The sequence below is a fragment of the Triticum urartu genome, chromosome 1A (genome assembly GCF_056163025.1).
Source record: "Triticum urartu cultivar PI428250 chromosome 1A, HENAU_Tu73, whole genome shotgun sequence".
Lineage (NCBI taxonomy): Eukaryota > Viridiplantae > Streptophyta > Magnoliopsida > Poales > Poaceae > Triticum > Triticum urartu.
In genome coordinates, this window is record NC_141873.1 from 292,335,972 (window position 1) to 292,408,060 (window position 72,089).

A 72,089-nucleotide genomic window follows, 5' to 3' on the forward strand; every position below is an offset into this window, starting at 1 on the left:
TCATAGTCGCAGTCGCAGGGAAGGAGAGGCGCCGGCGTCGCCGACGGCGTGCAGGCGCGGCGGACGGAGGGGGCGGAGCAAGGTGGGGCGGCGGCGTACGGTTGGGGCGGAGCAAGGCAAAGTTAGGTCGAGTGGGGATCTGGCGAGGGAGGGAGAGAGGCCAGAGGGGAATAGGTGGAGTGGGGGGGTAGCAATGGCGCACCTCCCCCTAGTGCGCCATAAGTACGACGACAGTGATTGCGCACCTCCCCGTGGTCCGCCATTAGTAATTTTTTTATTACAATTCGAGCACTCAGGTTATATTCTACCTAACCCTATCTCCATCAGAACACACAGACTAGCCCGACTGGTCAGCACGCAGCACAGACTAGGAGGTCCTGGGTTCGATTCCCAGGCTCCCCAATTTTTGTTTTATTGCATTTTTTCTTTGCACATATCTTTTTATCCATGCATCCAAATATAACATGTCACATATGCTAGATGCTTAGAATTTCATGTAGAAAAATAATATGCAGTTTGTTGCCATGTTAACAACATTTAAAATGCTGTTTGATATTTATTTGTGTTTAAATATGTTCAAACTTGTTTAAATCATAACTAAATATCCATAGCTCCAAATTTGACAAACTTTATATGCTTTTGGGAGTAACATATATCCCCAAGCACAACTAGTCTTTTTTTGGATTTTTATTTGCATTCATTTGTGAATTGGTAAAACATTTATTATTTGAAAATATTTATGAATATGAAAAAATATCATCAGATTTATTATTTTAAAATATCATCAAATTTGTTATTTGAAAATATAATCAAATTTGTTTTTTTTGCAATTTTAGTTGCATTTATTTGTGAGGGTGGAGCGGGCCGGGGAGGGTGCGGGGGCGCGGGGGCGGGGGGGGGGGGGGTGGAGCCCGGCGGGGGTCGGGGCGGCGGGGGTGGGGGTCGTCGGAGGGGGATCGAGATCTGGCGAGGTGGGATAGTGATCGAGATGGAGGAGGATCGAGATCGAGTGTCCATGAAATTTAAAAGCATTCATGAGTTCAAAAAGTGCCCATGAAATACAATCGAGAAATGATAGCGATCGAGATGGAGGGGGATCGAGATCTTTGGGCTACAATTTATATACAATCGATCTTAGCTAGCTATCTGTTCACAATCTTCTTGCCCTTATTTTTCGTAAATGGAGTTCTTCTCTTGAACAGACGGCCTTTAGGTAGGGTGGTCCTGCTTCTTCTTGTGGTGTATGCTGCTACTTCATCTTCGTCGTCATGTTCGATCTTCGGGTCGCCGTACTTGTCGAAGTCTTACTCATCTGCTACTCCATCCATTCCGATGATCCTCCTTTTGCCTCTCCTCACGACAACACGAATGGGCTTTGACGGGTCGGTAATGAAGAAGCATTGGTCCACTTGGGAAGCCAGTACCCATGGCTCATTTTTTGTGGTGACGTTTGCGCCCGTGGTCTTGGATTTGGCTTCGGGTATAACCATGGTGGTGAAATACCGGTCTTCTTTTAGGACGCTCTTGGCCCATCTGACACGGAACATCGGGACCTTCTCTCCAGCGTAGCTCAGCTCCCAGATCTCCGTGTCGTTACGGTGTATGATTCCATGGTTACCCCGGAGTTCTGATAACCATCGCTCTTCATGTCCTTGTCCTCGGTGTAGAATGTGTAGCCGTTGATATTGTATGCCTCATAGGTCATCAGGTTGTGCTCGGCGCCCTGTGACAAGGCGAATATGAGTTGCTCTTCCGTGAAAGAATCCTCACGTAAAGGGTATGACAAAAGCTTCTGCTTGAACCAACGCATGAAACATGAGTTGTGCTCTTTGATTATATCTCCGTCCGTCCTCTGTTGGCCTCGGTCATTGTACGTCTTCTCAATAAAGGTTTTGTGCTCTACCACCCAAGGATCGACCACGTCTATGTGTTGTAGCGCGACTAGGTTTGCTCTTTCAAAGTCGGCGTGTCGACCCTCGAAGTCGACATGCATTTCGCGGCGACCCTCACAGTGACCCCATCCAGTGAGCCTGCCGAGGTGCCTGTTGACAGGCAGACCAACGGGGTTCTCAATGCCTAGATAATTCGTGCAGTAGGAGATGCACTCTTCGGTCAGAAAGCCCCTGGCTATGCTTCCCTCTGGACGTGACATATTGCGAATGTATCCTTTTATGACACCATTCATCCTTTCGAACAGCACCATGCTGTGCAGGAACGTCGGCCCGAGTTGGATGATATCCTCCACGATATGGACCAGCAGATGCACCATAACGTCGAAGAATGCGAGCGGGAAGTACATCTCAAGCTCGCATAGTATCACCACGATCTCTTCCTGTAGCCTTCTGAGTTGCCTCACACCAACCGACTTTCGAGAGATGACGTCGAAAAAGTTGCATAGGACAAATAGCATTTCACGGACGTGCGCGTCCATGATCCTACGGATTGCAACTGAAGTATCTGCGTCATCAACACGTGACAGTCGTGAGACTTCATCCCGCTGAACTTCTGCTTCGCTGGGTCTAGGTATCTGCTTATCTTCCCCGCGTAACCGTAAGGAAGTTTTACTCCTACGAGGCAGGTGAAAAACTACTCGATCTCCTCCTGACTTAGACTGAAGCACGCGGGAGGATAGTCATTTCCGGTCTTCTTGGCCTTTTTGCCTTTGCGACGACTTTCTGTGTCCTGCTTCGCCTCATCATCATCATCATCATCATCATTAGCGTGAACCTCTTGCCTGATGCCCATTGATTTCAAGTCTGCCCTTGCTTTCGGCCCATCTTTGGTCCTCTCTGGCATGTTGAGCAGGGTACCAAGTAGACTCTCGCACACGTTCTTCGTGATATGCATGACATCAAGGCTGTGAGGCACACGGTGGATCTTCTAGTACGGCAAGTGCCAAAAAACAGACCTCGTTTTCCATACCTTCAGCAGCGGCTCTGGCGCCTTTCGCTTCTTTCCCGGCTCTGGCGCCTTTTGCATCTTTCTCGGCAGTGGGCAATCTTTCCAATTTCTCATCAGCTCATCTATTTCCTCGCCGCTCCTCGTACGCGGGCGTCTTCGGGGTTCGGTTTCACCATCAAACAGATCCTTGCGTTTTCTCCACGGGTCATCGTCGCTGTAACACCCTCGATGCGACTATATCTCCCACATGTCGAGGCACGACTTAGAGGCATAATCGCATTGAAGGCATATGGCGCAAGTTAGGCAATCTTCACAACGTCCCATGTAATATAGACAATAAAAGGGGAGATAACATAGTTGGCTTAAACTCGCCACGTCAATCAAGTACATAAATAACATTACATCAACCAAACACTCATGGCCCGACTACGGCGCCAAAATAAAAGATAACCCAACATGCGACACGGTCCCGATCACCCCAACTGGGCACCACTACTGATCATCAGGAAAAGAAACATAGTATCGTTGAGAGTCTTCGTCGAACTCCCACTTGAGCTCAAGCGCATCACCTGGAGCGGAATCATCAGACCCTGCATCTGGTTTAATAGTAATCTGTGAGCCACAGGGACTCAGCAATCTCGCACCCTCGCGATCAAGACTATTTAAGCTTAATAGGTATGGCAAGGTAAATATGTGGAGCTGCAGCAAGCAACTAGCATATATGGTGGCTATCCTGTTCGCAAAAGAGAGCGAGAAGAGGAGGCAAGGCGCGAACGCATAACTAAAGAGGGCAAACCTGCGGCAAGCATTACTCCAACACCGTGTTCACTTCCCGGACTCCACCGAGAAGAGACCATCATGGTAACTCACACAGTTGATTCATTTTAATTAAGTAAGGTTCAAGTTATCTACAACCGGACATTAACCAATTCCCATCTGCCCATAACCGTGGGCACGACTTTCGAAAGTTCAAATCCCTGCAGGGGAGTCCCAACTTAGCCCATGACAAGCTCTCACAGTCAACGAAGGAATAGACCTCCTCCCGAGACGTCCCGATCAGACTCGGTATCTCGGTTCTTCAAGACACTTCGATAGGTTAAAACAAGACCAGCAACACCGCCCGAATGTGTCGACAAATCCCGATAGGAGCTGCACATATCTCGTTCTCAGGGCACACTTAGATGAGACATCCTACAAGTAAAACCAACCCTCAAGTTGCCCCGAGGTGGCCCCGCAGTCTACTCGGTCGGATCAACACTTAGAGGAGCACTGGCCCGGGGGGGTTAAATAAGATGACCCTCGGGCTCCGGAAACCCAAGGGAAAAAGAGGCTAGGTGGCAAATGGTAAAACCAAGGTTGGGCATTGCTGGAAAAGCTTTAATCAAGGCGAACTATCAAGGGGTTCCCATTGTAACCCAACCGCGTAAGGAACGCAAAATCCGGGAACATAACACCGATATGACGGAAACTAGGGCGGCAAGAGTGGAACAAAACACTAGGGGAGAGGCCGAGCCTTCCACCCTTTACCAAGTATATAGATGCATTAAGATAACAATATAATATAATGATATCCCAACAAGTAAATAAATGTTCCAACAAGGAACGGTCTCCAATCTTCACCTGCAACTAGCAACACTATAAGAGGGGCTGAGCAAAGCGGTAACATAGCCAATCAACGGTTTGCTAGGACATGGTGGGTTAGAGGTTTGACATGGCAATTTGGGAGGCTTGAAATCAAGTGGTAGGCATCTTAGCATTGGCATAGCAAAAGAGCGAGCAATCTAGCATAGCAAAGATAGTAGTGATTTCGAGGGTATGATCATCTTGCCTGCAAAGTGGTCAGAGTTGACTGGATCCTCGAAAGCAAACTCAACGGGCTCCTCGTTAGCGAACTCGTCTCCCGGATCTACCCAAACAAGACGAACAAGCAAACGGAGCACAATCAACCACGTGCAAGGATCAAACAATATGATGCAAGGATGGTATGCTATGCGGGATGCGATGCGGGATGCATATGCAAGATTTGACAAGGGATGCATGAAGCTGGCCTCAACTTGGAAAACCAAGTGTGCCACTGGAAATATGAGATGAAATCGCTTGAAAACGATATAAAGAACGTCGGAATCGGAGTTACGGTTTGGAAATGGCAAGCAATTCAAATATGACACCGGTCTGCGATTTACAGCAAGTAGCCATCTAAATGCAATGAGATGAACAAGCTACAGCAACCAAACATGACAACACAATACATGTCAGGCATGCATTCATGATTCTTAACAAAAGTCTAGCACTGAGCTACGGCCAATTCATCCATTAACAGGTTCAAACAAGCATGGCAAAAATGCATATGGCAAACAGATTTCAGACTTGGTGAAATTAACACTTGTCTGGAATTTCAGATCAGATAGCACTCTTTGGAGCAACAAAACTACATGCTACAGGAACTGTACATGGCAAATTAAAGCATGGCATGGAGCTACTCAAAGATCTTAACAAAAGTCCCTTAGTGACCTTGAGCCAAAAGGGATCAGAAAATACAATTGCAAGCATGTGAACATGGCAAAAACATAATCAGTTATCAGACTTAGAGAAAACTGGAGCATGCTGAAAACAGATATCAAGTAGGCATGTTTACGAGCTCGATGCAGTCACTAAAAAGCATGTCATGAAAATATAAGCAAACACCCATCAAGAATACACAAAATGCAAGATAGACATGGCAAGAACAATAGAATAGCATGCACGGATCAACTACAACATCATCGGCAAAATCGCTAACAGGTAGACAATCTACCCGGATTCACGAAGTAACCAAAGTAGAGCTCGATTGAATCAAGCTAGGGTGTTCCATAATTGCAAACAAAGACATGGATCGATAGAACACTACAAGATTAACAAAACATCCTTACTGATCATCCTCAAAAGAGGCACGGATCACTAGGAAACAACATGAACATATGGCCATATGAAATAAACAGCTCAAGGACTTTGTGAAAATGCTAAGTCCCTGAAATCAGCATTACCAAGTGCCTCACTTTACAAGCTTGTGCTAGTCACCACACACATCACAAAAATACATGGGTTGCACCTCTGGAAAGATGGCAAAACCCTTAACAAAACATATGTAGAGCTCATGGGCATATCATGCACACAATAATCATGGCAAAAATGACAAAAGCCTAAATGAGGAAACAGATCTGACAATTATCTCATATAGCACTGTTCCAACACCGTTTCGGGCATCAAGATGAACTAAAATGAAAATGATGCAATGAGATGAAATGATGTGTTCTCTGAGATGAACATTTTGATATGCTACATGCGCAAAACGGAGCTACGGATGCAAAGTTACGATGCGATGAACATGCTAAAAAAATACTGAAAACTGGGGATCTAGGGTTTGACCCGGGCGCATGCGGATCGAGGCGGGGCCGGACCTTCGCCGGAGATGCGGCAGAGGCGGCGCGGGGAGGTCGTCCCGGCCCGGATCTGACCGGATCCGGCCGGCGGCGAGCTTGGACGACGGCAGAGGGCGACGCCGGCGACTGGGCGAGGCGGGGAGGCGCGCGGTGGAGGCGGCGGTGCGGAGGGAGGACGGCGGCGGCGACTGGCGCAGCGAGGTGAGCGGGGCGACGCCGGCGGGCACGGGCGGCGGAGGCGGGCGGCGCGCGGGGCGTGGCTTGGGCCCGACGCGGGCGCGGGCGGGCCGGCCGTGGGCCTCGCGGGCCGCGGCGGCGGAGGGACACGCGTCACGCGCGGACTGGCTGGGCGCGGCGGCGGGACGAAACGGACATGTCCGGCGGCGGGGTTTTTGTCCGGCGCGCGAGCAGAGGGAGAGATCTAGGGTTTTGTTTGGATTTGGACGGGGAGGCACTTATTTATAGGTAGACGGAGCTAGGAGACTCAGAATGAGGTGCGGTTTTTGGCCACGCGATCGTCATCGAATGCTCTAGATGATGGAGAGGGTTTTGGGCCAACTTGGAGGGGTGTTGGGCTGCAACACACACGAGGCCTTTTCGGTCCCTCGGTTAACCGTTGGAGTATCAAACGAAGTCCAAATGGTACGAAACTTGACAGGCGGTCTACCGGTAGTAAACCAAGGCCGCTTGGCAAGTCTCGGTCCAATCCGGAAATGTTTAATCTCCACACACAAAAGAAAGGTAGAAATGACCACCGGAGGAGAACGAAGCGCCGGAATGCAAAACGGACAACGGGGAAAATGCTCGAATGCATGAGATGAACACGTATGCAAATGCAATGCACATGATGACATGATAAGAGATGCATGAAAACGATAGCAACACATGGAGACAAAAACCCGAACCCAAGAAAATACAATAACTTAACGCCGGAAACGGCAAGAGTTGGAGTACAAATTGGGAAAGTCATATCCGGGGTGTTACAACACTCCACCACTACGAAAGGATCTCGTCCCGAGATCTAAGACTGAAAGAACGTCGGGTACTCAGAACGGAGGTGATCCTCGCGTTCCCAGGTAGCTTCACGGTCGGAATGGTGTGACCACTTGACTTTGAGGAATTTGATTGACTTGTTGCGAGTCTTGCGTTCAGTCTCTTCGAGAATAGCAACGGGGTGCTCACGATAGGAGAGATCTTCTTGGAGCTCAACGTCCTCGAAGTTGACGGTGCGGTCAGGAGTCTTGAAGCACTTTCGGAGCTGAGAGATCGCCTCTCTTGCTGACAATCTTGAAAGGTCCCACGTATCTCGGGGCAAGCTTGCCGTTGATACCGAAGCAACGAGTACCTTTCGTAGGAGAGACGCGGAGGTAAACATGATCTCCGATCTCGAAAGCCAAATCACGGTGCTTACTATCATAGTAGCTCTTCTGGCGGGATTGGGCTGCTTTGAGGTTATCTCAAATGACTTTGCACATTTCCTCTGCCTCTGTGATTAAGTCATTTCCGAGAAGCTGACGTTCACCGGTTTGAGACCAGTTGAGAGGGGTACGGCACTTCCTGCCATACAGAATTTCAAATGGGGCCTTGCCCGAACTTGCTTGAAAACTGTTGTTGTAGGAGAATTCAGCATACGGAAGACAATCCTCCCATTTCATGCCGAAGGAGATCACACAAGCCCTGAGCATTTCTTCAAGAATCTGGTTGACACGCTCGACTTGACCGCTAGTTTGAGGATGGAAAGCTGTGCTGAAGCGGATGTTGGTGCCCATGGCCTTCTGAAAAGAATTCCAAAACTTGGAGGTAAAGATGCTGCCACGGTCTGAAGAGATCACTTGTGGAATACCATGCAGAGAGACAATTCGAGAGGTATAGAGTTCCGCCAATTGAGCTGCAGTGATTGACTCTTTGATAGGCAGAAAGTGAGCCACTTTGGTGAGTTTGTCGATGAGAACGAATATGGCATCATTGCCACGCTTGGACTTTGGAAACCCAGTCACGAAGTCCATCTCAATGTGGTCAAACTTCCATTCTGGAATGGCAAGAGGTTGGAGGAGACCTGCTGGCCTTTGATGTTCTGCCTTCACTCTTCTGCAGACATCACATTCATTCACGAACTGAGCGATCTCGCACTTCATTCGAGTCCACCAATAAGCCTGCTTGAGGTCCTGATACATCTTCGTGCTCCCAGGGTGGATGGAAAGGAGAGAACTGTGAGCCTCGTTCATGATCACTTTACGAAGGTCACCTTTGGGCACGACAATACGATCCTCGAAGAAGAGAGTATCCTTGTCATCAAGGCGGTAGCACTTGTACTTGGGTTGACTCTTGGCAATCCCAATCTTCACCTTTTTCACCATAGCATCAAGAAGCTGGGCTTGGCGAATCTGGTCTTCCAAGGTAGGAGAGACTTGAAGGTTGGCGAGGAAACCTTGAGGAACAACTTGCAGATTAAGTTTGCGGAAAGCTTCACAAAGCTCGGGTTGATAAGGCTTGAGAATCAGACTGTTGCAGTAAGCCTTCCTGCTCAATGCGTCAGCAATCACATTAGCCTTGCCTGGAGTATACTCGATACTCGGATTATACTCTTGAATCATTTCGACCCATCGAGTTTGCCTGAGGTTGAGATTAGGCTGAGTGAAGATGTACTTGAGACTCTTGTGGTCAGTGAAAATGTCCTCTTTTCTTCCCAATAAGAGATGTCTCCAAGTCAAAAGAGCATGCACAACTGCCGCCAACTCGAGATCATGAGTGGGGTAGTCCTTCTCATTGGGCTTCAACTGGCGAGAGGTATAGGCAACAACTTTCTTCTCTTGCATCAATACTGCGCCAAGACCTTGGAGAGAGGCATCACAAAAGACCTCGTATGGCTTGGATTCATCAGGCGGAGTCAGAACTGGAGCAGTGATCAATTTCTCTTTCAAAGTGTTGAAAGCAATGTCACACTCCGGAGACCAAACGTACTTGACGTGCTTCTAGAGAAGATTTGAGAGAGGCTTCGCGATCTTAGAAAAGTTTTCAACGAATCTTCGACAGTAGCTTGCGAGACCGAGGAAGCTACGGAGTTGCTTCACGTTCTGAGGAGGTTCCCATTTCACAATTGCAGACACCTTCTCAGGATTCACCGCAATGCCCTTGGCAGAGATGATATGACCAAGATAAAGAACCTCATCGAGCCAAAATTCGCACTTGGAGAACTTGGCGTAGAACTTGTGTTCCCTCAGCTTATCGAGTACCAAACGCAAGTGCTTGGCATGATCTTCCTTGTTCTTCGAGAAAACCAGAATGTCGTCGAGATAGACCAAAACGAAGTCATTGGTGTAGGCGTTGAAGATGAAGTTCATCATGCGAGAGAAAGTCGGAAGAGCGTTGACGAGGCCAAAAGACATGACAGTGTATTCATATGAACCATAGCTTGTCCTGAAAGCCGTCTTGGGAATATCTTGCTCACGGATTCGAATCTGATGATAACCCATACGGAGATCAAGCTTGGAGAATACTTGGGCACCTTTGAGTTGTTCGAACAGCTCGTTGATGTTGGGAAGTGGGTATTTGTTCTTGATGGTCTTCTTGTTCAATGGACGGTAATCAACACAAAGTCGGTCCGTTCCATCCATCTTCTTCACAAAAAGAACACCACAACCCCACGGAGAAGAACTAGGCCGGATGAGACCCATTCTCTCTTGAATATCGAGTTGCTTCTTCAGCTCCTTCAACTCTTCAGGTCCGAGCTTGTAAGGACGCTTGCACACTGGTCCCGTGCTAGGCTCAAGATCAATAACGAATTAAACTGGCCGGTGCGGAGGCATTCCTGGAAGCTCTTCTAGAAAGACGTCTTGATATTCGCAAACGACTGGAATTTGCGAGATAGCATCGAGTTCACCCTTCTCATTGAGAGAAAACAGACGGATGGTATCATCACGAGCGGCAAACACAATTACATCCTCAGACGAATGAGTCAATTGAATCTGCCTGGCTGCACAATCAAGATGCGCCTTGTGCTTAGAAAGCCAATCCATTCCGAGAATAAGATCAATATGTGAGTTACCAAGAACCACCGGAGAAGAAAGAAACTTGTAATCGCCCAACGTGATAGAGATATCGGGAGCAACCAAACTAGAAGTCAAAAGCTTGCCAGGAGAAACAACTTGCATGACTTTGGGCATGATCTCAGTATCAACATTGTGCTTCGATGCAAAAGGGCATGACAAGAAAGAATGCGATGCACCAGTGTCAAAAAGAACTTCTGCAGGAATATCGTTAACTGGAAGGTTACCCATGATGACATCTGACGAGTCCTTTGCCTGAGCTGCATTCATCAAATTGACCTTGGCGTGCTTGGGGTTATGCTTGACCACAGCTGTACTTGCCGATCTGACAGGAGGAGGAGGAGGAAGACGCCTCTGGTTGAAACACTTGTTGGCATAGTGACCCTTTTGTTGGCACTTGTTGCACGTGACCTCTGAAAGCGGACGGTGATACGGAGCACTCGATGTTGGAGCTTGAGACGAAGTCTTGTTCTGAAAGCCAGGGTTGGGTGGGTGGGAAGATCCACTGCCACCTTTGCTCTTCTGTTGATATAGCTGACGGAACAGAGGAGGAGGAAGCCAATACTTCTGCTACTTGGCCACTTGAGTAGAGGAAGAAGGAGTAGGATCTCTGACTCGCTTCTTGGAAGCATCACACCTCAGTTGATCAGCCTCTTGCTTCAATGCCATGTTGTAGAACTCATCGTACGTCAAGGGCTCAAAGAGAACAAGAGCTAGCTGAATTTCTTCTCTGAGACCACCCCTGAACTGGTATATCATGCTCTTCTCATCAGGGATGTCCTGCTTAGCAAAGCGGGCGAGCTTCTGAAACAACTTGTTGTAGTCATAGACAGACAAAGAGCCTTGCTTCAGGTTGTGGAATTCCTCACGCTTGCTTTCAATCACACTCTGAGGGATATGGTGAGCTCTGAAATCTTGACGGAATTCATCCCAGGTAATTACACGTCCACCTCTGGAGTCCTTGTACTGCTGGAGCCATTCTGCAGCTTGATCTTTGAGTTGGAAGGAAGCGAACTTGACAAAGTCCTCAGGCCTGACGTTACTGCACTCGAAATGCTTGCATAGATCCACGAGCCAATCGTTAGCATCGGTTGCCTCAACGCAATTGCTGAAAGTCTTTGGCCCGTTAGCAAGGAACTGGTTGAGTGTAGCAAAGTGATTCTGATTGTTGCCTTGGTTCCCTTGGTTGCCTTGATTGCTCTCTTGAAGAATTTGCATGATCAACTGTGTGTTTGCATTGGTTGCGGCCATCACAGCTTGCCATGCCTCCGGAGGAGGTGGAGGTGGTGGCGGATCAGGATTCGGAGTCGTGCGCGTTGGAGGAGCCATCCTGAAGAGGTGACCACCGTTAGCACATTGATAGACAAATATTGCAGCTGAATCCAACGGAATGAAAATTGCAACATATAGTCTTCACATCCGAACAAAATGAACGAATGCATTCCTCTTGAAATGGTCCCATATCCATAAATTGAGAAGCCACTTAGAATTTAGGTAGAGAAATATATCAACAAGGTACGGACCAAGAACGAATAGTCGGTAAGAAATCCCAATCTCAAACCAATATCCGTGGAAGAAGAACTAGAGCTACTAGAATTCCCACCTATGAAACTCCCGAACCTTTCCGAATTGAGAAGCCACTTAGAATTTAGGTAGAGAAATAAATCAACAAGGTACGGACCAAGAACGAATAGTCGGTAAGAAATCCCAATCTCAAACCAATATCCGTGGAAGAAGAACTAGAGCTACTAGAATTCCCACCTATGAAACTCCCGAACCTTTCGGGTTATGCAATCAGGTGTTGGGGATACAGGTGAAGCATAATATCTCACCCAAATCTAGCAAATCCTACATCCAGCTGTATCCATCCTTCAACACATAACCGAGAAAAACTTCGGAAACCATCTACCTCAACCTTTGAAAAGCATCCGTTATACAAGTTATGGCGATACTCCCAAACTCCCGCCCCAGTACTGGGTGGCGTCGAGGTTATCTCACCAACGAACTGCATAAAAGAGTTTTTCGATGTCGGCATACTAAACTCAGGTATTCCAGAACTGCAATGATAAAATTATGACGACAACACCTCAGAGCTCAACTCCCCGGGACACTTCCACAAAACCCCTTACAGGAGGCACCAAGACAATGTTCTCATCATAAAACCATCGGAACGATTCCAAGATACCCACGTGATCCTAATATTTTTTTAGTGAAATTTGAGAAGAGAAGAGTCAAAACTCTACATCAGGATGCCTTACGAGAGCGATGAGGAGACTGGGAAGTAAAAAGAATTCCTAAACTCTCCGATATATAATTCCTAAATGACTCAAAACATTTTTCTAGACACAACTCGGCTGCTAAAAACGATCAAGCAATGGGGCTCCTAAGGTCGGGGAAGGCTCTGATTACCAACTTGTAACACCCTCGATGCGACTATATCTCCCACGTGTCGAGGCACGACTTAGAGGCATAATCGCATTGAAGGCATATGTCGCAAGTTAGGCAATCTTCACAACGTCCCGTGTAATATAGACAATAAAAGGGGAGATAACATAGTTGGCTTACACTCGCCACGACAATCAAGTACATAAATAACATTACATCAACCAAACAATCATGGCCCTACTATGGCGCCAAAATAAAAGATAACCCAACATGCGACATGGTCCCGATCACCCCAACTGGGCACCACTACTAATCATCAGGAAAAGAAACATAGTATCGTTGAGAGTCTTCGTCGAACTCCCACTTGAGCTCAAGCGCATCACCTGGAGCGGAATCATCAGACCCTGCATCTGGTTTAATAGTAATCTGTGAGCCATGGGACTCAGCAATCTCGCACCCTCGCGATCAAGACTATTTAAGCTTAATAGGTATGGCAAGGTAAATATGTGGAGCTGCAGCAAGCAACTAGCATATATGGTGGCTATCCTGTTCGCAAAAGAGAGCGAGAAGAGGAGGCAAAGCGCGAACGCATAACTAAAGAGGGCAAACCTGCGGCAAGCATTACTCCAACACCGTGTTCACTTCCCGGACTCCGCCGAGAAGAGACCATCATGGTAACTCACACAGTTGATTCATTTTAATTAAGTAAGGTTCAAGTTATCTACAACCGGACATTAAAAAATTCCCATCTGCCCATAACCGCGGGCACGGCTTTCGAAAGATCAAATCCCTGCAGGGGAGTCCCAACTTAGCCCATGACAAGCTCTCACGGTCAATGAAGGAATAGACCTCCTCCCGAGACATTCCGATTAGACTTGGTATCTCGGTTCTTCAAGACACTTCGACAGGTTAAAAAAAGACCAGCAACACCGCCCGAATGTGCCGACAAATCCCGATAGGAGCTGCACATATCTCGTTCTCAGGGCACACTCAGATGAGACATCCTACGAGTAAAACCAACCCTCAAGTTGCCCTGAGGTGGCCCCGTAGTCTACTCGGTCGGACCAACACTCAGAGGAGCACTGGCCCGGGAGGGTTTAAATAAGATGACCCTCGGGCTCCGGACACCCAAGGGAAAAAGAGGCTAGGTGGCAAATGGTAAAACCAAGGTTGGGCATTGCTGGAAAAGCTTTAATCAAGGCGAACTATCAAGGGGTTCCCATTATAACCCAACCGCGTAAGGAACGCAAAATCCAGGAACATAACACCGATATGACGGAAACTAGGGCGGCAAGAGTGGAACAAAACACTAGGCGAGAGGCCGAGCCTTCCACCCTTTACCAAGTATATAGATGCATTAAGATAGCAATATAATATAATGATATCCCAACAAGTAAATAAATGTTCCAACAAGGAACGGTCTCCAATCTTCACCTGCAACTAGCAACGCTATAAGAGGGGCTGAGCAAAGAGGTAACATAGCCAATCAACGGTTTGCTAGGACATGGTGGGTTAGAGGTTTGACATGGCAATTTGGGAGGCTTGAAATCAAGTGGTAGGCATCTTAGCATTGGCATAGCAAAAGAGCGAGCAATCTAGCATAGCAAAGATAGTAGTGATTTCGAGGGTATGATCATCTTGCCTGCAAAGTGGTCAGAGTTGACTGGATCCTCGAAAGAAAACTCAACGGGCTCCTCGTTAGCGAACTCATCTCCCAGATCTACCCAAACAAGACAAACAAGCAAACGGAGCACAATCAACCACGTGCAAGGATCAAACAATATGATGCAAGGATGGTATGCTATGCGGGATGCGATGCGGGATGCATATGCAAGATTTGACAAGGGATGCATGAACCTGGCCTCAACTTAGAAAACCAAGTGTTCCACTAGAAATATGAGATGAAATCGCTTGAAAACGATATAAAGAACGTCGGAATCGGAGTTACGGTTTGGAAATGGCAAGCAATTCAAATATGACACCGGTCTGCGATTTACAGCAAGTAGCCATCTAAATGCAATGAGATGAACATACCACAGCACCCAAACATGACAACAAAATACATGGAAGGGGTGCATTCATGATGCTTAACAAAAGTCTAGCACTGAGCTACGGCAAATTCATCCATCAACAGGTTCAAACAAGCATGGCAAAAATGCATATGGCAAACAGATTTCAGATCAGATAGCACTCTTTGGAGCAACAAAACTACATGCTACAGGACCTGAACATGGCAAAGTAAAGCATGGCATGGAGCTACCCAAAGAGCTTAACAAAAGTCCCTTAGTGACCTTGAGCCAAAAGGGATCAGAAAATACAATTGCAAGCATGTGAACATGGCAAAAACATAATCAGTTATCAGACTTAGTGAAAACTGGAGCATGCTGAAAACAGATATCAAATAGGCATGTTTACGAGCTCGATGCACTCACTACAAAGCATGTCATGACAATATAAGCATACACCCATCAAGAATACACAAAATTCAAGCTAGACATGGCAAGAACAATAGCATAGCATGCACGGATCAACTACAACATCATCGGCAAAATCGCTAACAGGTAGACAATCTACCCGGATTCACGAAGTAACCAAAGTAGAGCTCGATTTACTTAATCTAGGGTGCTCCATAATTGCAAACAAAGACATGGATGGATAGAGCACTACAAGATTAACAAAACATCCTTACTGATCATCCTCAAAAGAGGCACGGATCACTAGGAAACAACATGAACATATGGCCATATGAAATAAACAGCTCAAGGACTTTGTGGAAATGCTAAGTCCCTGAAATCAGCATTACCAAGTGCCTCACTTTACAAGCTTGTGCTAGTCACCACACACATCACAACAATACATGGGTTGCACCTCTGGAAAGATGGTGAAACCCTTAACAAAACATATGTAGAGCTCATGGGCATATCATGCACACAATAATGATGGCAAAAATGACAGAAGCCTAAATGAGGAAACAGATCTGACAATTATCTCATATAGCACTCTTCCAACACCGTTTCGGGCATCAAGATGAAATCAAATGAAAATGATGCAATGAGATGAAATGATGTACTCTCTAAGATGAACATTTTGATATGCTACATGTGCAAAACGGAGCTACGTATGCAAAGTTACGATGCGATGAACATGCTAAAAAAATACTGAAAACTGGGGATCTAGGGTTTGACCCGGGCGCACGCGGATCGAGGCGGGGCCGGACCTTCACCGGAGATGCGGCAGAGGCGGTGCGGGGAGGTTGTCCCAGCCCGCATCTGACCGGATCCGGCCGGCGGCGAGCTGGGATGACGGCGAGGGCGGCGCCGGCGACTAGGCGAGGCGGGGAGGCGCGCGGTGGAGGCGGCGGTGCAGAGGGAGGACGGCGGCGGCGAACGGCGACCGGCGCGGCGAAGTGAGCGGGGCGGCGCCGGCGGGCACGGGTGGCGGAGGCGTGCGGCGCGCGGGGCGCGGCTCGGGCCCGACGCGGGCGCGGGTGGGCCGGCCGTGGGCCTCGCGGGCCGCGGCGGCGGAGGGACACGCGTCACGCGCGGACTGGCTGGGCGCGGCGGCGGGACGAAACGGACATGTCCGGCGGCGGGGTTTTTGTCCGGCGCGCGAGGAGAGGGAGGGATCTAGGGTTTCGTCCGGATTTGGACGGGGAGGCACTTATTTATAGGTAGAGGGAGCTAGGAGACTCAGAATGAGGTGCGGTTTTCGGCCACGCGATCGTGATCGAACGCTCTAGATGATGGAGAGGGTTTTGGTGGGTTTTGGGCCAACTTGGAGGGGTGTTGGGCTGCAACACACACGAGGCCTTTTCGGTCCCTCGGTTAACCGTTGGAGTATCAAACGAAGTCCAAATGGTACGAAACTTGACAGGCGGTCTACCGGTAGTAAACCAAGGCCGCTTGGCAAGTCTCGGTCCAATCCGGAAATGTTTAATCCCCACACACAAAAGAAACGTAGAAATGACCACCGGAGGAGAACGAAGCGCCGGAATGCAAAACGGACAACGGGGAAAATGCTCGAATGCATGAGATGAACACGTATGCAAATGCAATGCACATGATGACATGATAAGAGATGCATGACAACGATAGCAACACACGGAGACAAAAACCCGAACCCGAGAAAATAAAATAACTTAACGCCGGAAACGGCAAGAGTTGGAGTACAAATTGGGAAAGTCATATCCGGGGTGTTACAGTCGCGAAGCCACCTTCGATGTCCCATGAACACGGTTTTCAAAGACCCAGGATCTCTATCTAGCTGGTGATACGTTGTGTCATCCATGCACCTGACGCATCTAGAAAATCCGTGGACCACCTGCCCCGTAACCGAGATAGTCGTGCACCGTCGTGAGCAGTGCGGCTCTCATAGGGAAATATTCTTTCTCTGCGGCGTCCCACATATTGGCTGGCATTTTCCACAGCGTGTCTAGCTCCTCTTTCAGCAGCCCCAGATATAGATTGATGTCGTTCCCTGGTTGTTTCGGCCCTTCAATTAGCATACTCATGTGAATGTACTTCCTCTTCATGCACAACCAGGGGGGAGGTTCTACACCCACACAAACATAGGCCAGGTGCTATGTGTGCTTCTCTGGCTGCCAAATGGATTGACTCCATCAGTGCTCGCGCCCAGCACGATGTTCCTTGGATCGTTCCCAAATTCTGGGTCTTCGAAGTTCAACGCTTGCCACTGGCTCGCATCCTTAGGGTGACTTAGCATCTTGTCTTTTTTATTTATTTCCAGATCATTTCCGTCATCTTCCCGCTTCTTCTCCTCCCTATCCACGTGCCAACGCAGGAGCTTTGCTACCTTAAGGTCCGTGAAATACCGCTCCAGACGAGGAGTGATCGGGAAGTACCACACCACTTTTCGAGGAGCTTTCTTCCTCTTCTTGTATCGAGTGACGCCGCACACTGGACATATGGTAGACTCCGCATGCTCGTCCCGATAAATGATGCAATTGTTCATGCGCACATGGTATTTCATGTGCAGTAAATCCAGAGGACACACGATTTTCTTCGCCTCCTCGAAACTGGTCGGGCACTTGTTCCCCTTGGGAAGACATTCGTGCCAGAATGACATGTTCTCATCGAAGCATGCGTCACTCATTTTGTGTTTTACCTTCATCTCCAGAGCCATGAGCGTTACTTTCAGGCGGGTATCCTCGGGCCTGTATCCTTCATACAATGGAGTAACCGCGTCTATCTCCAGTTGATCCAGCTTGGCTTTCTCTCGGGCGGCAGCTCTTGCATTATCCGTCTGCTTGAGAAGCAGCTCTTGAATATGAGGGTCCTGCACCCAGCCTCCATCGTCGTCTGCTCCAGCATCTTCATCTTCATGATCATGCCCTTCGTCTTGATCTTCCTCATCATCATGTTCGGCATCTTCTACATGATTACTGTGTACAGCATCACCGTCGTGATCATGTCCTGGAGATTCTTCGTCTTCTCGCCCGCCCGAGCAGCAGTGGTTGTCTTGCTTCCCTTCCTCATTTCTTGCCCGGCCCCCATGGACGACTTCATAGTCATCTTCATCACCTTGCCACCGATAGCCATCCATGAAACCACGCAAGAGAAAGTGGTCCCGCACCTGCCCGGAATCCGGGTCCGCAATAAGGCTCTTCAGCTTGCATCTTCGACACGGACATCTTATCTCCGTCTCGTTCTTTTGAAGCATCTCGGCCTTAGCGGAGCTCAAAAACCTATTCATGGTGCCTTCGGTCATCGTGCGGACCATGGTCTGCTGCGGGGTAGAGCAAAACGATATTTTAGAACCAACAAAAAATTTGGCATGACTTTCCCTAAAAATAGGACCAAAAAGAATGCATAGTGCCAAAATTCTCGCCGAAACAGAAATGAATCAACATTCCGGCAAAATATTGGCAACTATCGCATTTCAAATACCGGTACCTGCAAACACAAACATATATGCAACACCACAAACATATGCAACACCAGAAACATACATAGATCTAGCTAGGCCACAAAAAGTGCATGTGCACGTTGTTGGAGCGAGCTAGGGAGAAAAAAAGTAGATCTACAACATAAAGATAGCTTTCCCCTTACTTACCTATCAAAAAAGGTAATTTAACCACTTAATTTTGATGAATCTATGGCGCAAATGAGGTGAGGAGGAGGAGGCAGCCAACACAAGCTTGGAGAAGGAGGTGGAGGGAATGAAGTGGGGAAAGTGAGTGTGTAGGTGTGGCTGTCCAAAATATCTAGCTGGTCCCATGTTACTAATGGCGCACCACCCACTCATGCGCCATTAGTAACCCTACATACTAATGGCGCACCTTCTGGTGGTGCGCCATTAGTAGTTTTGCAAAAAAAATAAAAAAATAAATATATACTAATGGCGCACCGTGGCAGAGTGCGCCATTACTATTTAAACTAGTAATGGCGCACTATGCCACGGTGCACCATTAGTAGTTTTGCAAAAAAAGAATAAAAAAATACAGTAGTGGCGCACTTGGTTGTTGGTGCGCCATTACTAGTTAGAACTAGTAATGGCACGCTGTGCCTGGATACGCCATTAGTATGTTTGGAAAAATGAAAAAAAATTGTTACTAGTGGCGCACCATGTGTCTGGTGCGCCATTAGTGTATTCCACACTAATGGCACACCAGCACATGGTGTGCCATTAGTATATAGTATTGGCGCATCACGTGTCTGGTGCGCTATTAGTGTCAATTTCATCTATAGCCCTTTTCCTAGTAGTGCCGGCTCCTGTGTTTGCTACCCTACGTTCCCTACTATCGTCTAGGGTAGTAAAGGGAGAACTACTGCGATTGTGCCCTGGCCTAGACCAGATGAGCACCTCAGTAGAGAAAGCCGAAAACTGACTGTCATGATGCGGTGAGAGCTGGTCAACCACTTGACGTATTATTAGAATCTTTAGCGATTCTTAGTGTAATACGAGGGATCTTTTTCAGATCAGATATGTAAGACACCACACGCCGCATACACACCAGGGGCTATGTCGTAGCCCCACCATAAAACTCCTATGGTTAAGTGAAAGTGTTAACACCTTATAGTCCAATTGCCTGGTTCGCCGCATTATCACCTTCTTCATGGACCAAGACATTGGATAAAGAGTGATTAAACGCTTTTCTGAACACCCCCGTATTTCCTACGAGGGGGCTGAAGCCGACGACTGGAAAACTTTCAAATTATATTAAAATGACCGCACAGGAGGAATTCAAGCTTTTTGAGCAAAACATAAATAGATTAACTATAAAGTTGTCTTTTACAATCATCATATACCTCACTCGAACATTATGTTCTTCGAGCATTGGCCCTCAATCAAGCAGGCGGCCTCCAGGACGTCTTCAACATAATGCTTTGGTTGCGGACGGTCCTCGCCTTTGAGCAGACCCTTCGTCATGACATCGATGGCCTTCATCTTCCCCCAGAATGTCTTGACTCAGGAAAGGTCCATCCGTGCACCCTCAATGCACACCAATCGCTTCACAGCATCGATGCGTGGCACTGCTTCGACAAGCTTCTGCACCAGACCAAAATAACTATTCGGCACAGGCTCGGTCGGCCATAGCCGGACTATGACATCCTTCATGGCAGCGCCAGATACCCTATGAAGTTCGGCCCATTGGGACATCTGTTCATTGAGCAGCAGCGGGCGCTTTAACACACCAAATTGTGACCAAAAAAACTTCTCTGTTGCATATTCGGCTTGCGCTTGGTAATACTGCGCTGCATCGAAAGAACTCTTCGGCAAGTCCAAGTACTCGTCCGAAGAACTCCACACTTGGTTCAGCTAAGCATAGTCCGAGTCACCGAACTTCATCTGCAGCAGAAAAGGCTTTCCAGCCAATATCTCTTTCGCCTGCCGAACCTCCTCACGGAGTGCTCTTGACTCTGATCGCGCTTCTGTCGCCTCCTATCGGGCCTTGTCCAGTTCAGCCGTTAAGGCTTTATTCTCCTTCTCAAGAAATTTGCAGTGGCCAGTAGCATTCTCCAAAGCGATTGTTATCATGGATATCTTCTCCTCGCCCTGGCATCGTGCAAGTTGTTCGGCCTTCAGTTCAACCAATGCTCCTTCAGCAGCAGCATCACTAAACTGGGCTTGCTCCTTGGCCCGAATTAGCTCCGCCCGAAGAGCCTCCACAACGGCAGCACCATCTGCATTTCATGCACATTTCATATAAAGCTCTTTCCCGCGTCAAGCAAACTGGTGTAAAGAATACTCGAAATACATACCTTGCGAGTCGTCAAGACGCCTGTTGATCGACGCAACGTCATCCTTCGCTGCAGCTCGGCCACTTCCGTATTCTGGGCAGCCACAGGAGGGGAAGCAACTTGTATTTCAAATTAAACCAAGGTTAATACCTGAGCATATCTCTTTGATCCTCCGATCGCTCCCATGGGAAGACAATCCGAGTCTCAGGGGCTACTGCATATACAATAGGTGCATTCTGTCAATGAAATTCAGTTGATAAAGCGACATCACAAACCTCAAAACCTATTAGAAGGCTCGTGAAGGCCTCATTCAATCTACTCTTTGCGGATAGAACCCTTTCGACCACCGTAACCATCAAGGAACGGTGCTCTTCTGAAATGGACGCTCATCGTAGCAGGTCCGTCAGCATCTCCGACGCTCCTTGGTCTTCGGAAACCACCGCCAGAGTATGGCATTCCAGTGAAGGAACCCGCCTTCTTGCCTCCAGAACCGTCTCAAGATGTAAACCGGACGGTTCGAGAACACCAGTCTCGATCCCGGAACCTCGAGTGACGAAGGCACCGCCTTCGGGCGCCCTTTGGGACGATACCTCGGTATCATCTCCTCTGTTGGGCGATGAGGCCGGAGGAGGCGTGTCACTCTCCATCATCTCCGGAAGAAGATCTCCCGAGGAGGAGGATGATTGAGGAACACCGGGCATTAACCTGTGTGGATAAACATACGATCAATTCACTAGTGGGAAAAGAACGAAGTACGTTCAAAGTGCCCCAGCTTCACTTATGGTTTGCCTCGAGGTTCGGCCTCATCATCAAGCTCTACGGCAACCTCACTCGCCCGGCCCAAGCCGCTCGACGATGGCTTTTTTCCTCTCTTGGAAGGCTTCCCCTCCTGATCTTCGGAAGCAGCCCTCTTCTTGCCTTGGAGGACTCCCTCTTCACCCTAGCCCTTGGGCAAAGGGATTTCGGTTTCCCCGAACGCAACCACTTGGTATGGTGCCGGAATCAGCATTCTCGTCAGCAGGATAGTCGCAGGGTGTTGGGGATATACCCTGCGGTGTAACCCGGCCGGAAGTATAACTCGGCCGGACTTGGCGATTCACCGGCGACCCGCACTGACCAGACGATTTACAAGCAGCCTGACTGAACATTATGATTCACTGGTAACCCGGTGGGTGGGACAGATGGATGACAAGGCCCAAGGCCTAGAAGACCGGCTCATGTTTTGGTGGGCCGGTTTAAGAGGAAAGGCATGAGGAATATTTGTCTTACAAGGAGTTAAGACCTGGACTTGTATCCGGTTTGTATTATAAGGTAGACTAGTCCTAATCCTAATAGGACTCTACATGTAACCCGCACCTTCAACTTATATAAGGAGGGGCAGGGCTCCCCGAAGAGGGACAAGTAAGAAGAAACAATCTTAAGGGTTAGGGATAACTGGGAGAGCTGGTTTACGGCGACTTCCTCATGTTCATAATGAGATCTAGCCACAAACAACATGTAGGGCTATTACCGGATGATGTTTCCCGGGGCCCGAAGCTGTCTAAATCCTCGTCTTATGTTGCGTCTCTAGATTCCGCTCAACCCATCTCAAGCTACCACATAGATGCGTTGGCCTCACGACTAAGTCCTCACACTAGGACATCTGCCGTGATATTTTCACGACAGTTGGCGCCCACCATGGGGCAAGAGCGCGGTGGTGATCAGTACTTGAAGGGATCTCTTTGAGGGATCGATAAGTTTGCAATTTTTTGGATGAAAACCCAGTTTGGAAGGATTCATATCAACTACAAGTTCATCTGTCAAAATCAAAGAAGTTTTTAGCGGCAGCATATGCAAAATTCCGGTACAAGAGAAATTAGGGTTCCATCTATCACGACGTCTTAAACCGCCGAGTCCAAGTATGAACCGGTCCGGATTGAAGTCTGCAGATCATTCGGTCCGGCGTGTTTGCGTTGTTGCTGCGCATATGCATTTTCAAGGCCTGAGGGTATCAACTAGCAGCTGCTACTTTTTGCTGTAAAGCATCAGCCCGGCGAACCGCGATCTGTCGCTATTATTTTCTATCATGAAGACTAGAAAGAGTTGAAATACTAGTCATCAAGTAGTACAACCATTATTACTACGTCAGGTGAAGGCCCCCCAGCGAAGCTACCAAGTATTACTAGTTCTTTGCAAAACCGATCGGTGAGGAGGACGAGCTGGATTAGGGAAAGTAATCAAGGAAAGGATACGTATCCAGTTAAACCGCCGAGCCAATTACAATCCGGACTCTGTGGCCGTAACCACACTTCCCACCTGCTTCCACTCGAACCAGCCTCAGCCTTTGCTGGCGAGCCGCCGCTTCGTCCTCAAACCGGCTTCCGCGGCACTGGCTTCTGCTAAAGTACCTCGTCTGATCTCAAGTCGCCGGCCCAATCGCCGCTCCAGCCGCGCCCATCCCAAGTCACCGGCCGCCTCAGTCCCCGACTGGTTTCAGCAAACGACCGTCTCTGATTCACCATAGGCTGAGTGGCCTCGACAGAGTGGTCAGCTTTCAGCGGTTGAAAGAGGCCACACCTGCACACTCCTCCAACGGGTTTCCGTTCTGAGCTGCAGTAGCCTGCGCGCTGAGCCGCCAGTACTTTCTATGGTGCGCATCAAGCAGAGCCACTGCGGCCCCGACTTGCCGGCGTTTCTCGCGCAGCGACGCCTTCGCCTTCCACTCCGAGCTGCCCCCACGCTGCTCTTCTGCACACCCAAAGCCGCGAACCCGTAGACCTGCAGATCTCCGTGTTGGCCGACCAAGACGCCAATTCACCACTGCAACACCCCACGCGCCGATTCATCACAGCTGCAAGCCACTGCCATCCTCGCATGCCGGTTCACTAGCCACGCCCGCGCCATGGCTTTTTCTCTGCCGGGCCTAGTCCTAAGCCGCTAGTGTGCTGCCTTTGTATCATCTCTGGTTCAAGTCACCGTCAGGCCTTGTCTCGTCCTTGGATCACATTGCCGGACACGCCTGAGAGTTGCCTCCCGTCCAAGTTGATGTCGGGCCTTGCCACGCCTGAGCCACCTGATAACCCACAAGTATAGGGGATCGCAACAGTTTTCAAGGGTAGAGTATTCAACCCAAATTTATTGATTCGACACAAGGGGAGCCAAAGAATATTCTCAAGTATTAGCAACTGAGTTGTCAATTCAACCACACCTGGAAACTTAATATCTGCAGCAAAGTATTTAGTAGCAAAGTAATATGATAGTAGTGGTAACGATAGCAAAAGGTAACGGTAGCAAAAGTAATGTTTTTGTTATTTTGTATTGATTATAGCAATAGCAACGGAAAAGTAAATAAGCGAAGAATAATATATGGAAAGCTCGTAGGAAATGGATCGGTGATAGAGAATTATGCTGGATGCGGTTCATCATGTAACAGTCATAACCTAGGGTGACACAGAACTAGCTCCAATTCATCAATGTAATGTAGGCATGTATTCCGAATATAGTCATATGTGCTTATGGAAAAGAACTTGCATGACATCTTTTGTCCTACCATCCCGTGGCAGCGGGGTCCTAATGGAAACTAAGGGATATTAAGGCCTCCTTTTAGTAGAGTACCGGACCAAAGCATTAACACATAGTAAATACATGAACTCCTCAAACTACAGTCATCACCGGGAGTGGTCCCGATTATTGTCACTTCGGGGTTGCCGGATCATAACACATAGTAGGTGACTATAGACTTGCAAGATAGGATCAAGAACTCTCATATATTGATGAAAACATAATAGGTTCAGATCTTAAATCATGGCACTCGGGCCCTAGTGACAAGCATTAAGCATAGCAAAGTCATAGCAACACCAATCTCGAAACATAGTGGATACTAGGGATCAAACCCTAACAAAACTAACTCGATTACATGATAAATCTCATCCAACCCATCACTGTCCAGCAAGCCTACGATGGAATTACTCATGCACGGTGGTGAGCATCATGAAATTGGTGATGGAGGATGGTTGATGATGACGACGGCGACGGATTCCCCTCTCCGAAGCCCTGAACGGACTCCAGATCAGCCCTCCCGGGAGGTTTTAGGGCTTGGCGGCGGCTCCATATCGTAAAACGCGATGAATCCTTCTCTCTTATTTTTTTCTCCCTGAAAGCAAATATATAGAGTTGGAGTTGAGGTCGGAGGAGCTCTAGGGGGGCCACGAGGTAGGGGCGCGCCCAAGGGGGCAGGCGCGCCCCCACCCTCGTGGCTAGGGCGTGGCCCCCCTGGTCTTCATCTTTTGCAAGGATTTTTTATTATTTCCAAAAAGATGTTCCGTGAAGTTTCAGGTCATTCCGAGAACTTTTGTTTCTGCACATAAATAACACCATGGCAATTCTACTGAAAAGAGCGTCAGTCCGGGTTAGTTCCATTCAAATCATGCAAGTTAGAGTCCAGAACAAGGGCAAAGGTGTTTGGAAAAGTAGATACGACGGAGATATAGCAACTCCCCCAAGCTTAAACCTTTGCTTGTCCTCAAGCAATTCTGTTGACAAACTAAAAGTGATAAAGACAAACTTTCACAAACTCTATTTGCTCTTGTTGTTGTAAATATGTAAAGCCAGCATTCAAGTTTTCAGCAAAGATTATGAACTAACCATATTCACAATAACGCATAGGTCTCATGTTTACTCATATCAATGGCATAATCAACTAGCGAGCAATAATAATAAATCTCGGATGACAACACTTTCTCAAAACAATCATAATATGATATAACAAGATGGTATCTCGTTAGCCCTTTATGAGACCGCAAAACATAAATGCAGAACACCTTTAAAGATCAAGGACTGACTAGACATTGTAATTCATGGTAAAAGAGATCCAGTCAAGTCATACTCAATGTAAACTAACAGTAATGAATGCAAATGACAGTGGTGCTCTCCAACTGGTGCTTTTTAATAAGAGGATGATGACTCAACATAAAAGTAAATAGATAGGCCCTTCACAGAGGGAAGCAGGGATTTGTAGAGGTGCCAGAGCTCGGTTTTAAAATAGAGATGAATAATATTTTGAGTGGTATACTTTCATTGTCAACATAACAACCAAGAGATGGCGATATCTTCCATGCTACACACATTATAGGTGGTTCCCAAACAGAATTCTAAAGTTTACACTCCCCCTCCACTAACAAGCATCAATCCATGGCTTGCTCGAAACAACGAGTGCCTCCAACTAACAAGAGTCCCAGGGGGTTTTTTTGCAATTATTTTGATTTGATTTGCATAAAGCATGGGACTGGGCATCCCGGTGACCAGCCATTTTCTCGTGAGTGAGGAGCGGAGTCCGCTCCTCTTGAGAATAACCCGCCTAACATGGAAGATATAGATAGCCCTAGTTGATACATGAGCTATTCGAGCATACAAAACATGATATTAATTTGAAGGTTTAGAGTTTGGCACATACAAATTTACTTGGAACGGAAGGTAGATACCGTATATAGGTAGGTATGGTGGACTCATATGGAATAAGTTTTGGGTTTATGGAGTTGGATGCACAAGCAGTATTCCCGCTTAGTATAGGTGAAGGCTAGAAAAAGACTGGGAAGCGACCAGCTAGAGAGCGACAATAGTCATGAACATGCATTAAAATTAATCAACACCGAATGCAAGCATGAGTAGCATATAATCCACCATGAACATAAATATCGTGAAGGCTATATTGATTTTGTTTCAACTACATGCGTGAACATGTGCCAAGTCAAGTCACTTAAATCATTTAGAGGAGGATACCACCCTATGATACCACATCACAACCATTTTAATAGCATGTTGGCATGCAAGGTAAACAATTATAAGCTCCTAGCTAATTAAGCATGGCATAAGCAACTATGATCTCTAGTTGTCATTGCAAACATGTTTATTCATAATAGGATGAATCAGGAATGATGAACTAATCATATTTACAAAAACAAGAGAGGTCATGTTCATACCAGCTTTTCTCATCTCAATTAGTACATCATATATCGTCATAATTTCCTTTCACTTGCACGACCGACCGATGTGGATAATAATAATAGTGTGCGTGCATTGGACTAAGCTAGAATATGCGAGGATTCAATAAACAGGAGAAGACAAGGCAATATGGGCTCTTTTGTCAGATCAACAATAATGCATATAAGAGCGAATTCAACAATTTAATCATGGTCTTCTCCTATCAACCCCCAAAGAAAAGAAAAGAAATAAAACTATTTAGACGGGAAAGCTCCCAACAAGCAAAAGAAGAACATGAAATCTTTTTGGGTTTTATTTTGAATTACTACTACAAGCATGGAAAGTAAACTAATTAAAAGCTACAACTATTTTTTTGGTTTTTCTTAAGGTTTATTAAACACACAAGAAGAAAGCATAAAAAGGAAAATAAACTAGCATGGATATTACAATGAAAAAGTATGAGCACCGTCATCTAGCAATGAGTGTGTGAACATGAATATAATGTCAGTGAGAAATATGTACTCCCCCAAGCTTAGGCTTTTGGCCTAAGTTGGTCTATGGCCACGGTTGGCCTGGCGGATATCCATAGTAATAATTGGGGTCGTACTACGAAGAAGAAGACTCCGATTGCCACTGGTTGGCAATCATCTCCGGATCCCACTGGTAATTAGACTGTCATGGAGGATCAACTTGTGGTTCTGACTCTAGCTCTGTGGCTGATGTAGGGTTTCAGTAAGCGTGAATGTCCTCTGGCGAGATGAGGTACCGGCCTGTAGATAAATCAAACAAGGAAGGAGCAGGCAAGGTGATAGTCTCAGGATGACGTTTATCAAAGAACAATTTGTATTTCAGCTCCCCTCCCCTATTCTTTATAATAAAATCATGATCCACCATACTCTTATAATCTAAATAAACAGTAGGCAGCACTTTTTCTTCTTTTTCATAGTGCCTAATGGGTATGTTATAGTGTGCAGCAAGGCGTGAAGCATAGATACCACCAAAGATGGGTCCTTTTGTATGGTTCAGACTTAACCGTTTAGCAATAATACCGCCCATACTAATAGATTCATCACCGAATAAACCATGGAACAAAATAAAAATATCAGGAACACTAAGGTTTCCACAGATTCCGCGACCAATTAAGCAACGACTAGCAAATATTGCGAAGTAGCGTAAAATAGGAAAATGTATGCTAGTGATTCTTGCATCGGAAACCTTCCTAGTTTCCCCTACAGTGATAGTGTCAATAAACCCATCCACATATTTACGATGTGGTTCCTCTAAGCTATCCTCGAAAGGTATTTTGCAAACCCTACAAAATTCATATAGTGACATCTTCTTAACCACATCATATAAATGATACTCTACTGAAGGAGGTGATTCCCTAGGATAATAGTAGAAGTTTTGCACAAAAGTATTGGTGAGTAAGAGATACTGTTCGCGCTAGTCGCGGAGGAAGTCGGTGAGGCCTGCATTCTTAACCAATTCATAAAAATCTTCATGAATCCCGGTTGCTCTCAAGAAATCATCGGAGGGCCATTCACACGGCCTAACCTCCGCGGTGCGAGGCAGATTATATTTGGGCTTCTTTGCTTCTTCATTTTGCTTTTCCTTCGAGCTTCGGCTCGATGAGCCCCTCAAAAATCTCTTCACTATTTTCTGAAAAATTCTGAAATTTTTAGTAACTTCAAAATAAAAGTGAACCAAGCTCAATAAAATTGATAGCAACTACTCCTACAAATGCCTAGAGCCTACATCATGCATTAGAACTACTCAGAACCATATAAATTTGACATGCAAGCTCAAGAACATGGTCACCTAGGTAGCATAAATTTGCAATGAATAGAGCACTAGAACAAAAACTAATTGGACCAATGGAGGAGTCACATACCAAAGAACAATCTCCCCAAGCAGTTTTGTGAGAGGTGCTTTGAGCAACGAGATCGAAAATGGCAGTAAAATGAGCTTGGACTCGGGTTTGAACTGGATAATCATGTTTGTGGGAGGAAGAAGGAGTGTGTGGGTGCAGGAATAAGTGGAGGGGAGCCACCGTGGGCCCACAAGGTAGGGGGCGCGCCCAGGGGGGTAGGGCGCGCCCTCCACCCTCGTGGCCAGGTGCTTACCCCTCCTGCTGTATTCTCAGTTCCAGGTATTCCCAAATATTCCAGAAAAAATCATATTCCATTTTCAGGGCATTTGGAGAACTTTTATTTTCGGGGTATTTTTATATTGCACGGATAAATCAGAAAACAGACAGAAAATACTATTTTACTTTATTTCAACTAAATAACAGAAAGTAGAAAGAGGGTATAGAAGATTGGGCCTTCTAGTTTCATCCATCTCATGCTCATCAAAAGGAATCCACTAATAAGGTTGATCAAGTCTTGTTAACGAACTCATTCTGAATAACATGGAACCGGAGAAATTTCGAATAACACTATGTTACCTCAATGGGGATATGCACATCCCCAATAATAAGAATATCATATTTCTTCTTGACAGTAGGAAGAGGAAATTCAAAACCTCCAAAAATAATCGATGGAATTTTTCCAATAGAATTGATACTATGAACTTAAGGTTGTTTCCTCGGAAAGTGTACCGTATGCTCATTACCATTGACATGAAAAGTGACATTGCCTTTGTTGCAATAAATAACAGCCCTACAGTATTCAAAAAGGGTCTTCCAAGAATAATAGACATACTATCGTCCCCGGGAATATCAAGAATAACAAAGTTCGTTAAAATAGTAACGTTTGCAACTACAATAGGCACATCCTCACAAATAGCGACAGGTATAATAGTTGATTTATCAGCCATTTGCAATGATATTTTAGTAGGTGTCAACTTATTCAAATCAATTCTACGATATAAAGAGAGAGGCATAACACTAACACCGGCTCCAAGATCACATAAAGCAGTTTTAACATAGTTTCTTCTGATGGAGCATGGGATAGTGGGTACTCCTGGATCTCCAAGTTTCTTTGGTATTCCACCCTTAAAAGTATAATTAGCAAGCATGGTGAAAATTTCAGCTTCCGGTATCTTTCTTTTATTTGTAATGATATGTTTCTTGTACTTATCATAAGGATTGGTTTTGAGCATATCAGTTAATCGCATATGCAAAAAGATAGGTCTAATCATTTCAGCAAAGCGCTCAAAATCCTCATCATCCTTTTTCTTGGATGGTTTGGGAGGAAAAGGCATGGGTTTCTGAACCCAAGGCTCTCTTTCCTTTCCGTGTTTCCTAGCAACAAATTCTCCCTTATCATAACGTTGATTCTTTGATTGTGGGTTATCAAGATCAACAGCAGGTTCAATTTATATATCATTATCATTACTAGGTTGAGCATCATCATGAACATTATCACTAACATTATCACTAGTTTTAGGTTCATTACCAGATTGTGTTTCAGCATCAGAAATAGAAATATCATTTGGATTCTCGGGTGTATCAATAACAGGTTCACTAGAAGCATGCAAAGTCATATCATTTTTCTTTTTCTTCCTTTTAGATGGACTAGGTGCATCTATATTATTTCTCTGAGAATCTTGCTCAATTCTCTTAGGGTGGCCTTCAGGATATATAGGTTCCTGAGTCATTCTACCAGTTCTAGTAGCCACTCTAACAGCATAATCATTATTCTTACTATTCAATTCATTGAGCAAATCATTTTGAGATTTAAGTACTTGTTCTACTTGAGTGGTAACCATAGAAGCATGTTTACTAATAAGTTTAAGTTCACCTTTAACATTAGCCATATAATCACCCAAGTGTTCAAGCATATCAGCACCGCATTTTAATTCTCTACCAAAATAAGCATTAAACTCTTCTTGCTTAGCCATAAATTTATCAAACTCATCTAAGCATGGGCTAGCAAACATAGTAAATGGGATTTCAGCTTTATCATATCTATAGAGAGAATCCACCTTTACTACCTCTGTCGGATTATCAAGACCAATAGGTAATGGATTAAGATCATATGTTTGTTCAACAGGCGGTAAATTAAGACTGTGTATTTCTTCAATAGGAGGTAAATTCTTAACATCTTCAGCTTTAATACCATTTTCTTTCATAGATTTCTTTGCCTCTTGCATATCTTCAGGACTGGGAAATAGAACACCTCTTTTCTTCGGAGTTGGTTTAGGAATAGGCTCAGGAGCTGGCTCAGGAAGTGTCCAATTATTTTCATTTGTCAACATAATATTCAATAGAATTTCAGCTTCATCCGGTGTTCTTTCCCTGAAAATAGAACCACCACAACTATCCAGGTAATTTCTGGAAGCATCGGTTAGTCCATTATAAAAGATATCAAGTATTTCATTTTTCTTAAGAGGATGATCAGGCAAAGCATTAAGTAACTTGAGAAGCCTCCCCCAAGCTTGTGGGAGACTCTCTTCTTCAATTTGCACAAAATTATATATATCCCTCAACGCAGCTTGTTTCTTATGAGCGGGGAAATATTTAGCAGAGAAGTAATAAATCATATCCTGGGGACTACGCACACAACCAGGATCCAGAGAATTAAACCATATCTTAGCATCACCCTTTAATGAGAACGGAAATATTTTAAGGATATAAAGGTAGCGAGATTTCTCATCATTAGTGAACAGGGTGGCTATATCATTCAATTTAGTAAGATGTGCCACAACAGTTTCAGATTCATAGTCATGAAAAGGATCAGATTCAACCGAAGTAATTATATTAGGATCAACAGAGAATTCATAATCCTTATCAGTAACACAGATAGGTGAAGTAGCAAAAGCAGGGTCAGGTTTCATTCTAGCAATAAGAGATTGCTGCTTCCATTTAGCTAATAACCTCTTGAGCTCGTATCTATCTTCGCAAGCTAAAATAGCTGAAGCAGCTTCCTTTTCCAAAACATAACCCTCAGGAATAACAGGTGATTCATATTTATTAGGGGGAGAGTCTTCATCATCACTTTCATCAATATTATCAGTTTCAATATTTTCATTCTCTCTAACCCTAGCAAGTTGTTCATCAAGAAATTCACCAAGTGGCACAGTAGTATCAAGCATAGAAGTAGATTCATCATAAATATCATGCATAGCAGAAGTGGCATCATCAATAAAGTGCGACATATCAGATCAAATAGCAGAAGCAGCTTTAGGTGCCACAAGCTTACTCAAAACAGAAGGTTAATCAAGTGTAGAGCTAGATGGCAGTTCCTTACCTCCCCTCATAGTTGAGGGATAAATTTTTGTTTTCCCATCTTTCAAGTTCTTCTTAGTGACCAGCAGATATAAATCCCAAGTGACTCAAAGAATAGAGCTATGCTCCCTGGCAACGGCGCCGGAACATAGTCTTGATAACCCACAAGTATAGGGGATCGCAACCGTTTTCGAGGGTAGAGTATTCAACCCAAATTTATTGATTCGACACAAGGGGAGCCAAAGAATATTCTCAAGTATTAGCAGCCGAGTTGTCAATTCAACCACACCTGGAAACTTAATATCTGTAGCAAGGTATTTAGTAGCAAAGTAATATGATAGTAGTGGTAACGATAGCAAAAGGTAATGGTAGCAAAAGTAATGTTTTTGGTATTTTGTAGTGATTATAGCAATAGCAACGGAAAAGTAAATAAGAGAATAACAATATATGGAAAGCTCGTAGGCAATGGATCGGTGATAGAGAATTATGCCGGATGCGGTTCATCATGTAACAGTCATAACCTAGGGTGACACAGAGCTAGCTCCAATTCATCAATGTAATGTAGGCATGTATTCCGAATATAGTCATACGTGCTTATGGAAAAGAACTTGCATGACATCTTTTGTCCTACCCTCCCGTGGCAGCGGGGTCCTAATGGAAACTAAGGGATATTAAGGCCTCCTTTTAATAGAGTACCGGACCAAAGCATTAACACATAGTGAATACATGAACTCCTCAAACTACGGTCATCACCGGGAGTGGTCCCGATTATTGTCACTTTGGGGTTGCCGGATCATAAAACATAGTAGGTGACTACAGACTTGCAATATAGGATCAAGAACTCTCATATATTGATGAAAACATAATAGGTTCAGATCTTAAATCATGGCACTCGGGCCCTAGTGACAAGCATTAAGCATAGCAAAGTCATAGCAACATCAATCTCAGAACATAGTGGATACTAGGGATCAAACCCTAACAAAACTAACTCGATTACATGATAAATTTCATCCAACCCATCACCGTCCAGCAAGCCTACGATGGAATTACTCACGCACGGCGGTGAGCATCATGAAATTGGTGATGGAGGATGGTTCATGATGACGGCGACGGATTCCCCTCTTCGGAGCCCCAAACAGACTCCAGACCAGCCCTTCCGAGAGGTTTTAGGGCTTGGTAGTGGCTCCGTATCGTAAAACGCGATGAATCCTTCTCTCTTATTTTTTTCTCCCCAAAATCAAATATATAGAGTTGAAGTTGAGGTCGGTGGAGCTCTAGGGGGGCCACGAGGTAGGGGGCGTGCCCAGGGGGGCAGGCGCGCCCCCCACCCTCGTGGCTAGGGTGTGGGCCCCTGGTATTCATCTTTTGCAAGGATATTTTATTATTTCCAAAAAGATGTTCCGTGAAGTTTCAGGTCACTCCGAGAACTTTTGTTTCTGCACATAAATAGCACCATGGAAATTCTTCTGAAAATAGCGTCAGTCTGGGTTAGTTCCATTCAAATCATGCAAGTTAGAGTCCAAAACAAGGGCAAAAGTGTTTGGAAAAGTATATACGACGGAGACGTATCACCACCCGGCCTCGTTGTTTTCCTCGGGTCGCGGCTGGCCTCGCGCCCTTGCCTCATCACTCGAAGCTGTTGTACACGGGCTGGCCTTGGTCGCCTCCGCCACACCCTTGAGTCATCGCCGCAGTATATATATCGAAGTCGGCCGCCGCGCTCGTTTCAATCCACCATGGCCTCCGTCGTGTCGGCCCGTACCTCGGTGTTACTCTACGACTATGCCGTTGCATCGAGCACATAACGCATGGCAAAAGACTGATTACAGCACAGCCCCACTTGTTTCATGGCTGTGAGGCAAGATAAACAAAATCTAGTGCTACTTGCGCTAAGAACACAATGGCACAAGGATTGAGAAAGAAGGAATCTAGTATTGCATGGGAAGCTAGCAAGCCGGCCTAGTTCTAAGGGTGTGATTTGACTGGCCGATGGTGTTCTGCGTTATAAAAAATAGAGCTACAGTACATGCAATGCACCGCAAGGAGTACTACTATGTGGTCCGGTTTTCTAAAAGCTGGAGTAGTACGTACAGTGCGACAGAAGTTTTTGTCCCTTATTTTGCAAAAATTGTCTGTGAATTACAGTGGTATGACGTCATCTTCGGGTCAATTATCCAGCATCAGCATCCAAGTTCATCCGACTAAATGAATCAGGTGCTATTTATCCTTTTCTGTTTGATCCGGATATTAAATATATCAAGAATTTTTTCTGCTGTGACTTGTACTATTTGTGCATGCAGATTTAATAGCTCATGGCATCCTGGAAAGTGTGATTTTCTGATGCTAGGCTTCTATATATCCCAGTTAAATTCTGGGTGGAGCACACATCAACTCGCCGGGACAATGCTCGCGATTGATTCACTGTTCGCATGGCTCGCCGCGCCTGCAATTGTTTTGCCCGACCACTGGCTTACAACGCCGTGGCCGGTTCATCTGTCTGCTCCCGTGGCCGGCTCGGTCGTGAAAGTTTTCAGCTTTACCGTGTTGATCATCAACTCCGCCGTAGATAATTTCTGGCCTAACATATTAGGTGAAATCCATTCGGTATATTTTTATATTATATATTGCTTTCTTTAAAAGAGCAATTACTCCAGCTTGCAAAGTTATCTAATGCAGGAACCTAAACCGCCATATTGGTGCAAATTTAAAGGCCGTCAGAAAATTTCCGGCTTAAAAAGAAGGATTCCGGTTTAAAATCCGGTGCAAGGGAAATTTATTTACCATAAGGCTTTGAAGCTTGTAAATCCGGTTCAAAATCCGGTTCAAGGCAAATTTGTCTCTCACGAAACTTCGAAGCTTTCAATATCCCGTTTAAAAATTCTGGCTCAGAAAGAATTCATCTCTCGCAAGTTTGAGTTCTCAGGAAAAATTAAAGGGACCAAAGAGAGTCTGTTGCAAGAGCACAACTCAAACATAGGTGCCCCTTGAGCACAGCTCACAATATCATTTGGGGGCTTCCTGTTCAAACATAGGTGTATTCACCAAAGAGAACATAGCGTTACTACCCTCTTGATTCCGGCTATCAAGCCAATATTATCATAAGAGCACAGCTCTGGTTACTTCGTTAATCCGGCTATCAAGCCAATATTATCATAAGGGCCAAAGAGAGTCTGCTATACAGCATAGTTCAAACATGGGTATCCCTTGAGCATAGCTCACAATATCACTTGGGGGCTATGTTTGAACCATAGTCACACCTCTTGATAGGCTTAAAGCCAACAGGGAAATCACTTGGGGGCTCTGGTCGTATCCGAACCATAGCTATACCCTCTTGATCGACATAAGGGCACCAGGGGAATCACTTGGGGGCTTGGTCATATCCGAACCATAGCTACACCTTTTCATATGCATAAGGCCACTAGGGAAATCATTTGGAGGCTATGGGTTCGGACCATAGTTACACCTCTTGATAGGCATAAGGGCACCAGGGAAATCACTTGGGGGCTTGGTCCTATTCGAACCATAGCTATAGCTCTTGATCGGCGCAATGCCACAATTATGACTACTTGGGGATTCTGGTCGTATCCGAACCATAGCTTAGACCCTCCTGATCATACACATACATCGTCATATATTAAGTCATACATTGCATCATCATTACATCATCATAGCATGTATCATATGGGCACGGATATACCGGTTTATATGCAGGAATCGGTTAACCATGTTATATTATTCAAATCTTTAATAGCCAACATGGCTGGATTTTTATTATGGTTATCAATAACCAATATTATGATTGAGGTTTTGAAAGTCGCTTCAGTGCAATGGATATAATTTATTGTACAATGGAAGGAATAGTCCAGAGTCGCTGCAGGCTTACGACCCGGCACTTGGGGGCTACATTATTCAAGTTGAAATTACATCAAATACACAAGTCTCCTGTCGCTGCAAGCATGCACCATGACACTTGGGGGCTAATGCAAAGTCATTGTTTGCTCACTTATTGAAGACCCGACTCATCACATCATAATGAGCCGACCCTTGGGGGCTACCAATTGCTCCTATCAATGATTCAAGGTACACAAGTATTAATCCATTATATTCAAGGGTCTACTGCTCAGTTGGTAAAGCACAAAGCTCTTAACCTTGTGGACGTGGGTTCAAGCCCCATGGTGGAGTTACATCATATGATGTTATTTTCAATGAAGCATGATTATATTTATAAAGTCCCTACTCATTATTGCATAATGACCTGGCCCTTGGGGGCTACACTGGTTGAAGTTTTCTGAGCATCAGGCAATTACAAGTCCCAGGTTGCTGCAAGCATGACAACCCGGCACTTGGGGGCTACATAATATGGGGTATTCCGTTTTTACTAAGTGACTGGGATGAACAACATGGATTTCTTCTTAACTGGCAGTATTTATATTGAAGCAAGTCTTAAGACATCACTTTGTTCTGCTCAAGACTTGGGGGCTACAGGTAATATGGATATAAGGGAGAAAAATCTTCAAATTGCCAGTTTTGAATAAACCAGATTAACCCGGTGTCTGCAACAATCATAACCTGGCATCATCAATAATCATGATCCGGCGTTGGCAACAATCATAACCCGGCGTTGGCAACAATCATAACCTGGAATTATCAGTTTTATAACTGGTGATTTTGGAATTCATAACTCCGCAAATTCTACAGTTTCAAACCGGCTGGATATCAGTTGACTATTTCAAAGACCAACATTTTGGTCAAGTCAGAGCATTGAAGGCCGATTCAAATGGATTCTTTATTTAGAATATTTATTCTACAAGCAAATTGATTATAAAGCTGGTCTATTGACCCGGATTTCTAGAAGGAGGAAATGACAAGGACTTAAGGATGATCAAGTGTCGGTTTATCAGAATTCTTAACCCGGAGCACAACCTGTCAAATTTGTTCTTGTGTTTATTTTACAGCATAAGTTTACCATGGATAAATCCAAGCTAAACTTGGGGGCTAATGTCGGGGATATACCCTGCGGCGTAACCCGGCCGGACATGGCAATTCAACGGTGACCCGCACTGACCAGACGGTTTACAAGCAACCTGACTGAACATTATGATTCATTGGTAACCCGGCGGGCGGGACAGACGGATGACAAGGCCCAAGGCCCAGGAGACCGGCTCATGTTATGGTGGGCCGGTTTAAGAGGAAAGGCGTGAGGAATATTTGTCTTACAAGGAGTTATGACCTGGACTTGTATCCGGTTTGTATTATAAGGTAGACTAGTCCTAATCCTAATAGGACTCTACATGTAACCCGCCCCTTCAACTTATATAAGGAGGGGCAGAGCTCCCCAAAGAGGGACAAGTAAGAAGAAACAATCTTAAGGGTTAGGGATAACTGGGAGAGCCGGTTTACGGCAACTTCCTCATGTTCATAATGAGATCTAGCCACAAACAGCATGTTGGGCTATTACCGGATGATGTTTCCCGGGGCCCGAAGTTGTCTAAATACTTGTCTTATGTTGCGTCTCTCGATTCCGCTCAACCCCTCTCAAGCTACCACATAGATGCATTGGCCTCACGACTAAGTCCTCACACTAGGACATCTGTCGTGATATTTCTGCGACACAGGGTCTTCGGGAAGAGGCGCCGGACACCAGATTAGCACCACTTTCTTTATCGAGTCCTGAGCAGGGACGGGTTGTTCAATATCTCGTTGAAAGATGCTCGAATGAAAGGTGCTCGAGTACTTACCAAAGTAGCTGGACGATTGCAGTCAAGGCCAACATCTTTGGTAGTGTCCGGCCATTTCCCTCGTTCCCGAAAATACAATTTCCACATTCCTTCGTACATAGTGCTAAAGAAGTGCTATAGGGTCCGCCGCCCTTCTGGGTTAAACTCCCACATACGAAGAGGCCGCCGCTGACATGGCAGGATCCGACGGACCAGCATTACTTGGACAACATTCACAAGATTGATGCCCTTCTCGGTAAGGCTTCGGATGCGACTTTGCAGAGTCTGCACTTCATCGATGGATCCCTACTCCAATCCCTTATTGACCCATGAAGCGAGCTAAGTTGGGGGGCCGGGTCGGAACGCTGGTATGGCCGCCCACTTGGGGCCCCGCGGCTCGTTGATATAAAACCACCCCTGCTGCCATAAGTCGGAAGATTCCGCAAAAGATCCTTCGGGCCAAACCGCATCGGCCAGCTTGCCTATTGTGACGCTGCCGCACTCTGCCTGCTCCTTCTCTGCCACCAATGGCCTCACATCAAAGGTCTTGAGCCACAAACCGAAGTGCGAAGGAATCCGGAGTAAGGCCTCGCACGTGACTATAAATGTCGAGATGAGGAGAACAAAGTCCGGGGCCAGATCGTGAAAATATAGCCCATAGTAGAACATGAGCCCTCGGACAAAGGGGTTAAGCGCGAACCCTAGCCCATGAAGGAAGTGGGATACAAATACTACCCTCTCGCCAGATTTGGGGGTTGGTATGACTTGCCCTTGTGCCAGAAGCCGATGAAAGATTTCTGGGGTCAGATACCTCGCTATGCGGAGCTTCGCAATATCCTCCTCCATGACAGAAGAAGCCACCCACCGGCCCCGATGGCTGGATCCGGACATGACTAAGGCTGGTGGCGATTGGAACCCGAGGGTTGGAACTTGGTGTGGCCAGGGTTGAGGAAGGAGCGAGCGCAAGGGAAGAAGACGAGACTAGGATCTCTATATAAAGGCCCCGAATACCGAGCGTTTTCCCCTAGGACTCTAAACTTACCTATCGCCAAGGAGTTGTACCCAGGGGATGGTTGGGTTCCCTACGCCTGCATTAATGAAAATCCCGTAAGTAAAGGGACATGATCTCTGCCTTTGACGGGACATGCCAGTAAAACCGCACCCCGAGACATGGGGCGGTTCACTAGCCGGCGGTTGGAAATAGCAACCGGGCAGGCGTGATATGATGTCATGAACAGTTATCAACAAGTTGGGCTCATGGGGTATTATGTCCTCTGCCATTATATACACAGGTCCGGATATACTTACTTCGTCCGAAGACTATTCTGGAGTTCGGAAGGAGGGAACCCGCCTTGCAATGCCGAAGACAAATCTGCGCGCCTTACTCCTCGTCATTGAAGCCAGGTTCAGGGGCTACTGAGGGAGTCCTGGACTAAGGGGTCCTCGGGCGTCCGGCCTATTATCCTTTGGGCAGGACTGCTGGGATGTGAAGACATGAAGGCCGAAGACATGCATCGTGTCCGGATTGGACTCTACTTAGCGATCGACGATTCCTTCTTATGCAACCGACTCCATGTAAACCCTAGATCCCCCCGGTGTCTATATAAACCGAAGGGGGTAGTCGGGAAAGGACACCACATATACTCATTACCATAGGCTAGACTTCTAGGGTTTAGTCATTACGATCTTGTGGTAGATCAACTCTTTTAATGCTCATATTCATCAAGTTCAATCAAGCAGGAAGTAGGGTATTACCTCCATAGAGAGGGCCCGACCCTGGGTAAACATCGTGTCCCCTGTCTCCTATTACCATCGATCCTAGACGCACAATTCGGGACCCCCTACCCGATATCCGCCGGTTTTGACACCGACATTGGGGAAGGCACTTCTCCACTCGTCGACGTCGATCTCCTCATCCTCGGGGCCCACCTCGACGCCCTCCGCGCCTCCGTCGCCGCCACTTTCAACTTCGTCATCAGAGGAGAGCGTGATAACCTCGCCGCCCTCCGCGCCGCTGTCCTCGCTGCCTTCGACCTCGTCATCGAAGGAGAGCGTGATAACCTCACCGCCCTCCGCACCAGCAAAGATCGCCCGCTCCGCCTCCACGAGCTCCGGGTGCTGCCGGCGGAGCTCTTGCATGTAGGCCCTGTCATCGGCCTCGACCTCGAGACGCTCCCACGCCTCGCGGTCCTCCCACGCTATAGCCGAGCTCACCACCCCTGGCTCCGGCAGAATGAGATGGACCGAACGTGTGCCAAAGGGGAAATTGAGCCTAGCCACCGCGCTGTGGTAGCGGACCTGCCAGCGGTCGTACTCCATGGCCGCGAGCTCGGCCGTGCGCAAGCTACCGAGCCACCGGCGAGTGTGGGTCTCTCGATCTGTAATCTCAGCGACCCACATCCCCCACTGCCGCTGTCGGATCCCGAAGTAGGACCTGATCGGCTGCCGGTTTCGGCGTTCTGGGAACGGGGGTCCCCAGACATGCCTGCCTGCGGCCCGCGGCGTGGCTAAGCCAACAGGCCATGCAGCCAATCTTCACCAACGATGCATCCAAGACCCTCGCGAGGGTCCAAGCCTCGCGAGGCGGACGACACAAGGCCTCCTCGGGAGTGGCCTAGCCAGGAAGGGTCACGAGGAGCGGAGATATCAAGGTGGGGCAAACCTCACGAGACCCTCGTGATGTGAGCCATGACGCATGACACCAGGCGGGCGCCAGCGCGTGCAGCGTCCTTGTTTCCCCTTTGGTGCTAAGGAGGCCAGTGCAGGTCAAGATTACCGAGGTATTAGGCAAAGGTTGCTATATTGGTGCAACGAGACCAAGACCAAGTGGACGGCAAGACGGAGGTCATCGTGGAGCCCAAGATGGCGTCACCACTAGAGCCTTTGGCAGGCAAAGACCACTTTTGTCAGGATAGCTTGTACTAGCTGCCCCCCTTCGAATTAGCCCGCCATTGTTGGCTCCCATCCCGCTCGATATTTGGGAAGAGGACCAGGGCCAATATAAATAGGAGTAGCCACCACCTTAGTAAGGAAACACGGATCATTCAGACCATCCTCACACACACAAGCTCACCGAGCTCAAGAACACCTCAACCTCAGGAGGTTGTCCTTCCCTTGTACTATTCATCATCAGCCCTACAGGCAATCCACCACCACCACACTGGAGTAGGGTATTACACCACAACGGTGGCCCGAACCAGTATAAATCTCGTGTCTTTCTATGTTGCGAGTTCGTCGAGTTCGTCCGCAAGATCTTAGCGAGCTAGGGCGTAGATTGGTGGGAAGGAAAGACTTCGCGCCCCCCCAGTGTTCTAACCTTAAGGGTTTGCCAGAACCCCACATCCGACATTTGGCGCATCAGGTAGGGGTGCGCCGGAGGTCCTCCTCCACCGGCCAGCTCGTCGACGCTCCTCAGCCACGATGTCCGGCGACTCAAGGGCCGGCTCTGACCGCTGGGCAGCCTGGCTAGCCTGGGCAGCGCCGCCTGCCCATGAAGGTCTCGACCCCGCGCTCCGGGTGGCACGAGCACCGCCAAACTCCGCCGGGCGCGAGCAGCACGGCCAGGCGTCATCCACCCTCACCCACGGCAGGTACGAGCCGCCGCAAGAGCGGCGTGCCATGATGCAGCAACAGCGCCGCACTCACGGCGGGAGCAAGGGAACATGTGGGCAGCGCTCACCGTGGCAAGGGAGCTGCTGCGGTGCAGACTGATGGAAAGCGGTCGGAACACACTGCTGGAGTGTGTTGCTGAGCTGCTGGATGCAGCAGCATCGGGAGCACCGCCCTTCTGCTATTGACTTCCTCCCCAGGCCACTGCTGGGCCATGCGGAGAACCTCACCACATCCGCGCGCCAATAACTATGCCTGGGGGCTTCATCAACATCAGCACGGCCGGCGGCATAGGGGGCTCTGACTCCCCCTTGCCACCCGCGGCGGGCACGGGCACAAGCGTCGCCCCCCACGGTCCCAGCCGGATGCCATACAGTCATCCCCAATGCGCCACCATGGGTCGAGCAAAATGGAGTGTGGGGCACCACGGCGAGGTGTTCGGGGTGACGGCCCCGGAAGCCTACGTGCCTCGCATGATGGACCAAGGGTATGCACCAGAGGATGACCCAGGCTCGTTCATTGGAGAAGATTGGGGAGAGGGGGCGCTAGGAGTCGAAGCCTTCCAAGAACCAACGAAGAACCACAACGATCGCGCCGACAACGGCAACTATAGGGTACCGCTAATCTCTCAGGAACATGCTTATGCTAACCATGGGCTGCAGATGAATCAGGTCGCAGCGTCGATCGACGACCCTGGCACGGCGTCGCCCGTTCCGACAAGGGAGACACGCTGGGGCCGCCGGGAGGAAGCCAGGAGCAAGGCCCCTCCCCAAGGCACGCGAAACCAGGGGACACCCGGAGGTAGGCCCTCTGCCGGGATGGCTTCGACAACCCTTCCCCCGGCAGAGGACCCGTGGTCGCAGAGGGAACCGCCGGCGTCCCATTTCCCTCCTTTGTGTCGTCCTGGTGACCAGTCGGCTCAAAGGAGGTCGAGGGTGGAGCAAGGCGGGGCCCTTGACTAGCGATATGAAGCAAGGCCAGTACCTGTGAAGAAGGCCCGGTGCCTGTGAAGCTCGCCGCCCGTGACACTCTCACGTAATAATGAGTTGGGGCTGTACATGCCCCGGAGTCTCAGGAGCGCCGGCCTCAGGCCCAGGGGCTCCCTCCCACGCCTAGTGGCAGCACTTAGCTCCGTGCTGGTGAGAAGACTTGAAGACCTGAAGACTAGACTAGGTGCCGGACGTTACCTTTTGCTTTGGATCTCTCTTTATGTGGCTTTGCTTTCTGGACCTGGACTTAAGTTGAAGCTAAATTTTTATCGATGCGCGTGAGGGGTGCCTTTTCTCGTTCGAGCTGTTTCTTGCCTTCTGGATCTCGTTTGGTTTGGGACTCTTGTCCATCGCCTTTTGCTTGCAAAGCTCCTCACGAGCCGGACCGCACAAAGAACACGCTCATCAAGCACGCGCTAGCACTACGCCTGGTGCTCACCTCTTACGGGGCCCCTCAAATGGGGCAGTAAGCTCCGCGGGATTCTCAGCAACTCGTCGCCTCGCGGCCTAGCCCTAAGCTGGCACCGACTAAGGTAAACTGCGTCAGGAAACTCACCCCCGGCTTCATGAGCTCATGAGGACATATACCCACATCACATGGGAAAGTAAAAAAAATGCAATTTGCTTACACAAGGGGCTTCCCCTCTCAAAATGCTCTTACAAGTCTTCCAAGGGCCACGCCCGAGTTTTGCGTGCAGGATGAAACAACAAGCGAACCTAGGATCAGCTAGAGATATCACTCGCTACATCATCCGCGGATGCATCACTCGCGTCGTCATCATCTACGTCAGAATCGCCGCCGCCGTCGGTGACGCCCCATCACCGTCATCGACCACGTCACCTTCATCCATGACGACCACCACCATGTCATCCTCCAAGGTGAAGGCCCTGACCAACGCGTCGACATGGTCCTCTACCCAACGCGCCAGGTCGCCCCGGACGGCCGTGGGTACAGAGGCAATGGCGGTGTCGAAGTCGAAGTTGGGGTCGGCATTTAGAAGATGGCTGAAGACACAAGAGAAGGCGCGCTGAAGCAGGCCACGACCCCTCTCTTCCACAAGCTGCTGGGCTCTGGCAGATTGAGCCTCCAGGCGCGTCACCACCTCGGTGAAGAAGATTAGGTCGCTGGCATAGTCGTTCGCATGAGGGCCCGAGGCGTTCTCGTCGTAGATATAACCCAGAGCGGTGTTGGCCCTGTTCCGAAGGTCTTGAAGCATAGGAGCATGCTCGCGCTCCAGTGTTCGGCGTTGGAGCACTTCCTCCCTGTTTTGTCATGCGATGGCCTCGGCGTCGTCAACTCGTCTCCGGAGGGAAAGCAGCTCAGCGTGGGCAGAGGCCAAGTCCGCCTGCGCCGTAACCAGGGCGGCGACTGTGGCCTCCGCACGCCTCTCGGCCTCGTCCAACATGGGCCTTTGGGCGGAAGCCCTGCCCGCACCCTCCAGACCGGCGAGCTTCAGCTTCAAGTCGTACCTGCCCTCCAGATCTGCGCGAACCTCGGCCACTCGGCGATTGATCTCCTCCTCGACTCCGGCCTCGCGAGTCCCGACGGCATCTTCTTCTTGAGCGACTTGACGCTCCCTCATCTCCAGTCGCTCGAGCTCGAGGCTGTGCTCCACGGCTTCTAGGGCCAGCGCCTCCTCACGCTACCGGGCCTCCTCTTCCTCCGCAGGCGTCCCCCTCAGCGATGCAAGAGCGGACCCCGCACCTCTACCTGCTGCTCAAGGGACGCGCTCCAGGCCTGAAGCTCCCACGCGCGCTCCTCCGTAGCCTCGCGGCGGCAATTGGTGTTGCGAGCTTCTTCCAAAGCTCGTGAGCAGGCCTCATTGGTAATCTTGAGGGACGCTTCGGCCTTCGCATTCTCGAGGTCGCACTGATAGCGACCAAGGTTGATGGCCACTCGCAGCTTGGGCCGCTCCTCCACCAACCGAAGACCTTCAGCCTCAAGACGCGAGTCGACACCAGAAAGTTCTTCACCAAGGCGGTTCATCGCGCCCATCGCCTCCTAGAAGAGCTCGTGGCGGACTACGCTGCGCCCGTGCTCGAGCTCGAACGCTCGACCCACCTCGTCCTCGACCTTGGGGGCGGCGGGTGGAGCATCAAGTGGCGCGCCACCTCCCGGTTGGGGGCTGGGGGCTGGCGCGGTCCCAGGCACCATCCGACCCTTGCAAGGGGCCCGAACCGAACAAGGCCCGCTCCTTGAAGAAGACCCCAGGATCGAGGCCAGCCAACCGCTGATCGTGACCAGGGGAGGAGCCCTTGGCACGCCTGCTGCGCTCCGAGCAAGGCCGCAAAGAAAGGACGGCGAGGGCGCAAGCTCGGGCGCCTTAATGACGGACCAACTCCCATGGCTGACCCCACGCCGTGGGCAGCGCCCGAGCCAGTAGCGCTGGAGCTTGGCGGGTGCGACGGGACGAGAGGGAGCTGCTTCTCTAGAGATTTCACGGCCTTAGCAGAAGGGGTCCTGAGGGGACAGTCGTCAGGAAAGGAAGGCGACACATAGAAGATCACCAAGATAAGGTACTTACTCATCGATGGCGATGTACTTTCGTCGCTTCAACGGCCTGAAGATACCGCTGCCGCTCGTAGATCCCTTCCCCTTATGGAGCTCCTCGAAGTCCACACAAAGGTGGCCGAAGCGCTGGAAGTGAAGGCCGGGGCGTGGCGGAGGCGAAGAAGACCCAAGAGAGATGGCCTCAGGGGAGCCCGGCTGAGCCGAACAGCCTAGCTACGACACGTACGCGCCTCTACTACGACACGTGCGCGCCTCTACATCCACTAGTATATATGTACGTACACGTTCGCGACCAGAATGACAACGCTACGTATGCTTTGACCAGGTGGGTCCCGACTGTCAGGCACTTCCTTGCATGCGAAGATGTTGCTGGTGGGTCCCAGCAGTCAGGGGGCGAATCGTTTTTTGTTTGCCCGAACGCACTTCCTTGCGTGCGAAGATGTAGCTGGTGGGTCCCAGCAGTCAGGGGCAAACATTTTTTTTCACGAAATACGGTGGCCCATCCGGTGGGTCCCCGCTGTCAGGTGGAGGAATAATTATTTTGCACGTAATAAGGAGGCACTTCCTTGCTTCGGCCGTGGACCTAGCTGTCAGCCTCTCCACGTACAGTCCACGTCCGATGGAAGCCGTTCCTTGACCACGTTGACCATGCCACGCTGAGAGCACCAAGGCGGTGGACGATGGCGAGGCCTAGGAAGGGGACGACGCGGAGCCGGGGAAGAAGCAGCAGTGGATGCCCACGCGTAGAGGAGTACGAGGGTTCACTGGTTCGCTGTGGTGTGAGGCTGCCATCGCCGTAGAATAACAGGGGGTGTGGGTGAGTAGAGGGATGGCCTGGCCAGCGGCGGGAGTAGTAGGGGGCGGTGAGGCCTCCGTCGCATCGCAGCCAGCCACGGGAGGCAGGAGCACGAGGCAGGACCGGCGCTGGTTTGGGCGGCTGGAGCAAGAAGACCAGAGGTTGAAGAAGCACTACGGCCATTGGATGGACATCATATGGTCACTCGAGCATATTGACTAAGTTGACAAAGCCCTCCGTTCCCGTCAACTTAGTAGGCCCACAAGTCAGCCTGCCACTATACTAGGTCCCACCTAACAGGGGGAGTATTCATTGTTTTTGTGCGTAATAAGGAGGCACTTCCTTGCGTGCGAAGATATAGCATGCATGTCGGCCGTTGACCATGTTGACCAGGCCGCGCCGAGAGCACCAGCGCGGTGGACAACGGCGAGGCCTAGGAAGGGAACGACATGGAGGCAGGGAAGACTCGGCAGTTGTTTCCCACGCGGAGGGGAGTACGACTGTACGAGGGTTTACTGGTTCGTCTGCCGTCGCTGGAGAATAACAGCAGGTGTGGGTTAGTAGAGGGATGGCTAGGCCAGCGATGGGAGTACGATGGGGCGGTGAGGCCTGCGCGGTAGCAGAGCCGAGCGCGGGGAGGAGGGAGCACGCAGTCCCGCCAATGCTTGTTTGAGCGGCTGGAGGAGGAAGAGCAGAGATTGAAGAAGCACGACGGCCGTTGGATGGCCATCCAATAGTCACTGCTTGAGCGTCAACCTTTTTTTAGGAAAGCCTCAAATCTATGGAAAACAGCATACAACCCGTCTGCCATTATTTCTAATAATTTACAGCCCATTTGCTAATTATTAAGATTTTTTGGAGCCCATATTCTTTTTGTTAGCATTAGAGCCCATATTGTGGCCATGGTTAAAAAATTATATGAAATTTTGCATATTTCGGTGCGGTCTGAACTGTTTTTAATCCCGAAATTTTGACTCACATTCAAACTGATTTTAAAAATAAATGTATATCAATATAAAATCTAACAAACTCTCCATGCATAAAAATTAATGTAATTTAAAATCTTGAAATGAAAAAAATGATATTTGAAACTAATTGCCGGTTTGATGTATTTTAAAAATGTACAGCCCATTTCTCATTACTGATGGGCCATTTTCTCGGCCAGCCGAATGAAAGCTCTCCTCGTCTTGAAAGATTTGCAGCCCAACAGGCCTAACAAAGCGACTTACTTGGCAAATCACAAAAAAACTGGGTTGTGGCCGTGGACCCAGCTATCAGCCTCTCGACGTATAGTACACTTCCGATGGAAGTCGTTCCTTGACCACGTTGACCATGCCACGCGGAGAGCACGACGACGGTGGACGATGGCGAGGCCTAGGAAGGGGACGACGCGGAGCCGGGGAAGACGCGGCAGTGGAAGCCCGCGCGGAGAGGAGTACGAGGGTTCACTGGTTCGGCTGCGGTGTGAGGCTGCCGTCGTCGCAGGGCCTGGCCAGCGGTGTGTAGGATCGAAAGTATGTCTAGAGGGGGGTGCTTAGACTACTTGACCAAATAAAAACTTAACCTTTTCCCAATTTTAGTTCTTGGCAGATTTTAGCTATTTTGGGACAACTCAAGCAATCATCACATAATTCAAGCAAGCATGCAAAGAGTATATAGGCAGCGGAAAGTAAAGCATGCAACTTGCAAGAATGTAAAGGGGAGGGTTTGGAGAATTCAAACGCAATTGGAGACACGGATGTTTTTCCCGTGGTTCGGATAGGTGGTGCTATCCTACATCCACGTTGATGGAGACTTCAACCCACGAAGGGTAACGGTTGGGCGAGTCTACACAGGGCTCCACCCAAGGGTAACGGTTGCGCGAGTCCACACAGGGCTCCACCCACGAAGGGTCCACGAAGAAGCAACCACCCACAAAGGGTCCACGAAGAAGCAACCTTGTCTATCCCACCATGGCCATCGCCCACACAGGACTTGCCTCACTAGCGGTAGATCTTCACGAAGTAGGTGATCTCCTTACCCTTACAAACTCCTTGGTTCAACTCCACAATCTTGTTGGAGGCTCCCAAGTGACACCTAGCCAATCTAGGAGACACCACTCTCCAAGAAGTAACAAATGGTGTGTAGGTAATGAACTCCTTGCTCTTGTGCTTCAAATGATAGTCTCCCCAACACTCAACTCTCTCTCATAGGATTTGGATTTGGTTGAAAGAAGATTTGAGTGGAAAGCAACTTGGGGAAGGCTAGAGATCAAGATTCATATGGTAGGAATGGAATATCTTGGTCTCAACACATGAGTAGGTGGTTCTCTCTCAGAACATATGAGTTGGAATTGTGTATGTGTTCTGATGGCTCTCTCCACGAATGAAGAGGAGGTGGAGGGGTATATATAGCCTCCACACAAAATCCAACCGTTACACACAGTTTTCCAATCTCGGTGGGACCGAATCAACAAACTCGGTCGGACCGAAAAGGTAAACCTAGTGACCGCTAGTGATTTTCGGTGGGACTGACATGCAACTCGGTAGGACCGATATGGTTAGGGTTTGGGCATAACGTAATCTCGGTGAGACCGATTACACAAACTCGGTGAGACCGACTTTGGTAATTAGCTAACCAGAGAGTTGGTCAGGCAAACTCGGTGGGACCGATTTGCTCTTTCGGTGAGATCGAGTGGAACTCGGTGAGACCGAAAAGTTACAAAGGGGAAACACTGAGTTTACATTGCAATCTCGGTGGGACCGATTCGCTCTTTCGGTAAGACCGAAAAGTTACGAAAGGGAAACAGAGAGTTTGCAACCCCATCTCGGTGAGACCGAGATCCTTATCGGTAGAACCAAATTGCTAGGGTTTGGCAGTGGCTAATGACAAGTGAAACTCGGTGGCGCCGGATAGGAAGAATCGGTAGGACTGAGTTTGGCTTAGGGTTTAGGTCATATGTGGATATGGGAAAGTAGTTGAGGGTTTTGGAGCATATCACTAAGCACATAAAGCAAGAGGCTCATTAAGCAACACCTCATCCCTCCTTAATAGTATTGGCTTTTCCTAAAGACTCAATGTGATCTTGGATCACTAAAATATAAAATGAAGAGTCTTGAGCTTTTGAGCTTGAGCCAATCCTTTGTCCTTAGCATTTTCAGGGTTCCACTTTCACATCCATGCCATGCCAATCATTGAGCTTTCCTGAAATAATCATCTTGGAATAGCATTAGCTCAATGAGCTATATGTTGTTATGAATTACCAAAACCACCTAGGGATAGTTGCACTTTCAATCTCCCCCTTTTTGGTAATTGATGACAACATATAGATCAAAGCTTCGACAAATGATAATAAGCATGAAATATATCGTCACTTTGAGAACTATGTGATAAGCAAGAGCTCCCCCTAAATTTGTGCATATTTAAAATTTGCTTTGGACTGCAAATGCACAAAGAGTTAGAGTCATGGGTTACTCTTCCATGTCACATACATCTTGGTGGAGCGCTTAAAATGATAAGAATGAAATACATGCACTCATCACTAATAGTGAATGATCACACAAGATAGATAGGATAATAGCATTAAGCAAGCATTAAGTGTAGCTTATGATCAAACACATGATCATCAATGTCTCACAAATAATGACGTAGTATCTCAAGCACTCAAAAGCAAACAAGTTCGAAAAAAACACCAAATAAAGCAAGAGAGAAAAGCAACACTCTCTCTCTCGAAGCCTATGATCTATACATCTTCTCCCCCTTTGGCAACAAGTTACCAAAAAGTTCCTAGAAAATGCATAGCACTAGATCGACGCTCAGGCTTGATCTTCAGGTGGTGGTGGAGTCCGGATGACTCCAAGGACGAAGGCTTCGATAGATGCTGAAGTAGTCACTGGAGTTGGAGCTGAAGTAGATGCTGGAGCTGGTGGAACTGAGGCTGTGGCTGGTGCTGAGGTAGTGGCTCTTGTGTCAGCAACTGGCATGGCAGATGACCTCGGGCCTCGTGGCACTCTGGCAAAGGCATGAGTGGTAGTCCTGCCTCTCCTCTCCTGCATGTCCTCCTGGAGCTGCTCCACTGCAGACTGAACTTCCGTTACCTTGACATCCAAGTCATAGAACTTCTGTTCCATGATTCTCTCTAGGATCTGCTGATTCTGAGTGAGGTTGGCCAGACTTTGCTCAATCCTTAGCGTGGATGCAATTAAGTAACCAAGCTGCTCTTGTTTAGTCTTCAAGAAATACTCAGATGCCTCCTATTGAGTAGGCATCTTGGCAGCTTTCTCCTTCCTCGCCTTCTCCTTCTTTGCATATGCTTGGGCAGATGATGGCTCGTTCTCAGTCATCACAACTTCATTGTTCTCAAAATCTAGACGGATGGGCAAATGTTCCTTGTCCAATAAATATATGCCCGTGCCCATCTTGGAGTTGATGAGCTCCTGAATCTGAGGGGCATATCCGCAACTCCTCTTCTGATCTGCTGCAGTCCTCTTGATAGTTTCTACTATGAGGCTCATCACCTTGAACTTCTGAGGCACATCAAACACATGTAGCAAGTTGATAGCATGGCCTCTGATCATCTTGTGATCTCCAGACTTGGGCAGTAAGGTGTGCCTTAGTATCCAATTGATCGTAGGCAGTCCTGACAGAAGGTAATGTACTGAGCCAAACTTGAAGGTATCAAGTGCTTCATTTGGGATCTCCTTGTACATATTTGACATTGAGTTGTGGTCCATATTCTTCTTGGCATATATGTCCATGTCATCATCATGCTCCTCTGGGGCATTAATCAACTTCGCCCATTCCTCAACAGTGGATTGGTACCTTGTACCCTCAGACATCCATGTGATCCTCCCATCTGGATAAAAGTGAGCTGTGGAGTAGAACTGCATGATGAGTTCCTCGTTCTACTTTGTGAGCTTCTGCCTAACAAAGTCAGCTACTCCACAAGCTATGAAGCTGTCTTGCACTCTAGGATAGTGCTCCTCATTGTCCTTGATGTATGTCCAATCAACCCATCGCATATCACAGACAATGGGCTTCTTATCTAGCAGCACTGTCTCATAAAAATCCTGCTGCTCCTTGGTGTGAAACCTGTAGTCCACGGCAGTCCTTCTCCTTGAAGCATATGGGTCTGCTTCTCTCCATTTCCTCAGCCCTGAATCTCTCCTGAGCTTCATGTCCTCAGCCACAGGATGAGCATCGTTGTGGTCTGGGATCTTGGGCTTTAGCTTTCTCAGGACATTCTCTTCCTCTTCTTCAGCAACAGTCTCAGGCACTGGGGCCTTGTTCTTCTCAGCTGCAGGAATGCTCCCTGTATTTCTCTTAGGCTTTGGCTTTGGAGCTGACTTGGCCTTGGAAGCAGCTCCCCCTGATTTCATGGCATCTCCCATTAGCTTGGGTGCCTTGGGCGCTGGTGCAGCTGCCTCTTCTTCTTCTTCCTCTTCCATGATGGAAGCTTTGCCAAGCACTCTAGCCACAGTCTTCTTCACCCTTTCCTTTCTTTTCTTGCTCTCAGCTGCAACTGGCTCTATGGGCTTCTCAGTTGACATTCTGGCTTTTGACATGGGCTGCCTGCTTGCTGGCCTTTTGATTTTCAGGCCTGGCTCAACTCTCTTGGAAGTGGCCTCTTCCTCTGCCACATAGTCCTCATCTTCGGAATCTGAAGTCCTCTTCTTCCTTTGTCTCGTGGCAGCCTTTGGCAAATTGCTAGGAGTGCTCCTGCTGCCTTCATCAGATGAACTGGAGGGACTAGTGCCCTCACTCATCACCACTTGCTGCTCTGACATATTTTGGCTATCACTTTGATCAGACATGCTGCAAACTGACTGCTGACCCTGTGAATAGATTATAGAAGAGATAGAAAAGATGAGCATCACAAAATGCAGAGATTTTTGCAAAAGAATGATCCAAAAACTTAGTTTTAGTTTCCCACTGAAATCATCTCGGATCTACCGATTTTCAAACTCGGTGATACCGAAGCAGTTTTGGAACCTAAACTAGTGAACTCGGTAGGATCGAGTCACAGTTCGGTGGCACCGAGACTGCTAGGGTTTCACTGAGTTCAAAATTCGGTCACACCGATAAGTAATTCTCGGTCAGACTGAGTCTCACTTGTGCAATGGCATAAGCCAAATCGGTGGGACCGAGTTTCTCAACTCGGTGGGTCCGAGATGGTTTCGGCGGAAACCTAAACCTAGAATTTTTGAATCAAACCTAATCTATGAGTTCATTGACTGGATAGAAGTTCATCAAACGTGGCTAGAATCAATATGATCACAATGTGCTAGGAATCAGATTGGGAATAGCACAAAGATCAAGTCCATACCCTAGTTCGGCGGGGACTTGCTACGGCGGCAACTGCGGGGCAGAATTCCCGTTGACGGCGACGGAGACCAGCGATTGGAGGCTGCTGGCAGCGAGAAGACGATCCGGAGACCACGAGGGCAGAGCAGGCTATCGCGCGGGCGAAGGGGTTCGGAGAAATTTCCAAATTTTGCCCGTGACTATATATAGCCCGACCCTGTCGGTGTGACCGAGTGGAACGACTCGGTGGCACCGAGATTCATAACTGCGTGCAGTTACTGAAACTCGGTGTGACCGAAAGGTTCAAATCGGTTGCACCGAGATCGAAAACCTAGATCAACTTAATGATCTCGGTAGGACCGAAAGTCGAGTATCGGTCAGACCGAGAATCATAAAGAGGTTTTGGAAGTTTAAGTCTATGACGAATCGGGGACTCCGAGCGCTCCTCACACAGAGTGGTTCGAATCTGACTTGATCAAATTTTGTGATGCAGCATGAATAGAGTTTGAGACGAGAAAATCATAGATAGCTAGAGGAGGTTCTTAGGCATTCTTGTCCATCCACTTGGCAAAAGAAGATAAAACCAAACAATCAAAACAACAAGTGGATGTCCTCGAATGAGTAAAATATGCAACCAGCATGCTCACACAATAAGATGGCAAATGAAATATGTAACAAGGCATGCACAACCAATTCTAGCTTCTATCAAGCAATTTGTGATGACTAGGTCATCTATATATGAGTATATTGACTTAGGAGTCAAGTGAGATCACTTGATCATAGGTCATACTCATCGTTTAAGCTCAAGTGGGGTTACCACTTTTACATAAAGCATTGTTGTGTTCACATCTTTAGAGTTGCTTTAGCTCAAGTCTTAGAGTAAAGCTCCCCCTAGATGTGATATCCCCCCTAAGAGGGATGAACTAACCTTGGGTTTTGTCGATGATGACTTCATGTAGATATTGAAGATGTGGATGCTCAATGTTGATGTAGATCTCTTGGAGCTATCCATTTGAGTGAATTGCACTTTCAATACCTACATGGGTTAGTCCCACAAGGAACAAACAAGGATATCCATAGACATAGAGTGATGCACACAAAAGATGATGTCCATGAAAACTTTTAGGTTACCTTGTCCCTTGTCTTACCAACAAGAGGGTTTGTGACTCCTTGAACTAGTGCAAGATGTGGAAGTTGATTGCACTTGTTCTTGCCAAAATGATAAGAGTGAAGTATGTTGGTGGAGTCACCCTCAAGAACTCTCTAGTTCTTCTTCTTTTGGATCCACATCATCTTGATGGGAATCCTTGGAGTTGTAGTCATACTTGATGAAGTGGAGCTTGAAGTAGTCTTGGGAATCGACTTGACTAAGGTCTTTGGAGCTTCTTCAAATGCATCAATTTCCTCTTGAAGCTTGTCCTTGCCTTTTTCCTTGTAGTCTTGTGGTGGAAGATCATCTTGAGCTTGTGTCCCCTTGAAAGAAGTATACTTCTCTTGTTGAGGGACAAACTTTGTCTTGGGGTATTGATCTTCTTCCCACTCAACTCCATTGGCATTGGACTTTCGTTCAAAACCAACACATTGATTCTTCCGGTGCATTCCTTGCTTGCGCACAATTTCCTCGAATTGCTTACTCCCGGCAAGGCTTTTGTACACTCCTTTCTCTATAATTCCCTTCAATAAACTATTTTCTTGCTCAAGTGTAACTTGGCTAAGAGAATCATTAGTGGAATCAAGAGAGCTACTAGAAGTAACAATATTTGATTTAGCATGATCATTGTTACTACTAGAGGAAGAATCTTTCTTGTTAGACTTGACTTGAGGCATGTAAGTGGATAAGAGTAAACGCTTGGCAATGTAAGAAGAACTTTTCTTGCGGAGATCATCATTGATTGCTTTTAAGAACTCATGCTCTTGCTCAAGATTGAGCTTTTCAAAGCGTAATTTCTGATGAGCTCTTAAAAGTTCTTGATGATCTTCGAAGATGGTTTCATGAGCTAACTTAAGATTGTTTAGCTCTTTAGTTAGGGCCTCAATTTTCTCCTTATCATTGTCATTCGTTTTATCTTGATTAGCATGTTTAATTGACATTTCATCATAGTATTCATCACTAGAGTTGTCAACAAGCAAATCGTCACCTAACAAGTCATCTTCATCACTATTGAAATCAACATACTCGGGGTGTGTTACCTTAGGACCTTTGGCCATGAAGCATCTTCCAATTCCTTCATTTGGTGAGTCAAATATGTCGTAGGAGTTGGTTGACACAAGTGCTAGACCGGCAACACCTTCATCTTGAGTATCTTCGGAGTCGGAGTGATAACTTCTCTCGGAGTGGCTGTCGGAGTCGGAGCCGGGTACCCATTCACCAAAATGAGCTTGATGTCTTCGTCTTGTGTAGCTCCTTGATGATTTTTCCTTCCTTTCCGAATCCTTGCTTCTCCGTGAGTATCTTCGTTCATAATGATCATCTCTACTCCTTCTCCCTCTTGGTGGTGATTCTTTGCTTCTTCTTCTTGGAGAATCTTCTCTTCTCTTGTAGGGAGCCGTACACTCATTGGAATAGTGTCCGGGTCTTCCACAATTGTAGCAGTTTCGCTCTCGACTAGAAGATCTTTTGTCATTGTAGGACCTTGACTTGAACCTTCTATCTTTGCTTCTACTCTTGTAGAACTTGTTGAAGTTCTTCACCATTAAGCTCAATTCTTCATTGAAGTCTTGTTTCTCACTTGATGATGTAGGGGCTTCACATGAGGCTTTATAGGCACCACTTGATTTGTTGTGAAGTTCCTCTTTATCCTTAAGTGACATCTCATGAGCAACAATTCTTACAATCACCTCCGTTGGCTTGAGATCTTTGTAATTGGGCATCATTTGGATCAATGTGCACACGGTATCATATTTTACATCTAAGGCTCTTAGAATCTTCTTGATGATGAATCTATCGGTCATCTCTTCACTTCCTAAGCCGGCAATCTCATTTGTGATGAGAGCAAGCCTAGAGTACATTTCAGTGACACCTTCACCATCCTTCATCTTGAACTTGTCAAGTTGGCTTTGAAGCACATCCAACTTGGATTCCTTGACGGAGTCAGTAACTTCGTGCATATCAATCAAAGTGTCCCAAATTTCCTTTGCATTCTTAAGACGGCTGATTTTGTTGAATTCTTCGGGGCATAATCCGTTGAAGAGAATATCACAAGCTTGAGCATTGTATTGCAACATCTTCAACTCATACGCGGTAGCTTCACGGTTCGGTTCTCTCCCATCAAAGAAGTCACCTTGCAAACCAACACACACAATATCCCAAACGGCGGGGTTATGTCCAAGAATATGCATTTTCATTTTATGCTTCCAACTAGCAAAATTAGTACCATCAAAGTAAGGACCTCTACGGTGATAATTTCCCTCGCTAGACGCCATACTCTCCTAGGTTGTGAAACCAAGGCTATGACCACCAAAAGCTATGGAGATCAAGCAAATGGAGACCAAAGCTCTGATACCACTTGTAGGATCGAAAGTATGTCTAGAGGGGGGTGATTAGACTACTGGACCAAATAAAAACTTAACCTTTTCCCAATTTTAGTTCTTGGCAGATTTTAGCTATTTTGGGACAAGTCAGGCAATCATCACATAATTCAAGCAAGCATGCAAAGAGTATATAGGCAGCGGAAAGTAAAGCATGCAACTTGCAAGAATGTAAAGGGAAGGGTTTGGAGAATTCAAACACAATTGGAGACACGGATGTTTTTCCCGTGGTTTGGATAGGTGGTGCTATCCTACATCCACGTTGATGGAGACTTCAACCCACGAAGGGTAACGGTTGCGCGAGTCCACACAGGGCTCCACCCAAGGGTAACGGTTGCACGAGTCCACACAGGGCTCCACCCACGAAGGGTCCACGAAGAAGCAACCACCCACAAAGGGTCCACGAAGAAGCAACCTTGTCTATCCCACCATGGCCATCGCCCACACAGGACTTGCCTCACTAGCGGTAGATCTTCACGAAGTAGGCGATCTCCTTGCCCTTACAAACTCCTTGGTTCAACTCCACATCTTGTCGGAGGCTCCCAAGTGACACCTAGCCAATCTAGGAGACACCACTCTCCAAGAAGTAACAAATGGTGTGTAGGTAATGAACTCCTTGCTCTTGTGCTTCAAATGATAGTCTCCCCAACACTCAACTCTCTCTCATAGGATTTGGATTTGGTGGAAAGAAGATTTGAGTGGAAAGCAACTTGGGAAGGCTAGAGATCAAGATTCATATGGTAGGAATGGAATGTCTTGGTCTCAACACATGAGTAGGTGGTTCTCTCTCAAAACATATGAGTTGGAATGGTGTGTGTGTTCTGATGGCTCTCTCATCGAATGAGAAGGAGGTGGAGGGGTATATATAGCCTCCACACAAAATCCAACCGTTACACGGTTTTCCAATCTCGGTGGGACCGAATCAATAAGCTCGGTCGGACCGAAAATGTAAACCTAGTGACCGTTAGTGATTTTCGGTGGGACTGACATGCAACTCGGTAGGACCGATATGGTTAGGGTTTGGGCATAACATAATCTCGGTGAGACCGATTACACAAAATCGGTGAGACCGAATTTGGTAATTAGCTAACCAGAGAGTTGGTCAGGCAAACTCGGTGGGACCGATTTGCACTTTCGGTGAGACCGAGTGGAACTCGGTGAGACCGAAAAGTTACAAAGGGGAACACTAAGTTTACATTGCAATCTCGGTGGGACCGATTCGCTCTTTCGGTAAGACTGAAAAGTTACGAAAGGGAAACAGAGAGTTTGCAACCCCATCTCGGTGAGACCGAGATCCTTATCGGTAGAACCAAATTGCTAGGGTTTGGCAGTGGCTAATGACAAGTGAAACTCGGTGGCGCCGGATAGGAAGAATCGGTAGGACCGAGTTTGGCTTAGGGTTTAGGTCATATGTGGATATGGGAAAGTAGTTGAGGGTTTTGGAGCATATCACTAAGCACATAAAGCAAGAGGCTCATTAAGCAACACCTCATCCCTCCTTAATAGTATTGGCTTTTCCTAAAGACTCAATGTGATCTTGGATCACTAAAAAATAAAATGAAGAGTCTTGAGCTTTTGAGCTTGAGCCAATCCTTTGTCCTTAGCATTTTGAGGGTTCCACTTTAACATCCATGCCATGCCAATCATTGAGCTTTCCTAAAATAATCATCTTGGAATATATGTTGTTATGAATTACCAAAACCACCTAGGGATAGTTGCACTTTCACGGTGGGAATTGTAGGGGGCGGTAAAGCCTCCACGGCAGCACAGCCGGCCACGGAGGCAGGAGCATGCGGCACGACCGGCGCTGCTTTAGGCGGCTGGAGCAAGAAGACCAGAGGTTGAAGAAGCACTACGGCCGTTGGATGGACATCATACGGTCACTGGAGCTAGAATCGTTCATATTGACTAAGTTGACAAAGCCCTTCGTCCCCGTCAACTTAGTAGGCCCACAAGTCAGCCTCCCACCAAGGTGGGTCCCAGCTAGCCGGGAGAGTATTCATTATTTTGTGCATAATAAGGAGGCACTTCCGGTGGGTCCGAGCTGACAGCGGGGGGAACGTTTTTTTCGCGAAATACGATGGCCCGTCAGGTGGGTCCGAGCAGTCAGGGGGCAAACGTTTTTTTTTCCGCAAAATACGGTGGCCTGTCCAGTGGGTCCCTGCTGTTAGTTGGAGGAATCATTATTTTCCATGTAATAAGGAGGAACTTACTTGCTGCGGCCGTGGACCCGATGGAAGTCGTTCCTTGACCACGTTGACCTCGCCGTGTTCCGTTGCATGCATGCATCCATGGGCGTGGTGCGTCCCCACTGACAGCCTCACACGTACAGTCATCTTCCGATGACTCTCGGTTGTTGACCACGTTGACCACACCGTGCCGAGCGCACCCAAACTGGAACGACCCGGAGATGGGGAAGACGGGGCAGTGGAGTCGCAGATGGAGAGGAGTGGGAAACTTCACTGGTTTGGGTGCGCGGCAGCACAGCCGCGGTGCCGCCCACGGGATACAGGAGCAAGAACAGAGGTTGAAGAAGGAGCTCGGCTGTCGGATTAACATCCAACGGTCCAGCTGCTAGAATCATTTGTTGATTAAGTTGACAAATCCATGCGTACACGTCCACTTAGTAGGCCCACAAGTCAGTCACCAAATCTGATGGGTCCAAGCTGTCAATGGGATGAACAATTTTTTTCAAAAAACAAGGAGGCACTTCCTTCCGTGCGAAGATACAGCCAATGGGTCCCAGCTGTCAGGTGGAGGAAACATTTTTTTCAGCTTAATAAGGAGGAACTTTCCTTGCGTGCGACCATGGACCTTGTGGGTCCCAGCCGTCAGGCTCTCCACGTACAGTCCTCTTCCGATGACTCTCGTTTGTTGACCATGCCACACCGAACGCAGCGAGGTGGTGGACGACGGCGAGGCCCCGGACGGGAACGACTCGGAGATGGGAAAACGCGGCAGTGGAGTCGCAGATTGAGAGGAGGAGAAGGGTTATAACTGGTTCTGTTGCAGCGTGGGGCTGTAGTCTGTGGAGAATAACAGGAGGTGTCGAGGGGTGGAGGTATAGCCTGGCCGGTAGTGGGGTAGCGCTTCGCCGCGATGCGTACTAAGCAGAGCCGCTAGCCGCCGGAGGCCAGACCAGGCGGTCCCGGCGACGCTGGAGGAAGAAGATGAGAGATTGAAGGTGCATGCTGGCCATTGGATATAAATCCAATGGTTGTGGATGACACAATCATTTGTTGACCAAGTTGACAACGCCTTGCGTAGGCCTCGACCTATTGGCCCACATGTCAGCCTACAAAAATGTGGCATATATTTAACCCATGTTTTCTAGAATGTACAGTCCATTTGCTGGGCTAAGGGAACAAATAATTTCGCGTCAATCAGGCCCATTTATATTTTCTAAGAAATCCTAGCCCATTTGCACTTCCTTGAAATACACGTATTAGGTAGGCTCGTTATATATATAATGTTATGTTAGAAGGAGCAATTAATATCAAAGAATAAACCAAAGAGGCACATTATATATATATAATTAATAAATTAGCGAGTTATTGCTCAAAATAAAAATGAGCGCGTTATTATTAAATTGGTCCTTAAAATCTTCGCAAGCTTTTGTACGCAATCACCAGGATTTTCCTTGCCTATGAGTCAAAAACAACCAGGATTTTCCTTGCCAACTTCCGTTAAACATTTACTTTTATAAGTTAATAACCCGTGGGATGTTTTTATAATGTATATATAAGTCTCTATAAAATATACGATAATAGTAATAATATAAATATATATAAAGTGGTTAGAAGGGAAAACATAAATTGGACACATCATTACTTTTATAAGAGACCTGCGTTTTATACCCCACAATAGGCATACTAACAAGTTCACACACAAATACAACAGAAAAGGTAAACATTCATATCAAACTCAGGTTCACAGGACACGTTCATATTCATAGCCAACATTCACTATCAACAACTCAAAAGATTCATATATACACTAGCTCAGCATATCTATGCATCCAAATGATTGATAGATCACACGACAATATTCATACATAATTCACAAAAAGATTCAGATATACACATGTTCAGTATGTTTATGCATCCAAATGATTGAGATCATAGCCAATATGATCCATGGACGAACTTTAATTAGCTAGGGTATAGACTGGTAAATGGTGTTCAATCGGAGGTACTTCTTGCTAAAATTAGTTCTTGTACAAGTAAACTTTCGAGTACATAAGAGGCAGCATAGACAATCTGAACTTTGCTTGTAGGTTTATCCTCAAATAGTGGCCTTGTGCCGAGGGAGGATTGAGCAACTTGGCCACTACTTTCATCCAACTAGTTTACTGGCTCATCTTGGTCCTGTATCTCGCCAAAATTCTACATTGCAGACGAGAAAGGAGGCGGTTGAGAAAATAAACCACCCAAATTTTTTGTGCAGTTCAACTAAAATGGAGCATCCTTGGCGTGCAGACTGATTAAGTGCCAGATGAATATACGCGTCAACCAACTTGTCTGGAATCTTTAGACTCCATGCCATATAATTCGCTACCATATGTGCCGATAACCAAAAGGCACAATGTAACACCCCGGATGTGACTTTCCCAATTTGTACTCCAACTCTTGCCGTTTCCGGCGTTAAGTTATTTTTATTTTTCTCGGGTTCGGGTTTTTGTCTCCATGTGTGTTGTCGTTGTCATGCATCTCATATCATGTCATCATGTGCATTGCATTTGCATACGTGCTCATCTCATGCATTCGAGCATTTTCCCCGTTGTCCATTTTGCATTCCGGCGCTCCGTTTTCCTCCGGTGGTCATTTCTAGCTTTCTTTCGTGTGTGGGGATTAAACATTTCCGGATTGGACCAAGACTTGCCAAGAGGCCTTGGTTTACTACCGGTAGACCGCCTGTCAAGTTTCGTATCATTTGGATTTCGTTTGATACTCCAACGGTTAACCGAGGGACCGAAAAGGCCTCGTGTGTGTTGCAGCCCAACACCCCTCCATTTTGGCCCAAAACCCACCAAAACCCTCTCCATCATCTAGAGCGTTCGATCACGATCGCGTGGCCGAAAACCGCACCTCATTTGGACTCTCCTAACTCCTCCTACCTATAAAAAGGCATCCCCTCCCGAAATTCCGGATCAAACCCTACCCTAAACTTCGTGAATCTGGGCAGATTGTCTACTTGTTAGCGATTTTTCCGATGATGTTGTAGTTGATCCGTGCATGCTATGCTATTGTTCTTGCCATGTCTAGCTTGCATTTTGTGTATTCTTGATGGGGGTATGCTTAGCTTGTCTGGAATTGCTCCGTAGTGAGTGCATCGAGCTCGTAAACATGCCTACTTGATATCTGTTTTCAGCATACTCCAGTTTTCACCAAAGTCTGAAAACTGATTATGTTTTTGCCATGTTCACATGCTTGCAATTGCATTTTCTGATCCCTTTTGGCTCAAGGTCACTAAGGGACTTTTGTTAAGCTCTTTGAGTAGCTCCATGCCATGCCTTACTTTGCCATGTTCAGGTCTTGTAGCTTGTAGTTTTGTTGCTCCGAAGAGTGCTACCTGATCTGAAATTCCAGACAAGTGTTAATTTCACTAAGTCTGAAATCTGTTTGCCATATGCATTTTTGCCATGCTTGTTTGAACCTGTTAATGGATGATTTGGCCGTAGCTCAGTGCTATACTTTTGTTAAGCATCTTGAGTGAATACCTGCCATGTATTTTGTTGTCTTGTTTGGGTGCTGTAGCATGTTAATCTCATTGCATTTAGATGGCTACTTGTTGTAAATCGCAGATCGGTGTCATTTGTTTTTCTTGCCATTTCCAAACCGTAACTCCGATTCCGGTGATCTTTATATCGTTTTCAAGTGATTTCATCTCATCTTTCAGTGGTACACTTGGATTTCCAAGTTGAGGCCAGGTTCATGCTTTCCTTGTCACATCTTGCATATGCATCCCGCATCGCATCCCGCATAGCATATCATCTTTGCATCATGTTGTTTGAGATTTGCACGTGGTTGATTGTGTCTTTGTTGCTTGTTTGTCTTGTTTGGGTAGAGATGGGAGACGAGTTCGCTAACGAGGAGCCCGTTGAGTTTGCTTTCGAGGATCCAGTCAACTCTAACAACTTTGCAGGCAAGATGATCATACCCTCGAAATCACTACTATCTTTGCTTTGCTAGATTGCTCACTCTTTTGCTATGCCAATGCTACGATGCCTACCACTTGCTTTCAAGCCTCCCAAATTGCCATGCCAAACCTCTAACACACCATGTCCTAGCAAACCATTGATTGGCTATGTTACCGCTTTGCTCAGCCCCTCATATAGCGTTGCTAGATGCAGGTGAAGATTGGAGGCCGTTCCTTGTTGGAACATTTATTTACTTGTTGGGATATCATTATATTGCCATGTTATCTTAATGCATCTATATACTTGGTAAAGGGTGGAAGTCTCAGCCTCTCGCCTAGTGTTTTGTTCCACTCTTGCCGCCCTAGTTTCCGTCATATCGGTGTTATGTTCCCGGATTTTTGCATTCCTCACGCGGTTGGGTTATAATGGGAACCCCTTGATAGTTCGTCTTGATTAAAGCTTTTCCAGCAATGCCCAACCTTGGTTTTACCATTTGTCACCTAGCCTCTTTTTCCCTTGGGTTTCCGGAGCCCGATGGTCATCTTATTTAAACCCCCCCCCCGGGCCAGTGCTCCTCTGAGTGTTGGTCCGAACCGAGTAGACTGCGGGGCCACCTCGGGGCAACTTGAGGGTTGGTTTTACTCGTAGGATGTCTCATCTGAGTGTGCCCTGAGAACGAGATATGTGCAGCTCCTATCGGGATTTGTCGGCACATCGGGCGGTGTTGCTGGTCTTGTTTTAACCTGTCGAAGTGTCTTGAAGAACCGAGGTACCAAGTCTGATCGGAACGTCTCGGGAGGAAGTCTATTCCTTCGTTGACCGTGAGAGCTTGTCATGGGCTAAGTTGGGACTCCTCTGCAGGGATTTGAACTTTCGAAAGCCGTGCCCGCAGTTATGGGTAGATGGGAATTTGTTAATGTCCGGTTGTAGATAACTTAAACCTTAACTTAATTAAAATGAATCAACTGAGTGTGTTACCGTGATGGCCTCTTCTCGGCGGAGTCCGGGAAGTGGACACGGTGTTGGAGTAATGCTTGCGCAGGTTGTCCTTTAGTTTCTCGCTCGCGCTTTGCCTCCTCTTCTCGCTCTCTTTTGCGAACAGGTTAGCCACCATATATGCTAGTCGCTTGCTGCAGCTCCACTTATATTTACCTTGCCATACCTTTAAGCTTAAATAGTCTTGATCGCGAGGGTGCGAGATTGCTGAGTCCCTGTGGCTCACAGACTACTATTACACCAGATGCAGGCCCTGATGATTCCGCTCCAGGTGACGCGCTTGAGCTCAAGTGGGAGTTCGACGAGGACTCTCAACGATACTATGTTTGCTTTCCTGATGATCAGTAGTGGTTCCTAGTTGGGGGTGATTGGGACCGTGTCGCATGTTGGGTTATCTTTTATTTTGGCGCCGTAGTCGGGCCATGAGTGTTTGGATGATGTAATGTTATTTATGTACCTTGTTTGACGTGGCGAGTGTAAGCCAACTATGTTATCTCCCCTTTATTATTATATTACATGGGATGTGTAAAGATTACCTTACTTGCGACATATGCCTTCAATGCGATTATGTCTCTAAGTCGTGCCTCGACACGTGGGAGCTATAGTCGCATCGAGGGTGTTACACACAAGTTGGGACCAAAGACTGGACTGTGTATTTCTGGGCTATGCACCAAGCAATATTTTTGGCGTTCACTCTCCTAATACTTGGAGTTTGACAATTGGTTGACGCCGGTTGATACTCGAATGAATATAGGCACTTCTTGTCAAGATCAATGCTTGTCTGAGTGAACTTTGGAGTACATAGCAGCAGCATAAGTACCTGTCCATCTGATCATTTTGTGCAGTTCTACTCAAATCACCTGATGTAATGATTTTCCTACGAGTTCAGGCTCCAAATTACTCCTTTATGAAATCGGCAAACAGTAGCACAATACTATATTACCAATACATATGACAGGCACAATAATCAGGATAAAGACAAGTACCAACCTGTGTGAGGTAGCATATCAATTACTATTTCCTTTGACTGGAACCCGAGATAAGCCAAGCGACTGACAGCAAAGGAAGAAAGCAAGCGGAGATTAGCGACTGACAGGAAAGGACGGAAGCTGTCGAGGCAATGAAGCACCCAAAGTTTTTGTGTAGTTCCACCAAAATCAAGCATCCCTGTTGGCACATATATTGAGAGAGTGAGATTACTGTAATAGTGGGACTAGTTGATGAAACATACACTAACAAATAGAAGCACCCTCATTATCTTAATGGGTAAAGTTAGCAACATAGTAGTCTTGCTTAATCAGTGCCAATTAGCTCAACTCAACACTCAAAGCATTGCCATTTATCATAGGTTACAAAACTTTAACGTGCAAAGATAAAGGAGTTTCTCATGACAGTAGCACGATACAAATAGAGATGACAACAAACTAATATGGATGAAGGCCTTAGGCCCATACCAACCTGAGAAAAAAAGCTTATTCATGTAATCCCGTAAGAGATGATAAAGCACTCACTGGAATCACACAATAGTATATATTTTTGTGCACTTCAAATGTATGGTTGAAATCACTCTTGTTTACCAGTGCTGAGATTATATCGAAATATTATCAAGAACTTCCAGCAAAGTTAAAGCACTGGCTGGGATACCGTTCATTGTATTGTCTTGTGTAGTTCCACTAAAATGTATGATTGGCACAACATGATCCCTGTTTTGCACAAGTAGGAACAAGGTGAAACCTTCATTAGCTTAGTGAGAAAGGATAGGAAGACATTAGCATATTACTCAAACAGTAGCATCAAATTCATGATGGACAATACACAAAACATTGCCTCATTGAACCAATGGCAATAAATTGACATGCAAAACAATAGCACTATTATGTCATGACACTAATAATATTCCCTCCCTGCTCCACCACATGATTCACCTCCATAGACAAATATACACACGTACCTGATTCAGCATAGGGTCCTACTAAAGATTTGTTTAACTCCAATAGGAAAATTAGGCAGTAATAAATTAGTGGTACTTAAGTACTCCTAATTAATTAAGTGAGACAACAGAAGTGGAAGGGCTCCCTAGAGGATCGTCTCACATGTAAGGTAGTCATTGCAGGAGCCCTTGAATGGCCTCGACTGAGGCCTCTGGCTTCAGCAAGATTGCCTTGGCACTGTTCATTCTTCTTCTTCCTCCTCTTCATGCTCTGTTTCTCTTTCTCCTCACCAGTTGGTGAAACCAAGTACATGATTGGCCTTCTAATTCAGAATTGGTTTTGTCAGTGAGGGAGTACAAGTGTACTAGTAAAAAACATCATTATTTTCTCATGGCAGTCGGAAAATAGAGATGAACACATGCATTAAATATCATTCTTACCTAAAGGAAGGTTATGTCGCCAATATGGATGATGAGGATTGGAACACAGATCTCCCTTTGTGCAGTTCCACCAAAATGAACCAACTATTCCATTCTGACATTCCAGTTAAACAGCACAAAAGTCAGTTATTTTAAGAAGAGTTTTGTGCAGTGCACCAAAAGGTCACAACAGTAACCAGGTGAATTGGATATCCCTATTTGCACAAAAAGGCACGGAGGAAATAGTCAGGGTCTCAAACAATTACAGGCAAAAACATTTGGCTAAACTTGTCATGGCTTATAACAGTGGCATGGCTTCATTTTTACCAGGGACATTAGATTAAGAACAACTAAGCCTGCATTCGGTTCACAGGTTTGGTGTAGGATTTTCGCAGGAACACAATTCCTACGGTATTCGTTCCCTTCCAACCTTTCGGAACACGGGAAAGGTGAATAGTGTTTCAAAGGAAAGCTGGCCTGGTAGTACTAATTCCATAGGATTAGAAACATCCACGCGCTACTCATTTTTTGGGCAGAAGCCCGAGGCAGGCGCTCGCTGCCATGCGTTAGACAGGTTGCTGTGTGGTGTTGCCAGAATAAAAAAATCAACCTATGTGTGGTACGTGAGGTGGGGACAAGAGTAGTCACTATGCAGCTGAATAAACAAATAGCATCTCATACTGCCAAGCATGCTACTCTAAAAAAAACAAATCTGTACATTTCGTAGTCCATCCGAACACATTCTCTTGAGAGTTTCCTCCGGTTCGCTGTTCCATAGTTTTATACCTACATTCCTTTTCTATTCCTCTATTTTCATCAAGACCTATGTTTTCTGCCCCTTTATTCCGAACAGAGCCTAAATATTTGGTATAAGGGCATGGGACAGTGGGTGCACCAGTAGTCCAGCACCATGTACGTAAACAGGGGCATAAAGTGGTGATTCATAGTTTGTTGCCCCGAGAAACAAACATCCAAGAAACATATCTAGGTTAGTCCCATTTTTGTTCACTCTAGCCACCTACTCCTATGTGTGGATATAAAATTTAGTCCTGGTCATACCACTATGTACAGCGTTACCCCTATATTTCCCTTTTCGACCAAGAGACCGGTTGGATGACCAGTCTGTACTACTTTCACCCCCTTTCCTTCCTGTTTGTACCAACTCCAATGTACATACTAAATTCCCCCACCCCCACTTTATTTCTTGTTTGAACCAAGTACTCCCTCCATCCAGAATTACTTGTCATCAAAATGGATGTGTCTAGAACAAAAATACATCTAGATACATCCATTTCAATGACAAGTATTTTCGGACGGAGGGAGTACAAGATTCGACTCCATGAAGTAGCTTTACCTCTAACAATAGAAGAAGAAAAAATATGTGACATTGGACCATCCGATCGAGAGGGGCTGAGAGGTAGAAAATGATGCACATGCAGCAACGTAGCGAGCTGGGGAAGTAGAGCTAAGGCGGTTTCGAATGAAGATATACCTGAAGGTCGTCGGGATGTGGATAGGTGGGCGGCGGGAGGCCGGATCCGCCCACAGGCAACGACGAAGGGATCGGAGGACCTCCCGCGCCGGCGCTCGGCCAGAGATAACGGTGCGGCCAGCAGTGGGTCTCCTCCCTCACTGTCGATGACGGCCTAAACACTGCCCCTCCTCCCCTTCACCGGCGGAGGGGAATATGTCCGGATCTATAACCGGCGGTGAGGATAGAAAGCCAGTGTTTTTTGAAGGGAGAAAGACAATGTTACTACCCCTATGTTGTTTAGATTTGGAGAGGATGAGAGTGTGTGAATAGAGCAACCCTAGCAAGCAAACGCGGAGGCTCCGGCCTATATATACGTAGTGGGGTAGTTTTCCTTTTTCACTCCATCAAAACAATCGTTTAAAGTTGTGTACTACTACATGCGAGGTCGCAGTTTTTTTAGTTGTTGATTGTTTTTTGAGATAGCTACCCGCTTGTTCCAAGTGGTGTTATGGTGTGCCAGATCGCACTTTGTATCGTTCAAGTCTGGTACTACAAGTCCCTCCATTAAATGAACAACCACCCCCTCGTAAAAATTGTGAACAAGCCCATGGCTAAAATTAGCGGAAACGTGGGTTGCCCCAACATGCATTATTATTTATATTTTCTACTCCCTCCGTTCCTAAATATAAGTCTTTTTTATTAGCCACACCTAAGACAAGAATTTTTTATTAGAAGTGAACCCCACATGTCATAGAAAAAAGATTGTGGCAATATTCCCTTAGGCAAGCCAAAGTGTGTCTAACAATTTGAGCAACTCAGGTTAGGCAAGTGTGGGAAAAATAATGTGGCAACATAAGACTAACATAGTCACAATCCAAACAGCCCCATAATTTTTTGTGACCTGCATGAAAATTTGGTTAGTTAATATAGTCAAAATTTGGCAAGGTGCATCAAATCAACACATGCAAGTATCAAAAGGAAAGTCACGGCATGCATGCATGCGTTGTACTCCCTCCGTTTCCAAATATAAGTATTTTTATAGATTGCAACAAGTGACTACATACGAAGCAGAACGTGTCTACTCCTACATACGAAGTAGCCCATTTGAAATGTGTAAAAAGACTTATATCGAGTGGAGTGCTTTCATGTGTCGCGTCAACTCGTACAAGACCGAGAAATTTGATTACTACAATGCCCTCTCCCTCGCGGACTGAGCTCCGGTGCCTTAACTGCACCTGCCTTTGGCTGCATGACAGGAGGGCCAACCACCTATTGGGCCCACCTGTCATATACGCAAAGGCAGGAGCAGTAAGTAGAAGCTTTCGCTACACGCTATCCCTCCCGCACGAGGTGGACGGACATGCAGCAGTGGATTCGATACTATAGAAGTAGGGGCAGCATTATTGTTCGTCTTCTCGAAGAGGCGAAGAGCCAAGCGCAACCCGAACGTGGCAGTTGCGAACGCTCGTGTGGTGCGGTTCCTTTGGAGTACTAGCCAGGCTCTTGCATGAGACAAAATTGCTATTGTTTAACAATTAAACTCCATTATCCATTGGTTGATACTCATTCTGCATTGGTCCACGCGCTTAGCACCGTTTCCTCCTGGGGTCACCAATGTTTATTTGCTAATTAATAGCATTGCATGCAATGAACTAGCCATTGCAAGTCATTAAAAGCATGCACACCTCTCGTCTCTTATTGGTTGATATGTCAAGAAACAAGAAACAAGGTAGAAGTTAATGCACCGCGCCTAAGTGTTTTGGGACTATTTGGTTTTCGTAAGATGACTTACACACCTAGACGGAGGGAGTAGTTTAGCCCTGTAAACCGGAAAGGAGTATTTGCCTTTCTATAGATTTCAACAAGTGACTAGACTACACCGTGTGCAGTACTCCCTCCCTTCCGGTTTATAGGGCTCAAATCTCAAATCTCATGAACCAAGGCATTTTGCGATTGGAGGAATGTATCTCGTACTTTACAAAACTACCCTAATTAAACTCATGTATTAATTACGTAGTTCTCTCGTTTTCCTCTCCGCCTTGGTCGTGGTGCACAACATTGAGCACTCCTATATGACTAGCCGCACTATCTACAAGCGGGTCATTTCAAAGCATCCGGGCCCGCGTGCCATCCACCAAATCACAGCGAGGTGCTACAGTCGAGATTCACCTGTCACCCCGGTGTGGCCGTCTTGACCCGTCATATCACAAAACCCACACCTTTACCAGCAGTGGTAAGGTGGCCTCCAAGTTGAACTGGACGAAGCAACCATCATTTCACTGGAACGCTTGTTCAAGCCCTTTCTTCCCTTTCTTGAAGAAAACCTCACTCCAGGCTACTCACTTCTGCCATTTTTCTTCTGTACCGACGAAGAAAGGTGGGCGAATCAGTTATGCTACTATATTTTCATTCCAAGAATCTTCTTTTTGCGAAGCACCGACCGATTCTCACATGCTATTCTTTTCCCGTTTTCATTGCGATTGTGGTTTCCTTTCGATTGCTTTTTGTTTGTCAGTTCATTGATGGATCCTGGAGCACTAGGCAAAGAGTTGTCGGCGGACAACCCACTGGAGATAGCGATCTCTAGGAAGCGAGCACCGACCAACGAGTTGACCATGTTGGCGGGCCAACCCACGGAGACGAAGAACTCCAAGAAACAAGCACTGGCCAAAGAGTTGGGGACTTTGGTGGACGAACTCCTCAAAGAAAGTTGGAAGAACAGCAAGGGCCCCACCGTGCCTACCCCAGGAACTCTGATTGCCACCTATGTGAGGCTCAAGACTGAGTTTGAGGAGATAGTCGCCGTTGAGAAGCAGTATTCTCCTGGCAAGGTGATGCCCCCCATCGAGGACGAGGAGATGGCCCCTGGGGGGATGAGATCCCCCGCTGAGCTGCACAAGGTAAAAAATAATGGCTTATTACCATAGTTGTGGTTTTTGATTATTTGCAATGTGCTTGTTAATATGTTAGGGTTGTGAAGGTGCCGGTGGACCTCCTTGATGATTCCGTTGTCGTGGCCCGTCCTGTTGGCATCGCCCCGAAGATCGATTCCGATGCCGCTGTCCATCCTATGGACATCGCCCCAGAGATCGATTCCGATGTCGCGGTCAGTCCTGTGGACATCGCCCCAGAAATTGATTCCCATGCCACTGTCCGTGCTGTGGTCATTGCCCGAGAGATCGATGACAAGAAATAGTTGGTCACGCTAATCCTTCAGGGTAGTTTGCATTGCCCTGTGTTTAATTACCAGAACGATGCGTGTTATGAAACCATCTTAGGGCTAGTGCACCGTCTTGTGTGGGTGGATCTTGCTACTTTTGTTTGATAGTGAATCATGCGAACCCTCTCCGAGTTATGGAAACAGATGTATCCTCACCATCTTTTGATGTAATATATGGCATGCTTAGATGTAAGTTTGAACTGTTTATCATATCAGCAGAGCTTGTTCGATGATTCTTGGTGTTAGTAGGCTAGCTACTGTGCGATCTATACTACATGCAAAACACTCACCGAAGAGAAACGTTGGGGCTGATGAGCTCGTGGTACGCTTATACTTATCCCTCGTCGATCGACCAATAGCCCTTGCTCCTAAAATTGTAGGCTTAGTGATCGATCAGACAATAGTCGACATACATTCAGGCCTCATTTGGTTCATAGGGTAGGAAAATCGTAGCAAAAGTACAGAGAACGTGCAACACAAAATCATAGCAGTGCAGAGATGTACTCCCTCCGTTCCAAAATAGATGACCTAGGCGGGCTAGTTTGGCCTAGTGGGTTTCAGTGATATGGCGTGGTACAGTGTCGTCCAGTCTTCGCGTGTGGTAGCAGTATTGCGGGTACAGTAAGTTTTCTTGAAGAAGCGGAATTCAACGAAGTCATGATGGTTCCTTCATCTGAACAACTTACAGTGGGAAAGGCTGGGCCTGCGATACGACCGGGGTAGACCAGGATAATTTTGTGCATGGCAGGTGGACAAGGATGGTTGATGTCCCACATGTCGGTGAATGAAAGTATTCTTTCCGATATAGAGGACGAGCAATGAGTATTCACTGTTTATTTTTGATGATAGCTATTATCTCCACTATTACGACGGAGGAGTGTGAAACACGACAGCCTAGTGAGCTTGGCATGTGCACCACTCCCTCCTTCCTCATGTAGTACCCAGGTTACAACTTTTTCTCACTTTCTCTCTATCTATTTCCTCTCAAATGTTTTTTACCTTTATTTTTTAAGACACAATTTTTTATGCCTTTTTTAGAATTATTTTTTATACCTAGGAGCACGTGTAGAGATGGGCTCTTGCAGAGCCCACTCCTTCACTTTGTCAATGCATCTCTCTCCTCCACATAAGGAGTACTACTTGCTATGCATGCATGCGGCGAGCAGCTGGCGTCTTGAGGGGCCAGGGCGGTGAGAGCGGGCTCCGTAAGCGATCCGGACTCTAGCATGGACCACCTGACATTATCACCATATATTTCTTGGAGTCCGTGCGCGGCGGGCGGGCGATATCTTCTCCCTCCCCCGTTTCTCTCTTCTCAGCCGACGCCCGCCGAGCGATTAGATTTCGGCTATCGACGGTTTATTCAATTACGGTCCCACATGTTAGTGAAATTGCAAGACAACGCGTGTCCCCTCTAGTGAGCAGCGTGTGAGCCAGACTGTCGGGGTTGCGACGCGTACGAGTCGTAGCTGTGCCGCATTTTCCTTTAGAACATGCGAAGCGTAACATTTTCGTGTGATCGATCGATAGAAATCCAGAACAAAATAACGAGGGCGGTGCTTTCCTGCTTGTTAGGCGGGCTAGTTCGAGTGATATGACGTGCTACAGGGTCGTCCACTTGCTCCATTTTTATGTAAGCAAGAGTTTACACTCTTACGCGGGAGGAGTGCGAAACACCGCGAATCTGATTTTTATCGAGGGGTAATTGTTCCCTGCCAAATAATGGAGGATTGTTAGCAATTATAGCATGATAGTTAGGGCATCTCCAGCGTTGGCCCACAAATTTACACCGGCATCTGTCCGAGGACACTGATGGATGCCATTCGATGCTGCCCGCATACCTTTCGACAACTATATGAACTAACCGGACGAAATTCGTGCAAACAAAGCAAATTTCAAATTAACCGGATGAAATTCATTACATTTCGAAAACTTTTCCTACAAACTGGACGAACTTCATTACATATTTCGCAGAAACCGTACTAAAACCTACTGTAAACCTAATCTAAACGATCGCCGGCGCCCGACCACCATGTCCGGCCATGAACCCGAGAAAGCCGGCCATTGCATTTGCCTCCTCCTCATCTGCCTTGATAACCTCCTCCTCTAGAGCACATGGTTCTGAAGATTTCTGCCTCCACGTCGCCATCAAGCGGCTAATCGGCCGCCGATGTTTACCCCACCAAGCTTGGTGTCGACTGAGTGGAGTAGCGATGGCCTTCCCGAGACCAGAGCAGCGGCGACCTACCATGTACTGATCTTCCTCGCTGCCGGTTGCACCCATGCACGTGCGCTGGCTTAGTGGTCGTGGCGGCGGAGGGCGGCCGGGGGGTGCCGGCGATCTCCTTTGTTTGCTCCTGTGACAGTACGTCGAAGAGAGCTTTGGAGCGTGCCCGG